This window comes from Phoenix dactylifera, chromosome 10 (assembly GCF_009389715.1).
Source record: "Phoenix dactylifera cultivar Barhee BC4 chromosome 10, palm_55x_up_171113_PBpolish2nd_filt_p, whole genome shotgun sequence".
NCBI lineage: Eukaryota > Viridiplantae > Streptophyta > Magnoliopsida > Arecales > Arecaceae > Phoenix > Phoenix dactylifera.
In genome coordinates this window covers 9,863,421-9,935,509 of record NC_052401.1, presented here as the reverse complement: position 1 = coordinate 9,935,509, position 72,089 = coordinate 9,863,421, and the positions used below count along the sequence as shown (strand labels likewise).

The window sequence follows — 72,089 nt, the reverse complement described above, 5'->3', positions numbered from 1 at the left end:
GCCTGAACCCGAGCCACCGCTGGAGCGGACCCCGAGTTTTACATGGGCTCTACATGTCGATGGCTCTTCAAACTCGGGGGGTAGTGGAGCAGGATTTATTCTCACCAGCCCGGAGGGGGTGGTCGCCGAGCAGGCCTGCGCCTCGAGTTTCCTGCTTCCAATAATATGGCGGAGTATGAAGCGCTCGTCGCCGGGCTTAAGCTAGCCAAAGAGCTAGGAGTGAAGGACTTGAAGGCCTTCAGTGATTCTCAGCTCGTCGTCAAACCAAATTGTGGGCGACTTCGAAGCCAGAGACCCGACCATGCAGAAGTATCTCCAGAAGGTACGGGATCTCGCCTCGACCTTGGACTCTTTCCACATTCAACATATTGCCAGGTCGGAGAATCTCAGGGCCGACCAGCTATCAAAGCTGGCGTCCTCTCGCATGAGCGAGCTTCCCAAGAGGCAGTCCTAGAATATCTCCAAAAACCCAGCACAGACGAGCCCGAGCAGACCTCTGCACCGAGCTCGAGCCAAGCTGGATGGATGGACTCATCAGCTATCTGCAAGACGAACCCTCCCTGCTAATGTACGAGAGGCTCGCCGAATCAAGCGCCTCGCCACCCGATACATACTATACGAGGAAAAGCTCTATCGGAAATCCTTCACCTCTCCCTTCTCAGATGCCTTCGCCAACGGAAGCTAATTATGCCCTGCGCGAAGTCCACGAAGGAATTTGTGGGAACCATCTGGGAGGACGAGCCTTGGCCCATAAAATTCTGCGCCAAGGATATTATTGGCCGACACTCCCAGAAGGATGCTATGGATTTCGTCCAAAGATGCGACCGGTGCCAAAGGAACGCCAATGTTCAGCGCCGGCCCTCGGCTCCTTTGACTTCTATCAGCTCCCCTTGGCCTTTTGCCCAGTGGGGAATTGACATCCTCGGGCCATTTTCTCTGGCCACCGGGCAAAGAAAGTTCCTGGTCGTCTCCATCGACTACTTCACTAAATGGGTGGAAGTTGAGCCCCTCGCCCGGATCACCGAGCAGAAGATGCGGGATTTCGTTTGGAAGTCCCATCATTTGCAGATTTGGGCTCCCCCCGCATCCTTATCTCTGACAACGGTCGCCAGTTCGACAACATCCATTTCAGAGAGTTCTGCTCCGAGCTTGGCATTGACCACCGCTTCACCTCGGTCCGCGCATCCTCAGACAAACGGAGAAACCGAGGTAACAAATCGTACTATTTTGCAGGGTCTCAAAACCAGGCTCGACAAATCCAAAGGATAATGGGTCGAAGACCTATACAATGTCCTGTGGGCTTACCGGACTACGTTCCGCGTCCCCACCGGCGAGACTCCTTCAACCTGACATATGGGACGGAGGCCGTCATTCCACTAGAGATTGGGCCTCCCCTCTCCAAGAGTCGAGCACCACGATGCTAGCTCCAACTCTTCGCAGCTCAGAGGCAACCTCGACCTGATCGAGGAAACAAGGGAGGTCGCCCGAGTGCGTATGGCGAGGTACCAACAAAAGACAGCTCAGTACTACAACGCCAGGGTCAAAGTCAATCTTTCAGACCTGGGGACCTTGTCCTAAGAAGAGCTGAAACCTCCCGACCAACTGAGCGAGGGAAGCTGGCCCCGAATTGGGAGGGACCATACCGAGTCACGCGCATTCGCCGACCCGGAGCTTATCAATTGGAGTCTCTAGATGGGACTCCCATTCCGCGGAGCTGGAGCTCTGAAAATCTCCGCGTGTACCACCAGTAGAACCCTAAGGGGTCCCTCATTATTCAACCATTAAATTTCATTCTATGAATTTCACTCTATGAATTTCATTTCACGATAAACTGATGGTTTGCGAACTTATTCCGAGCTCACCAATTTTCTTGATTATCTCATGGCATCAGGTTTATTCTTCTTCCCTAACCACGGTTGGGATGCCCTGATACCTCGGGATGATGGAGTACCTGCGTGGACTCCCTGAAGATGTCCACGAGTTTATGGTGCGCTCTCCATCAACGAGCTCGGCTCGTTCTCCTACCCTGGCCACGGTCCAGGATGCCCCGAGACGTCGGGATTGCCCGGTTACCGGGAAGCTCGAGGCGTCGAGACATGAGTAGCGGTCCTCTCTGACCGGACGAGCTCGGCTCGTGCTCCATCGATTATTGAGTAGCGGTCCTCTCTGACCGGACGAGCTCGGCTCGTGCTCCATCGATTATTGAGTAGCGGTCCTCTCTGACCGGACGAGCTCCGCCTCGTGCTCCATTCGATTATTGAGTAGCGGTCCTCTCTGACCGGACGAGCTCGGCTCGTGCTCCATCGACCATTGAGTAGCGGTCCTCTCTGACCGGACGAGCTCGGCTCGTGCTCCATCGATTATTGAGTAGCGGTCCTCTCTGACCGGACGAGCTCGGCTCGTGCTCCATCGATTATTGAGTAGCGGTCTCTCTGCCGGACGAGCTCGGCTCGTGCTCCATCGACTATTGAGTAAGCGGTCCTCTCTGACCGGACGAGCTCGGCTCGTGCTCCATCGATTATTGAGTAGCGGTCCTCTCTGACCGGACGAGCTCGGCTCGTGCTCCATCGATTATTGAGTAGCGGTCCTCTCTGACCGGACGAGCTCGGCTCGTGCTCCATCGACTATTGAGTAGCGGTCCTCTCTGACCGGACGAGCTCGGCTCGTGCTCCATCGATTATTGAGTAGCGGTCCTCTCTGACCGGACGAGCTCGGCTCGTGCTCCATTTATTGAGTAGCGGTCCTCTCTGACCGGACGAGCTCGGCTCGTGCTCCATCGATTGTTGAATAGCGGTCCTCTGACCGGACGAGCTCGGCTCGTGCTCCTACCCCGACCTCGGCCGGGATGCCTCGAGACGTCGAGACGCCCCGGTTCATCGGGATGCCCCGATACGTTGGGATGTTGTCTTTATTGGCCAAACAAGCTCGGCTCATTCTTTACCAGCTTCAACCAACGAGCTCGGCTCGTTCCTTCATTGATGGATTTCTGTCGACGCCCTCCAAAACGGAGTCCGAGCAGAGAAGCGTCTTCAGTCGCCTCGGCGCAAGGACGCATACGGTACAAGGTACCCATTTATTTAATGTTTTTTACATTATCTTATTCCTGCTTCTGGATTTCTCTGCCGACGTCCTCGAAGAACGGAGTCCGAGCAGAGAAGCGTCTTCAGTCGCCTCGGCGCAAGGACGCATACGGTACAAGGTACCCATTTATTTAATGTTTTTACATTACCCATTATTGGATTTCTCTGCCCGACGTCCTCGAAGAACGGAGTCCGAGCAGAGAAGCGTCTTCAGTCGCCTTGGCGCAAGGACGCATACGGTACAAGGTACCCATTTATTTAATATTTTTTACATTATCTATTCTGCTTCTGGATTTCTCTGCCGACGTCCTCGAAGAAACGGAGTCCGAGCAGAGAAGCGTCTTCAGTCGCCTTGGCGCAAGGACGCATACGGTACAAGGTACCCATTTATTTAATGTTTTTTACATTATCTATTCTGCTTCTGGATTTCTCTGCCGACGTCCTCGAAGAACGGAGTCCGAGCAGAGAAGCGTCTTCAGTCGCCTTGGCGCAAGGACGCATACGGTAACAAGGTACCCATTTATTTAATGTTTTTACATTATCTATTCTGCTTCTGGATTTCTCTGCCGACGTCCTCGAAGAACGGAGTCCGAGCAGAGAAGCATCTTAGTCGCCTCGGCGCAAGGACGCATACGGTACAAGGTACCCATTTATTTAATGTTTTTTACATTATCTATTCTGCTTCTAGATTTCTCTGCCGACGTCCTCGAAGAAACGGAGTCCGAGCAGAGAAGCGTCTTCAGTCGCCCTCGGCGCAAGGACGCATCGGTACAAGGTACCTATTTATTTAAATGTTTTTACATTACCCATTATTGGATTTCTCTGCCGACGTCCTCGAAGAACGGAGTCCGAGCAGAGAAGCGTCTTCAGTCGCCTCGGCGCAAGGGACGCATACGGTACAAGGTAACCCATTTATTTAATATTTTACATTACCCATTATTGGATTTCTCTGCCGACGTCCTCAGAAGAACGGAGTCCGAGCAGAGAAGCGTCTTCAGTCGCCTCGGCGCAAAGGACGCATACGGTACAAGGTACCCATTTATTTAATGTTTTTACATTACCCATTATTGGATTTCTCTGCCGATGTCCCTCAAAAAGTGGACACCGAACAGAGGAGCGTCTTCGATCGCCTCGGCGAAGAAGTGCTCATAACACCGACACATTGTTGCAAGTCCGGTGAATCCCCGTCACGGGCTGACGGGTATGCAGTCCATTTGTAAGAAAAGAATCCGGTTCGCCCCGGCAACCCGAGGCTCGGATTCGAAATTCGCCGGCATTAAGAAGTCCCAAGTCCTAACGACCGCCCTAGGGCTTAGTCGAATTCTGGACTAGGCTCGGAAAAAAGTTCCGAGCCCAAACCCTTGGTATAAGCACAAGCGTTGCTATACCATTAGTCGAAGAACCGAGCAATGGAGCTCGGCAAGCCAAACTCTAACTCAAAACCCTGTGGCGGGAAAAGCTCAGGCCCTAGAGCCCATATCCTCGGAACCTAAAACAGATCCGAGCAGAGAAACTTAAACTACAATAGACGAGTTTCCACACAAATGAATATTCATTTCAAAAAGCCCGGAGGCCTAGTACAAGAGCTCGGACCCGGCCTTAACAAAGTATAGAGGCCGCTCCGGCTTACAAAAAAGAAAAAGAAGATAGGAAAAAGGGGAAAACTACACCAAGGGCTCAGGCCCGGCGACTTCAGGAACAGCTGGCCTTCTGCGGCCGAGGCCCCCACGGTGGCTTTGGGAAGCTGCCTCGGTGACCCGAGAAGCGATCCGCCTTCTTCAGCTTGACCTCCTGGTCGGGTCCCGCCAGAGGTTGGAACCTCTACCTCCGCCTCCGCTTCTGGGTTTTCGACCCAGCGCCTGGTTGAAGCAGGCTAAGGTCGAAATCTGGGAGAAGTCGCCGCAACTGATTGCGGAAGTCCTTGAAGCCCTGGATGAGACCATTGACGCCTTCCTCTTCCATCAAGTCGCGAAACTCTTCCGATTCGCGGACAGACGCTTGACGGCGTCCTGGGCCTGCTCCCGAGCCTCCTTCTCTCGAGCCTCGAGGTAGGCGGCTTCCGCTCCAAAATCTTTATTTCTCTTTCGCGATCCGGCGAGCCAGAGATTGCACGTCAAGTAGACGGATCTCGAGATCTCGGACCTTTATTCGAGCCTCCCCACCTCCTGCTCGCGTATAGCGAGCGACGATTCGGCCTCCGTCCGGCGGGCCTCCGCGGCGCGCACTTCAGACATAGTCAAAGAGTGCGCGCCCTTCTCCTCTTCAAGTTCGGCGACCAGAGTCCGAACCTCGTCTTCGGCCGCCCCTAGCTTCGCTTGAAGCACTTTCTGCTCGGCCTCAGACGCGAGGAACTTTGTTTCGGCCTCCTCGCGCCCCCTTTGATGCCTTCGGGCCCGGTCTCGATAGTCCTGGATGATGTGAATCATCGTCTCAGTCTCGTGGAGGCGCTGCAAGAGGGACATGTAAGAAACAGTTTAAGCCGAAACACAAATTTGCACAGGATAAAAGCTGACTTACTCGGATGGAAGAGCAAATAGCGGAGTCCATGAACTCGCCGTAGTTCATGGACCGAATTTTGGCCTGGTCGGCCGGGAGCAGCGCGACCCGAAGAACTTCGCGCGCCACTTGTGCATTATCGAGGGCCGAGTCGCCCTCGAAAACAGCCCATCCAGGAGCGTAAGGCACCCGCTCCTGAGGACCCGAAGAACCCGCCAGACCGGCCTCAGCTGGCCTGGGTGCGGCCGACCCCGTTGCTTCTTGGCTATTCCCCGGCTCAGAGCTGGGGAATTGGGGTCGAGTAGACGGCTGACCGGACCGCTGCGTGGTAGAGGGTGGGGCGTGCGAGCGCCAGATCTGTTGAGGTCCTCCCTCCCTGGTCGGAATTTGGAGCTTCCCGCCGACCAGGGACTTGCGAAATCGGCACCGGACACGGAAGTGCCATCGTGGCTCCGCCAGAGCCCACGCCCTCTCCCCGACCAGCCTCAGGGCGCACGGGGCGAGAAGCGCGCGCCTCAACTGTTGTGGTCGTCGAGGTCTTCGCCGAGGTCTTTGCTTTGCTTCCTCGGGCTCGGTCGGTTCTCCTGAGAGTTCGGCCGCCTCTTCTGGAAGCGGGCGTAAAGGACTTCGCTCTTGGGTCACCATTTTGCGATGTCTGCAAAGATAAGCAAAATATAGAACATTAGACAATAAGGAAATAAGAAGTTGCTGTAACTATCCTTACCCTGAGGACGTGCCGAGCTCAAGCCCACGTTCACCAGGGCGTCCTCGCTAATGAGGCCGTTCAGCAAAATCCCGTCCCCAAGGCTGCGGGGATGGTATCGAAGATCTCCTGCTCACGCGGAGAAAGCTGGGGGAGCCTGTTGATGGATTTAAGTTGGGCCGGCCTCCACCTGGGGTCAAACCCCCAGGACGTTCAGAACCCAGGAAGAAGAATTTCTCCTTCCAACCATGAATGGATGAGGGGCACTATGAAAAAGTGGCCGACCCACCCGGAGGGCGATGTAGAGCCACTCCCCGTCTCCCGGGTTCGACTTGAAAATAAAAAGTCGCCGGAAGACGTTGACAGAGGTAGGAATCCCCTGTAGTAAACACAGTGACAGGAAACCCATCACTGTCCTCCAAGCGTTTGGAGTGAGTTGCGCCGGAACCAACTGGCATACCGCCAGCAACTCATTCACAAAGCTGTGAAGAGGAAATCGGAGGCCGGCCCCAGAGTGACTCCGAGTGCACTCCGATCCGGCCTACCGGAGGATCGGTTACCCGATCCCTTCGCCTGGCGGGTTCCAAACGGAACCCGTGAAGAGGGAAAAACCACTCTTCGGTCATCTCGACCTCCAGGACACTCATGGTGGATACTACTTCGCTAGGCAAAGAACCCATTACAAGAGAGGGAAATCAAAAAAGAAGGGGGACCTGGGAAAGATGCCGGAGAAAAGGGGACTTCGGTCTGAGGAAGGCTGGAGAATAGGAAGCTGGAAGCAGAAGGCAATAGAAAGAGGACAGGGGGCCGGGGGAGAGTTTATATAGACCTCCCCAACGGCCCGGATCAGCGAAGAAAGCGCTGCGTCCTGGTTAGATGATAACACGTGTCGGTCTAAAGACAGAACGACGCATTTAATTAGGGGCTAGCGCTTCGAACGTCGAAGCGCCCCCATCGGATCGCGCGGAAAGGCGTCCGCAATCGAGGATCGTGCGGCCCCATCATGAGCCCACGACGCGAGGACGCTTCGCAAAAAGGTGTCCCAATAATGAGGCTCTTTCGGGGAAAGAAGAGACGCCGCCTATTAAAGGCACCTCGAAGCGTTCGATAACTCAAAACGCGCAGTAAATCGAAATTTTCGGAATTCGTAATGACCCAATTAAAGCTACTTCCCGCGCTCCAGCTGATGGCCCAACTGGGAGCTCGGAAGTCGGGGGGTAGTGTTGGGGAAGAACCCCAAGCCATACATTCACGGAGGCGCTCGGCCGAAGAGCGCCAGCCGGAAAGTTGCTCGGCCAAAGAGTGCCGAACGGAGAGCTGCTCGCCAAAGATCGCCGACCAGAAAGCTGCTCGGCCAAAGGATGCGACCAGGAAGGCGCTCGACTAGAAGGCGCCGACCAGAGTGCGCGCCAAGAGGTGCCCAACCAAAATAAGCTGCTCGGTTAGAAAGTGCCGACCAAAGACAGCGCCGAGGCGCTCTGCTAGAAGGTGCTCGCCTAAAGGGCGCCGACCAGGAGTACTCAAAGCAGCCCCGCCACAGGGCGCCCCATTGGGCGATCAGCTCGGCTCGGCACCCTTGCCGAGCCGATGCCTTAACCAAATGTTCAACCTCCGCCTAAAGTCCAAGGGACTTGACAACTCCTACGGCTTGCGACCTGCCACTATCTCCAAGCCATCAAGGCATAAGATCTCCGCAGGCGTTCGGCACGACCTGCCATTTAATGCATGAGACTCCCTCAAGGTCTCCGATGCACTCAGGCATTTAATGAACACGGCCCAAGACGATCTCCGGATCAACTGAACCATCAGAACGTATGGCTCTCCCTGACCGCCGGTTCATTCGGTAATAAATGCACTTACCATCCACGGACCCCAGGCCCACCACAAGCCGGCGGTTCAACCACTCCAACAGGTCCGATTGACCGTGACAACTCCCTGATTCCGGTCTGATCCGGTCCCGTTCTCCATTACGCCATTAATGGGCCAAATCGTGCCCAATTATTACAAAACAGGATAAACCTCCTGTCACCTCCCAGGTAACAAAAATCCTCCTATAAAAGGAAACCTAGAGGGAAAAGGGAGGGAGGACCAAAAACCAGAGAAAAAACCCGAAGCTGGAGAGAACCCTCCTAGACCGGGGGAAAAAGGGAAGAAAACAGCACAGACACAATTGAACACAAGATTCTCTTTGTCTTCTCCACATACTCTCTCCCCTGCTCTCTCCACATACCTGCCCCCTCTGACTTAGGCATCGGCGGGCCGGCGCCAGGGAGCCCGGCCACCGGTTTTCTTTGCAGGACTTGCACACCCCCCCGCAGCGGAGGACGCAGCCAGCCGGCCGCACCGCCGTCCGCCCCTGCTAGCAGCGGAGCTCCTCCTTCCCCGGCTTCACGGCGGCCTCCGGGTCCAATTCCAGCAACATAATGGTTTGGTTGTTATCTTGGCCAATTTTGTTGACATTATGACAAGATTGACAGTGACGTTTAAACATAAGGACATCTTGATGGAAAAATTAAATGTGGTTTTTTGTTTCTTCTTTGGAGGCTTCTAAATCATTTTTTCTCTCTCAACTAGTACCTGCCACGGCAACTGGATCACCATGAGTATTGCGAGAAATATATTTTGGAGACTCACACAAGAGTTTCAATCTAAAATATATATTTTGCATGTAATTTTTTTTTATAATTGTTGTCTAATTCAGTTTTTCGTCAACATTCATGTCTTGGTACATAACGTTTATTTCAGTTCATATTGTGACCTTATTATCTTGCATCATGCAACTTTTCTGAGGAAGAGAGACTGGAAGTTGTTCAAATTATTTTATTGTAATTTGCTGCCTCTTTGCAGGAAGGTCCTCGAACGTTGGTGGGCATTGCAACCTTCGATTCATCTATTCATTTTTACAATCTTAAATGAGCTTCCACAAGCAGGTAGATTGAACTGTTTGCTATCATGGTCCTGCAACCATTTGGCAGCTGGCATGAACTGTTATTTTTTTAGGGATAATTAAGAATCACCTATTTTTCTTATTATTATTGCCTTGTATCCATAGAAATTGATTCCACGCCAAATCTAACTGTGGAGTTGTGTGAGTTACATGCTATACTCAGGCCTTGACTGGTAGATGAATAAAATGTGCTCCCAACACAACATAAATAATCTATGGAATGGTTTAGTTGAAAGAGTCATTGTTTGCATCCTGGTCGATTCATATGCAAGTTTCGTGTCACAACGACTTAATATATTTATCGAAAGCTGAATTGCTGGGTTAGTGTGACTTGAGTCATCCATAGATGCAGCTTATGTACCATGAGCTTTGGCAAGGCCTATATTTTTTGAGGGAACAATTTTTCTAGAATAAATTCTGGATTAAAAAATAAAGAGAAATTCACTAGTTCTTACCTCTTCAAGTTTGGATTGTGTTTCTAGACTAAATTCTTACTCTTAAACATTGTCTTATTACACACACATCCACTCATTATGATGCTTATCCAGTAGCAGACAAGCACAGGGAAAAGCTACAACGAATCTCTTAGCATTTGTCAGTTACAAAACCTCAGTAGATATGGAGTTAAAACATTTGCACAGTATGCTGTTGATACTTATTGGATATCATGGAAATTTTTTTGTGTTTTTTTTCAACTTTATTAATTCTTATTACAATGCAGCCTTGATGCTCATTGTTCCCGACATACTAGATGTTTTAACACCCCTTCATACTGACCTGATAGTTCAACTTACTTGAGGTTTGGGTTGCTCTTTTCATTTTTTCTACTCTCTTCACAATTATATTTGGGATTCGTCTATCAACAAGGTTTATTAAGAAGCTTAGGAGAACTTTGTTGTCTATTCTGAGGATTTAGTGCCGTCAAATTTGAGCAATTGCTGGACAGCATCCCAAACATGTTGAAAATCATTAGAGTTGCTGAATCTGCATTTGGTCTAGCCATCAAGGTATGCATTTCTAAGGGGTTGTCATAATCCTGGCTTATGCTTGCCTCTTCTTTCTTTGATATTTAATTGTACTAGCTACTTACATGGGGATCTGAACTCTCTGCTTCAGCACAGTTGTAAGTAATATACTGTAGCAGTATTAACTTTCAAATTATTGGATAATTATTTTAAACTTCTAAATGCTACTTGAAAACTTTGCAAATATTTTTTGTATGTACATCCATGCAGCAGCGTTTAATCATTATATCAGAAACTATAAGGTCGGCCTTCCCCTCAAAGAACAACTGATTAATTTCTTCCTATATTTTATTCAGCTGCGTTACTGCTATGAAACACACAGGTGGGAAAGCTACTCGTATTCAATCAGCAAGCCTCCAGTAAATTTTCTTGTTAGTACTAAACAAATAATAATGTAAGTTTTTTGCTAATTATCTCAGTTATTTTCTCATCTTGTAGATTAAAATTTGCATGCCTCTCAGTTTTTGGCTGGGATCTTGATGGAAAAAAATTGCTCTTATAGAAGTGTAGAATGAATGGTCCTTAGAAGTTCCAAAAATTCGTCTACTATTAGAACCGTCATACCTCTGTTTCTCATAGAATTTTGATACTCTGGGAAATAGGAGAACTGATAACTACATTTCAACATTTTTAATCACAATTTTGTGATGACATGATAGGTTCTCAGTTTGCTGGCTTTGCTTGAAAAATACTGTCGTAGCTTGCCTGCTTCTAGTTGCGCAAGAGCTTCAGATATAACATGCTGGCCTGGCTTCGACGCAATAAGCTGGCTGGCATTGGGCTTGCTCTTACAGGCTTATGAACAGTATGTCAACCGAAGCTCCGGAAAAAAGGAAACACATTTTTATTTATATAATTTCCATTGCTACCACCCCATATATAATTTCCATTGCTACCTCCCCTTCCTGATCTAATCTTAGTTATGTTGACTGGATTTAAAATATTGTGAAAATCAAGTTTTAGAAGAAAGAGAAAAAGAAATTTGACTATTTTCAGAAACGAATCCCCCTTCCCTCCCCACCCCTGACCAAGATTGAATAATCTCCTCCCATCCCAGTTCTTGTTGGCATGTAAAATTTGCATGGTGTATGTGAGAAAGTTGATATGGATGCATGTCAGTATCTGGAAATTTAGAGATGTGAATAAAATGATCGGTTGAATCAAGAACAAATATAATTCTATTTTTGAGAAAGAGGGAAGACCATGAGACTGTGAATGGTTAATGCTGGAAGCTGATGAATACTTTAAAGGTGGAAATGATTTATTGGAATTACAATTAAGAAAGATGTTCAGAAATCAAGAACTTTGTACAACGTGAAGGATAAACAAGTGCATCATCTTAGACCTATGAAATACTAATAAAGGTTTGAAATATCTTTGGAGACATGGATTCTTTTCATTTACTAGTTAACCTAATGAAAACTACAGGACAAATAAAATGCAAATGATTGGAGATGTCCTAAGTTAATGCAGATCTATTGATGTAACTGTTGAATTAATTTGTTTAGAAGAACTCAGGTTAGAGGTTGGTGGAAGATTGACTAGGAGACATGTCAATTGTTTGTCAAACAATTGATTTTATTGTTGGAAGCTTACACCATTGTTTCAAATAAGGCCTGAAAAATTTTTGTTACTTGTGTATTAACTGTTGATGTTCAAATAGAGAAGCTTTTTTCTAATAATACAGATGAGGTATTGTTAGAGGAAGATGACCAGAGTTGTTAGAGGTGGGAATCTTCGAGATAAACGGCAAAAAGTCATCAGAGATAAAAAAAAACTGAGTATATGAAATCAAGTTTCAAAAACCTATCAATTCAGCTTGTACCTCCTGTACAAACACTAAAATGGTATAGGGATCTTATTTTAGGCCAATACCACCTGGACACTCGAATCAACCCCAAATTGGGTGATTCGGGAAGATCATGGTCGGCTGCCCCTGCATCGGCTGAACCATCGGCTGAACCAAGTGGTATCGCTTGGTACAGCTTCAGGAATAGTTTTTGGTGGGGAAAAAAGGCTTGTTCTGTATTGGCATGATATGCCTTACTGTACCATACTAGTTCGGTACTAGTACCGGTACCAGTGGTATACCGACCCTCAGTACGCCAAAAAAACTCTTTACCGTACCAACAATATGCTAGTGTGGCACCAATACAGGGTCCGGTACTGGTACGACGAACCTTGGTATTTGTAGGTGGAAACAAGCTAAGGGAGATTCTAGAACATCCTATGCCAATGCTCATAGGATTCAACCTTGGATTTTTGAACTTTGAGGCTAGAACAACCATGTTTTTATTTAAATTGGGGTCCAAGTAAAGAAATATGAAATCAAGTTGTAAAGTAGATGAACTAGATATTTAATTCAAAATTAGGTAGTAATCAGCCTCTTGTTAGATGCTGAACTAAGTACAATAAAAAGATTGTTCTAATTTAAGGATTCTCACTAGTTGTTTGTACAAGAGGAGAAGATTGATATCTTTATTATATTTCCACATAGTTTTACCCTAAATAAAGTATTTCTTTCAAAAAACTTGATGCTAGTCCTAATTGTTCATTATGTTATAAGTATGCATGTTTCAAACTTTATCATAAAGCAAGCGGTCCGCATGCACCTCCCGAATTATCAACTCAACCCAACCTTGTAGTTATGTTATAAATTTATTTTTGACTCCTCGTAATGCAATTTTATGTGAGAGTTATGAATGCTGCTGACTTCAGCATGCATATAAGATCATGCCTACGACACTTAAATTGACTCTCCTGACTTATTTCTTAGAAAAACATACCATTGCGGTAGGAAAATATGCTATAAAGGCCAAAACTAGATTTTGGAGGCCAAAAAATGCTGTAGCAAGAGTTTTTTTGGGGTGTATCTTATGTACCTATTGATACCCCCTGTTAGCATGATTGTCGATACAGTGTGTGCCGTGCCCACCCTTGGTTGTTACGGGTTTGATTTTCTATAACCTTTTACAGAACAAAACTCTAGTCCCAACTAAATGGTATTATTATAGTTGAAGTAGAAATGACTCTGTGAAACGGTATTATTATAGTTGAGGTAGAAATGACTCTGAAATGGCCAAAATTTTGCTCCCATTTTTTATTATTTTCAAATTGCAACTACTCTTAAATAAAATGCAAAAGTGTATGATTATGGAACCTGCAGTTCTTCATTTATTATAGCTTTCTACTTATTTAAGACCAATAAAGGCAGATAAGCAGAAATTGGTGTATATATCTTTGTTTTGTTTACATCTATGTAATCTGTAAGTGTTTTTGGCAGCCATCTGTTTCCCTCATGAGTTTATAGTTTGCTTCATCCCTTTTTTGGTTGTCTTTTGTTATATTTAATAGAATAATTTCTGATTTTTTTGTTGCTTGCAGTCGTGCCATCAATTGGTATTGGGTCTCTTTCCTCCAGAGAAGCAGAAGGAAGAACAAATGTTTCTTCAGGAGATAAGGTTTTACATATATATGTAGCTTTTAGTGTTCTTGTGCTCTTGATTGTCCGATTCTTGTGCATTTGATTGTGCAGTAATCCTGGTATTTGGTGGATAGTTTCTTATTAACTTCAAGTGAGTCATGGCAAAAAATGTCCAAAGCTGGAAGTCATTGTAGTCCTGACTTAAAAAAATTCATGACAGTCCAGTTTTTCATGCATAGAATGCCTTCAATTTTTTATACATAAGCTGACTTGCAGTTCGGTCATTGTGTCTTGATTCTTATTTTTCTCTGGTCATTCTAACATGATAGCAAGCCGACTATATAATTGTGGCACTTTGTGCTTTTATTACAAGTTTTAAATGATAAAATTAACTGTCTTCTGATTTGCTTATATGTTACTATAGATGTAAGTAGATTCCACTAGAAATTGATGTCTAACCAAAAGTTGAACAAGAAGTATATCCTATCTAACATCGTTCACTTGATTCCAGGAGGCCCATAAATTGCTTCAGCCAGCAGATAAGACTCTGAAAACAATGACAATAGAGTTTGCTGAATATCAGGTGATGATATACAAATAACTGAGCTAAATTTTGAAACGAATCCATCTTGTATGAAGGAAAAATAATAACATGCAATTTTTTCCAGGTTTGTGTGGATATGTTCCTTACAACTCAGACCTTTGTACACATCGCTTCTGTTGCTCCGAGAACTACTGCAGAACAGGTAGACTTTCGTAGCTCTCGTGCTTTATCACAAATTATGGCAAAAGATACTGTTTTACCTCTTAATTAAATCAATGGCACTGCAACATTTTATATTTATAACATCTGTAAACGTTCTTCTGGATACAGATGCCCTAGATGGATTAGTATTTTTTAGTGTCATAACTGGTTATGTGATCAAAGATGACAATTTGTAAATTTGGGTTGTGGATATACTAAAAACAAAATAACGAAGACCACATAATACCATGACTATGTTCAGAGGTGTTGTTTTAGATGCTGGTGCATTTCAGAAGTAATTTACATTCTTTTTCCTTGTTGCAGGTTTATTATTACTACCCATTTTCGGTTCTTTCTGATCCTGCTAAATTCTACAATGATCTTAGATGGAACATCAGTAGACCCCAAGGTTTTGAAGCTGTGATGCGTGTAAGATGCAGCCAGGTAAGTCTGATAAGAGACATACTTGCTAGCATAAATACTTATATTTTGAAAGACTTTCTTGGCCATGAATTTTCTGGAATTTACTTTTTGATAGGGTCTTCAAGTTCAGGAGTATTCTGGAAATTTTTGCAAGTACATTCCCACTGAAATTGATCTCCCGGCGGTCAGTACTTTTATTTTTTAAGCTGTTTTCTAATTTTGAAAATCATGCTGCCATAAATTTGCTTTGCATTTTGATTTCTTCACAATAATTGGATGGTTGAATCCACTTTAACCAGTCAGGTATGAGTAGATAACTGGCAAAATACCAGGACTAACCTTCTATGTCATTGGCAATCAAGACCAATTCTTTATTGCTGTCATTACAAGATATATGTATATTTTAAAATGATGGCTGAATTCATCCAGGCCCTGCATGTTCTCATAAACGTAACAATTAGATGATTATGTGAAACAAATCTTGACTTTTAACAATTACATGAGTCAGTATGGGAACGCTTACAAATCATGACTTTGATTTTTAGCAGCGAGAATCTTCTACCTTGGGTAATGCGCTCGCTTTAAAATTTCTTGGAATCTTGAAACTGCACATGTTTTCCTAAGCCTTATTTACTAAAACTGCTTCTAAAATATCTACTTCCCTGCACCTTCCTTGCTTCCATTTTAGCTAATCATGACAAGATCCAATTAACAGCATCTCTATAAGCACCATGTCATTCACTCAACTCTAATATTATCATATATATTTTGTTGTCTTTCCATTCTTTTGTATAATTGAATCAAGATATAGAAACTGATCACACTGTGGTTTCTCCAAAAAAATGACTTTTACTAAATTGATATACTTAGGCATCTTTGCCTTATCTGTCAAGTCAATTAATATAAATATAATATGCACATGTAACATAATACCTTCTTTAGAAATTGGGATCTTGCTAAAGACAGAAGTGGAACTTATCTATGTAAGTTGTAGTGACGAAGTGCATAACTACGCTGAAAGGGAAAAATGATCAACAACTTAAATCGTGTCCTTACAATTAGGTTACTTTTTGTAAAGCTGTATTCTTGATCATCAATTAGGGAATCCTTTATTTGATCTTGAAAAATATAATAAACTCCTAATTTTACTGAATCAGATTTCCAAATACAGAGTAGAATCTGCTTTCACATACATGTTCCATTTAACAGTGCTAACTTGTCCCTTTCGGGTAGTCCTTTTGCTATTGTATTAACTCTGCTTCTGATCAGTCCTTTTGAAGAGTATAGGCATTCCTGAAACATTGAACATATTCAATTTGAAATTAGAATAGAATCCTAAAAACAAGAGATACTATGCTTTTTGTTCAGACATTATTACATACATACTAAGTATATTTTTTTTGACTCTGATTAATCGTGATAAAACCATAATGGTCACTTTCAAACATGATGATAAGTTCCAGGAGGGCTCAAATGTGCTTTCCAGGTCTGAAGAAAAACTTGCATGCAAATCTGAGCACTTGTTGTCTTCATGTTGTTTTAACTCAATTCTGGTGTGCTTTGTACAAACTAGATTACACTTTATTTTCAATGTTTAACTTTGTTGGCAATGCCATCTATTACTTTTGAAAAGAAATCTTGCTTAATTTTGTTTTGTTTGCGTCTAGTGTTTTCTTTACACGAGTGTATGGGCAAAAGAAGAATTCGAATTATAAATCTCTCGCTTCCCTGCACTGGCATGCCCAGCAATCTGTTCCGTTCAGCTGATTTGGACACTCAGTTTTACCTGTTTTCTGAAGCAAGGTAAGATATTCTAAGTTTTTTTGTTTGCCCATGTACTATTTCTTTTTAAAATTAATTTTGGTTCTGTGTTTTACTAAAGCAGTATGAATATTCTTAACTTCAACTTGATTGAGAAAAGTTATATGTTACTATTTGTTCTACTCTGATATGCTTGCTGATTGTGACAATTAAATGGTGGCAGACTTTCTTGAACAATTTCTTCACACTAAATGGCTTTTTTTTAAAATCTACAATTATAGCTGCAAATGGCTTCCAGCCAGTCCTCTTTCTCAACTGCGGGAACAAATCACAAACCTTGCATCAACATCTTACACTCATAACGTAAAATTTTGTGCAACCATATCATCATCTGGACAGTTAATTCTTCCAGAAGCGCTTAAGCTTTTGCCCTATATACCCTAGGTATTTTCCCCAGCCTGAAGTTAAAATGTTTTCTGGTAGTTCCTGTGCATGATAGAACTTAATCACTTGCCTGTCTATGTTTCTTTAGATTTGGATCGGTCTTTAGTAGTTGATGTAATTGTTCGAACATGAATATGAATTATCTTATTATCATGACCAGTGTTACTTGGCATGGAATATCAGCTGTCAACTGAACTCTGATTTCAATTGTTTTTCTTACTTAAATCTAACAAGTTCATTATCCCAGCAGTAAGGGTTGCAGCTGGAGGGCAACTTTTTTTGAAAAAATCACTCCTTGAAAAGCTTTTAGTGGATTTTTAACCTTGTGTTTGGCTTTGGCTGGCATCAATTATTTGCTGTACAGGTGACAATGGTCTTTATCAGTAACCAGTCACCCGGTATCTAGAACTTCTTCAAAGTAGATATATGGTAATATGCTGATATTGTGTTATGTTGTGATTACAGGGCACAAAAAATTAATCCATCCGGCTTACCAATTAACAATTACTCTCTTTCAGGCATTTCACCAAACACATCACAGGCATGAATAGACAAGCACAAAGATACCAGATTTACTTGGTTCGGCAGCAAGTGCCTACATCCATGGGAGGAGGAGCAATCCACTGTCAATCTTCCCAATAGGGTACAAACAAAGATACATAAAAGCCCAAAATATGGACTGCCAAATGATCACAATAGGAGGCAAAATAAACCAAATATATAGGCAAAATAACCGATCGAATCAACCCTTCTGCAGCCACAATGATAGATCAAAAGTGTAGTATGCAAAGCAACCTTTCTACGGCTCCAATGGTAGATCAAATGAATATCAAAAATCTTACATTCCCTTGTTACATATGCTGTGAACAAACAAAGAAGAAAGAGGCTCACGGAAACAAGGAAGTCACAGGAAGAAGCCACGGCTGAAGAAGGGAAGAAGGAAGAAGGCCTCCAGCGAGCGGTAGACAAAGGAAACTCAAGCCTGTTGTTGCTGGAAGACCGAGAGCGCACGAGAGGATGAAGAGGATGGAGTGCGGCGGCTGAATCCTTCTTTCACCCAAAAACAAAACCCTTCATCCACCGAATAAAAGAATGGCTAGCCTTATATATATAATGGAATATATATCAATCTTGCAAAAAGTCCTCTCTCAAAACTACTATTTGGAGCAAAGTCCAAAATTTACAACAATCCTCCTCCTTGCAACAAATCATGTACCCAGCATACAAATATGGATTGATAAGAATAACCTCCTCCTCACCACAAGCCCGGAAGGGCATTAACAAGTGCTCACACCAATCAAGTTCAGGAAAGTCCTGAACTTAACTGCTGTGATTGGTTTAGTGAGCATATCAACCGGATTATGAGCAGTGTAAATTTTCTGAAGCCGGACATCACCATTCTCCATCAAGTCTCTGATGAAGTGATACCTGACATTTACATGCTTAGTGCATTCGTGATACATCTGATCTCTGGAAAGATGCAAAGCACTCTGACTGTCACAATTAATATCCAAACGGTCCTGCTCGAGACCCAAATCCTGTACTAACCCTCTTAACCAAATAGCTTTCTTTGATGCCTCTGTCAATGCCCATATACTTTGCTTCTGTAGTAGACAAAGCAACTGTAGGCTGAAAAGTAGCCTTCCAACTGACTGCACAACTAGAAAGAGTAAATACATATCCGGTTAATGACCTCCTTCTGTCCAAATCACTAGCATAATCTGAATCAGAAAATCCTGTAACAGTGCAATTACTCTGTGCGGAGAATACCAATCCCAAATTAGAAGTACCTTTCAGATATCTAAGTATCCATTTCACAGCTGACCAGTGAGCCTTTTCAAGCTATCCATGTATCTGCTTACTACGCTTACTGCCTGTAAAATATCAGGTCGAGTGTAAACCATTGCATACATGATGCTGCCTACTGCACTTGCATATGGCACTCTGGACATATATCTCTCCTTATCCTCAGTCTGGGGACAGAGTCTGACAGATAATTTGAAATGACTGGCAAAAGGAGTAGTGACTGGCTTGACTGTAGACATACCAAATCTATCCAAAGACTTTCTTAATATATCCATGCTGAGTAAGAAAAAGTCTACCCAACTGCCTGTCACGACTGATCTCCATCCAAGTATCTTCTTTGCTGGTCCAAGATCCTTCATCTCAAATGCAGTACTGAGCTCAGCTTTCAGATTTTGGATGACTGATAATCCTTGACTGCTATCATCATATCATCCACATACAGCAAAAAAATAACAAAAGGATCCATCTAAAAACCGCTGGTGATATACGCAACTGTCATATGGAGATCTGTTGTATCCATGGTCGACCATAAACTTATCAAATTTGCGATAACACTGTCTTGGAGACTGCTTGAGACCATATAATGATCTCTTTGAGCAAACATACATGATCTTCCTTGTTTGGAACCTCAAAACCAGGTGGCTGTTGCATATAAATCTGTTCCTCTAAATCACCGTGAAGAAAAGCTGTTTTAACATCTAGCTGTTCCAACTCTAAATTCTGAGAAACAACTAAGGCAAGCAACACACGAATAGAAGAGTATTTAACTACAGGAGAAAATATTTTCTATAGTCAATTCCCTCCCGTTGACAATAGCCCTTAGCTACCAACTCTGGCCTTATATCTAAATCCTGATGACTGGCTCCCTTTTTTTCTTGAAGATCCATTTGCAACCAATTGCCCTTCTTGCCCTCTGGTAATCTGACTAATTCCCAAGTCTGATTCTTCTCTAAAGAATGTAGTTCTTTCAACCATAGCCATGGTCCATTGTTCAGCTGGTGTGGACTATCTAATAGTCCTCTTGATATGTGGTCGGTCTCATCACCAATAGTATCTGCAATGCTCAGGAGCAAATAAAAACTAACCCAGCACAAGCTGAATCTCAAAGCCATACCTTTGTGGTGTTCTAATCTGACGCCTGGGTCTACGAGTGGCAATGCTAATCAATCTGATCCTGACCTTGCAATGGTAAACTCATCCTGAGTCTGTATCTGTGCACCTGTCTGCTGTTTGGCTCATTCTGTCATTTCGAGAATAAAAGTAGTCTTCATTTGCCTGCTGTCTGTTGTGATCTGATATGCCTGATCAATATTCATAACAGTCCTATGCCATCTGTCTGATCCTTGACCCTGATTCCTCTGAGAAAGAACTTGGCTGTAGCTGCCTTAAGGAGTATATCTAATGAAATGTCACATTCCCTACTGACTAAAAATTCTTGGGATCCAGGCTCTGTGCACCATAGTCTGTTGCCTTTTACCCCATATGCATTATCCAAGAAATACACACTTCTTAGCCCTGGGTCCAACTTTCCATCTCTTAACATGTGCATAAGCTGGACACCCAAAGACTCCGAGTACTGATAGTCCTGCAGGTCTTCCTGTCCATATTTCTTTCGTCGAGAGTTTTCATGCCCAATGCTGATGCTGGGATCGGTTTATAATGTAGCAGGCTGTGTGAGCTGCCTCTGCCGCAAAAATCTCTAGTTAATCCAGAACTAGATAGCATAGATCTGACTCTCTTCAATTAATGTGCGATTCATGCGTTCTGCCAACAACCATTCTGTTGAGGTGTACCCACTGTGGTTCTGTGTCTGACAATGCCCTCTGATTTGCAAAAGTCATCAAACTCAGTAGAACAAAATTCTAATCCATTGTCAGTTCGGAAGGTTTTCAACTTTCTATCAGTATGCCTCGACCATAGCCTTCCACTTCTTGAATGTGTCAAACATATCACTCTTATTTCTGATAGTGTATATCCAGACTTTGCGGGAGCAGTCATCAAATAAAAGTGAGTAAATACCTAGATCACCCTTGGATGTAACTGGGGCAGGACCCCATAGGTCAGAATGAATATAATCTAATATCCAGTTGTCCTGTGCACACCTGTAGAAAAGCTGACCCTGTGTTGTTTTTCGAACACACAATGCTCACAGAATCCAAGTGCAACCAACCTTCTGACCACTTAGCAAACCACGTCTGCTCAACTCCTGTAAACCTTTGTCCGAGATGTGGCCCAATCTCTGATGCCACAGGTGTGTCAACTGCTCAATAGGACTGTACTGCTGAAGCCTGTCCAACTATTGTACTATCATCCAAATAGTAAAGGGTCCCACACAGTTTTCCTTTCAATAAAGTCAATACTCCTTTATTGATAGTTATTGATCCTCTACCCTATCTGCCCTCAAAACCTGCATTATGAAAGCATGTACTGAGAGAAGGTTTTCTCTTTAGTTGAGGAACATATCTGACATCGTCCAAAGTCAACACAGTGTTTACATTAGATATAATTTAAACTGTACCAACACCTTCCACTTTGCAAATGCCATTATCTCCAAGAAAAACAGTGCCCCCCTCCACATGATCTAAAAGAAGAGAACCATTCCCTATAGGGTGTCATGTGGAAAGATGCTCCAGAGTCCATAATCTAAGTATCAGGATGATAACACTGCAAGCAGCTGTAAATACTGCATCATTATCATTACTGTTGTGACCTGCTGATGAAACTGCAACTGTTGCCGAATCTGAGACGGTTCCTTATATCCTTTTGTTCCCTCTCTTTCTTAGACTGTAGGAGTCTACATTCTGATTTTCAGTGGCCTGGCTTCTTACAATAGTGACAGATACCTGGTCTTTTGGACCTAGACTTTGATTTGGTTTTGGATTTGCTTCTTCCTTGTCCACCTTTCTTTTGTTCATCTCTACCTCTAACTATAAGTCTTTGAGCTGGAGTCTGAACCTGATGTTGTAGCTGTACTTTCAATCTAAGCTCATTAGATAACAAAGTAGCTTCTACCTCTTCAAGACTTATTGTCTCTTTTTCCATAGAGCATAGTAGTAGTAATATGCTCAAAGAACTTAGGCAATGAGTAGATCAGGATCAAAGCCTTGTTTTCTTCATGTACTTCAACACCAATATTTGCTAAATCAAGCAGGAGCTTATTATACTCATCCAAGTGATCTTTGAGTGAAGTCCCTTCTGCCATAACGAAATGTGTGCAACTTTTTCCTCAAATACAGTCTATTAGTAAGGGATTTTGCCATATATAGACTCTCCAATTTTTTTTCATACTCCCTTAGCTGTATCAAGATCTACAACATTGCGTAGGACTTTATCACTCAAGCCTGAAAACAAAGTTCCTAGTGCTCTCTCATTTCTCTTCTTTGACAGCCTCATTATCTCCTGGGATTGCATCCATACCCTTGAGGGCCTTTGCTACACCCTCTTTAAACCAACAAGTATTTCATCCTTACCTTCCATAGTGAGAAGTCCCCTGTGCCATCAAATACAGCCACTTCATGCCTTATGGTAGTGGAATGAGAAACAAAAGCCGAATCGTTAGCTCTAGATGAATTTTGTTGCCCAACAGTAGCCATAGCTCTGATACCAATTGTTGTGATTACTGGGCACAAAAAATTAATCTATCCGGCTTACCAATTAACAATTACTCTCTTTCAGGCATTTCACCAAACACATCACAGGCATGAATAAACAAGCACAAAGATACCAGATTTACGTGGTTCGGCAGCAAGTGCCTACATCCACGGGGAGGAGGAGCAATCCACTATGTCAATCTTCCCAATAAGGTACAAAAAAGATACATAAAAGCCCAAAATATGGACTGCCAAATGATCACAATAGGAGGCAAAAATAAACCAAATATAAGGCAAAATAACCGATAGGATCAACCCTTCTGCAGCCACAATGATAGATCAAAAGTATAGTATGCAAAGCAACCTTTCTACAGCTCCAATGGTATATCAAATGAATATCAAAATCTTACCTTCTCTTGTTACATATGCTGTGAACAGCAAAGAAGAAAGAGGCTCACGGAAACAAGGAAGTCACAGGAAGAAGCCACGGCTGAAGAAGGGAAGAAGGAAGAAGGCCTCCAGCAAGCGGTAGACAAAGGAAACTCAAGCCTGTTGTTGCCGGAAGACCGAGAGCGCACGGGAGGATGAAGAGGATGGAGTGTGGCGGCTGAATTCTCCTTTCACCCAAAAACAAAACCCTTCATCCACCGAATAAAAGAATGGCTGCCTTATATATATAATGGGATATCAATTTTGCAAATAAGTCCCTCTCAAAACTACTATTTGGAGCAAAGTCCAAAATTAACAACATGTTACAAAACAGGATCCTCACGGTACTTTATAGTTGAACTAGGTCAGCAAACCTGTCATGTGATTGCAATGTGTATATCTCATTTTTGAATCGTGAGCATCCTGGTCTTCAAGCACGTAGAGGTTATTAAAAGAGAATAACTAATAAAAGCTAAGGCGGAGGGACTAGGTCTTCAAGCAAGTGGCTCAGACCAGAAAGCAGCTGAACCAAGTTTGTTTTGTTAACTAAAGATGCCAATCAATCCAATAAGCTTACAAATCATAAATTGCTAAACTGATCTGGTTCTGTTTGCTTTGGTAGCTTAAACTTTGAAATGCTGGTGCCATGCCAATAAGGCTGCAGCCTGGTACATGCTGCCTGTGGTAATGTTTCATGCTAGTGCTTCTCATGCACTGGATCACCAATTTCACTGCTAGACAAAAGAATGGAGGGATATGCACATAGGTAAATAGATATATATTTTTGCGTTTTTCTGTTTTAAAAGAACCATTTTAACCTTTCTAAGGATCTTAGATGTTGTATAATGAAATGGTTTATAATCAATTACTTACATACTATAATAAACAATAAGACATGTGGATTTGTTGCTTACTTTGCATTGTGTTAAGGTAATATGGCATGGTATTGCACCCTAGTAATGCATTGGCTGTGAAAGAAAACTTAGGATGGTTAGAATGCAACATAATCACTAATAAAACACATAATATAATGAATCCTGTTCAAAATTATGCAAGTCATGCTTGAGTGTTATGGTATCCTATAGGTTTTATATTGGACCTTGTCAACACTTCGGTGTCTTTACTTAATTATGATAAGAGATGTAGTGAATAGTGATTAGCTAATAACTAGACTATATTTTCACTCATACCGAACTAATTTGGATATTTATATTTTGGTTAACACCAAAAAACTCCTAAACTATTTATTAAAAGGTAGTAGGTTTAATCCTAATTTTGTAAAACTGCTAATGTATGATTGCCATTGCATCCTCTAATTAGTTTTGCTGACTTTTAATAAAAATTTATTCATTTCTAACACCTTGTGTTTTGAAGTTCAGAAGCTGCAAGTCTGTCAAAATAAGTTAATTTGGTATTTTTTTTTTCACTTTTTTTTTGGTATTAAGTTAGTTGCAAATCTGTCCTTGTACAATGGAAATGCAAATTAGACCTCAGAATGATCATGCCTAGCCAAGCCTTGACACATCAACACCCCATCTGTCAACTTGAGCCTAGACTAGCTTGACTCGGCCTCACTTCCTCAACTCAAGCCCAACTTGATATATTTTCAAGCAAGGTCCACCGAACCAAGCTACAGAGCCGACCTGGTGGGGACCAGTCGGTTCACATGTTTTTTCGGAATTGCTCTCAAGCGGCCGGAACCGTTTCCGACCGATAGGAATTGGTTGGGAACCACAAATTAAATACCTTAATAATGGTTCAGGATTTATTGGAGATTGAACAGAATTTTACTTCATTTACTGGATTTAATTTGTGTAACCAATGAACCTTTAAAATCAAGGATTATAAAAACTAGTTGTCTGTTTCAGTCTCTATGAGCTGGTAGTTGGACTAAATCCTTAACATATAGTTCTATTGTATGCTTGGTATTGCATTTATGCAGCTGACAATTCCTTTGATTGACGGAATGTTTTTAGGTGCCTCTGCTTAATAAAGTCATTTTACTAGTCAAGTGGCAAGCCTATAAGTGATTTAGAGAAAAAATTACAGCAATAATAAATTGTGGGATGTACTCCTGATGCATCCATTGTCCTTGCAGCGGGTACTGCAGCAATTTGATAATGATCTTTCAAAGAAACTAATGATGTTGTTAATGAGACAAGACACCAGAGATGTTCATACTTACGGTATGATGGATATTCCACTCTTTGCACTTAGAACTGCTAAACATAGCAAATTTGACAATTTAAACTTTTGGTGCAGTTTGCGGCTATGCAGAAAAGGAGATCCATCAGGTCAGTTAACAACCCCTTGGTTTCAGAAGTTTCTCAAGTAATAAAGAGGCATATGTGGTTTTCTTATTCCAATCTACGGGACAATTAATGTTTGCGAAAACAAATTATTTGGAGTTTTGACAACTATTAGGACTTGGAGGCAGGCCATACAAGTATTGTAAAAACAGAGCTTGGTTATTGATCTGAGGTCCTTTTTCTTTTTCTTCAGACTTGTTTTTTATTTGTTGTAAACCAAGAGGGTGTATGATATGGAAAGAAATGCTGGCGGCTTAGCAAAAAACATTAGGCTTTGGTGGCTGCTTACTGTTTCATCGTTAGTACCTATTTTTGTGGTGTAACAACTTTGTAGGAGGTTCTCCATGCATATAAAACTTCATATCTATCATTGCTATCGTTTCACTTCAAACATTAAGGATCATCTTTAATGGTGGAGTGCGGGACAAAGGTAGCTATAATTTTCTTTTCTATTTTTATGTTATGTATTTGTAATTATGCAGGTAAATGAAAAGTCATTACCCTCTTAAACATATGAGAGCCCAGTCTCCATGTTTCTGTTCTGCAATGCTGGTAGCTGTACAGCTCTGATCTCTTGCCAAAGCTGCCATACATAATTAGAAAAGTAACCATAGGTTCTGCTCTGGAAATCTATCGTCTGTTGCGGGCAAGTTCTATTTAGCTTGTAATAGTTCAAGTTTTAACTGTTTGTTTTCTATTATTTTTCATCTTTATCAATTTAAGTGCGTGTCTCTTGCATGTAGCACTGAATGGATTTCACTGGGATCGAAAATAAATGCTGAAAATTAGCATTCTTCCCAAATTAATGATGCTAATGAATTTGTTTATTTACTCAGGTATTTGCAGCATCCAGTGCATATAAATTTTTGGTGTTGACTACCCATTTCTCATTTTATCACAACATTCTCAATTATCATCTCAGGCATCTTAATCAAATCTAATCCTTCAGTCTTGAAAACCAGCATGGTTGATTATCTTAAGACAATTGAAGCAGCTTCATATTAACTAAGGTTCATGGAAGTAAACATGATAATGCCATGTTTTGCTTCTCTGGTATACTTATCTGCCATGGAAAATCTGAAGACCTTTACAATAAACTTCATGGACATCACAAAAGATTCTTGAATGAAATTTATATAGAATACATGCTAGAGTTTTGAGTAATAACTGAATAATATTTTAAAGATTGTAAAATTTGCATTCTGATTATACCATTCGTATGTTAATATCATAAGGTTTACAAAATCATTATTGGTTTTGCCAAATGGGTTAATTATATTTTTAATCCACTAAGTTTAGGCGATATTTTTCAATAGTCCTTATATTTCAAAAACCTCTCATTAGGTCCTTAGATTTTCACACAACATCTGGAATATAGATGATTACGTGGCTTATGGATGAATGTGACTCCTCTGCCACCTTCAAATTAGTGTTCTGTGGGAACTGGTTGAACAGGAATCAATGTATCGATAGAATAATACACAAATTTGACAGAGTTCAAAGGAAAATTGGAGACCACATGTCTCAAAACCATGGGCTGGAACAGGTATGCTTAAAAATATACTGTGTAGATAGGTCCATAGTGTATTTATATGCAATACAATGTCGCACATTATCCATGTGTGTTATGTGTGAGAGGTGGAATTGCAAATAAAAGCTTGAGAAACTCCAAACAGAACCATCTCAATAGCCAAAATACTAGTAAGGATAAGATATATGTGATCAGACTGGATCTAAGAGAATGAGAAGGATACCCGCATATTAGATAAAATAAGGTGGAAAAAAATGGAGACTGTAATCATTTTATATTGCATTAAATAAGGGTTGATAAGATATATCTGGGGCTTGTTGAGTGAGGATACTCCTGATGCATGTGCACCACCACTCTGTTCATATGCATGAGACCAAGGCAGTACAGCCAAATGAACTTCAATATAGGTATAAAAATAATGAATCTAGATGCTTTAGTTAACAAGCTTTTCTTATTATATGGTAAGAAGAAGAATGTGCCATATGATTGATGGAGAAGAATTATAGAATCATTTTGCAAGAATATATACAAAATTACACCAACTAGCTACAGATGATGTTAATTTATATATATGCTTCTTCCTTCTTCCAAATACTCTCACTTATTCTACTTCTGCTTCATGTTTAATCAGATATGATCATATAATTTTCCATCAACCACCTCTTTTAAATTATTTTGAAATATATTATGATCCTTAAAACCTACAACAATAAGAAAACCTAATAATCACAGATCCTACTCTCAATCCCACAGCCTGAATAAAAATTTATGCTGCTTAACCCCTATAATAACCCCTGAATAAACCAAGAAACAGTCATGTGAACCCAGTAAACCCTTTTAGCACACATAAAAACCTGGGCCTGGTCCTACTAAATTAATTACAAGGAATACCAAATCTTCCATGCTTTCAGCTATTCCCCTTTTCAGTAAGTTTTATCACACTCATATACCTGTATTATACATAATTCAGGACTATATAGATGAGATAGATAGGAACTGAAAGTCACCCAATTTTGTGTTCTAGTGTGAATATTTTATGGCTTCTAATGTGTTGTTTTCTATTCTGTTGTGCATGTATGGAGCATTGAATGTTTTATAATATTTGTGGCATTACTAGATATGGCTTTAGACAGATTTTCTATAATATTTCACCATGGTGGGAAGTTCATATTTAGACTTGGTGTTAGATGTGTTGGAGGGCAGGTTTCCATATATGACTATGTTGATCCTGATAAAATATATGTACCAGAGATAGAGGACATGATGAGAGAAATTGGGGTATCTGACTACTCTCAGTTTTGCTATGTCAAACCTAGGAAAGATCTAAATGGTGGATTGAAGTTTATATTTGGTGATCAGGATGTGTTAGATATGGTTTCAGATATTCCTCCTAATGGGATGATACACATCTATTAGAGCATGGAGAGAAAGGGGTGAGTGGACAGCAGGGAGTTGTCGCTGAGGATCATTCAACTATAGACCTCTATCTTTGTGATGTTGCCGAGCCAGTGCTGAATTTAGAATAGGTACCCATTCAAGTAGATGAACAAGCAATTGGGGAAGGGAGTGGGGATGTTAGAGTTGGAAGGAACTAGTAATGTTGCTGACTAAACCTGTAAGAAGGACTGTGATAGAACCTGTGAATAATGGTGCTGAAAATAATAAGAATGATGGTAATGAGAGCGATAGAAGTATTGATTTAGAACACTTACATGATAATGATTGAAGTGATGATGATGAAGTTTTTGATGCCAATGTAGATGAAAGTGTTGAAGAAGATAGTGAGTAGAGTAGTGGTATCACTGCTTCAATTGTCCATAACCCGTGTTATGTCAGTTTTTTTTTTTTTTTTTTCTAAAGAAAAGGGGTAGGGGGGAGGAAGGGACAAGCCCACCCCCGCGTAGCAGCCCCCACTGGGCCCCCGCCCCGCCAGGGAGAATGTTCGATGCGGGCAGAAATGGCCGTGTGTTGGGCGCCCCGACCGGTTTTACTCATACCCTCCCCACCCGTGGGCCCGGCTCAGCTACTCCTCTGAGCTCTGGCTCGAGTCCCACGTGTGAGTACGTCACACCCGGCACCACCCCGGCTACTAGGGGTTCAAGAGCGGTCCTACACCACAAGTCCAAGCAGTGGCCAAAGTAGTGAGCTCCGGTCCACAATTTAATCGTCGCCGCAGCGATTCGAACTTGAGACCTTGTGGTTAGAATTGCTGCCCAGTACCACTAGGCTACCACCTTGGTGGCATGTTATGTCAGTTCCCCATCAACATAACACCGGAGCTGGGGATTAACGGTGTTATGTCAGTTCCCGTCCATATCCTTTTGAATCATGCTTTAAGATTCTAACTTATCTGATGCGCCAAGGCTATTTATATGATGCATTTAGGGAGACCGCCTGGAATTATTATTCCGACCGAACATCGACGGGTAGTTCTATATACACCCCCCCTATTGCTGAGGACACCCCCAAAAACCAAAAAAAAAATACCCAAACTAACCTTTAGTGTAATTACCATATTGCCCTTGAAATTTTCTCATACACCCCCCTTCCTCCTCCTCCGTTTCGTTTTGAAAAGAAAAAAAAAACACCCCTCAAACCCCCCTTAAACCCCTCCTCCCCCGTTCCCCCTTCTCCCTCTCGTCGCCGGCATTCTCCCGATCTCCGACCACCTCGCCGGCTTCTCCCGGAACCACCTCGCCGGCTTCTCCCGAAATTTTTTTTTTTCACGGTTCGTGCTCCGTTCGGCACTGGATCGCCGAACAAAAGGCTTCTGTTCGGCTGAACAGTGCCGGACAGAAGCCTTCTGTTCGGCAACCCTCAACCGAACAGATCTGTTCGGCTGCACAGTGCCGAACAGAAGGCTTCTGTCCGGCACTGTTCAGCCGAACAGAAGCCTTTTGTTCGGCGATCCAGTGCCGAACGGAGCACGAACCGTGAAAAAAAAAATTTCGGGAGAAGCCGGCGAGGTGGTTCTGGGAGAAGCCGGCGAGGTGGTCGGAGATCGGGAGAATGCCGACGACGAGAGGGAGAAGGGGGAACGGGGGGTTTTGGGCGTTGGCGAGGTGTTTTGGAGGGGAAGAGCGGGGTGGGGGGGGGTTTGGGGGGTGTAGAGAGCAATTTAGGTGAGAGGGTGGGGAGGGTGGGGGGTAATTTAGGAATTTTTAATTTTTTAGGGGTGTCCTTAGCAAATGGGGGGTGTAGAGAGTATTTAATTTTTTTTAATTTTGGGGGGGTGTCCTGAGCAATAGGGGGGGTGTATATAGAACCACCCAACATCGACACCTCTCGCCTCCCTCCGGTGCAACGGGCTTTAATTCGCTGAAAAGAAGAGGTGGGACAGAAGGATAAGAAAAGATTGGGGACGATGGCGGATCAGACGGCGATAGGGGAGGATTTCGAGAAGAAGGCGGAGAAGAAGCTCAATGGATGGGGTCTCTTCGGATCCAAGTACGACGACGCCGCCGATTTGTACGATAAGGCCGCGAATTGCTTCAAACTTAGCAAGAAATGTAAGCATCCCTTTCTCCGTCGCTGATTTCGTTCCTTCTGATCGGTTCTTGATCCTGTGTTATTTTTCATGATATTTAAGGCTCGGCGCACAATCTGTGATATTTTTCGGTTTGACCTTTTTGATCTGCCGGTATTGGGGAATGATTCCTTGTCATTGGATTTCTTTCCCCACTTTTTTATGATTTAGATGATTACGTGATCTTAATGTGAATTAATTTGGATTGGGATCTACAAATGTTGGAATAGATGGTTGGATGATTAACAGTATATGTAGATGATAAAAAATATAATTTTTCTGAACCTATGCAGTTGATCTTTTGAACTTTTTTGTCATTTATTGAATATATTTGTCAGTTTGTTGGAACCTATTTGGCTATCTCTGATGATGGGTAGTGAACGAAGAAATGAAATAACTGGCTAGCTAGGGGAAATAAAAGAGCCTTGGACTAAATCTTTGTATACTTTCTAGCTTAATTTAAAACAAGATGGTTTTACTTCATGAAGCAAAACCTGGAGACAGATAATGGGGTAACATCAAAATTGGACCATCCATGTTACCATTGAACCATTGAGTTGAAATTATCATTGATCAGATAATCGTGAGTGGCCATACTTTTACTGCATTCCATAGCCAATAGATGGTGCCAGTAATGCTGAATCTTTTATTAGTTGAAATCACTTGAATTTTTTGTCGACTCTTAGAGGTCCACTGTCACTCTGTCTTTAATTCATGCCACTATTTGCTTCTTTTATGTTACTCTTATATCACATTCCATTCAAACATTTTTCTGTCATTTCCTAATTTGTTTTTTTTGCTTGAAATTGCTTCATTTCCATTTTATGGTCTATGTAATTTTGCAAACCTAATTATTCTAATGTAAATCAAATCTAAAGACATGGTATTCATCAAAATGAAATTTGATATTAAATCAGATTGGGAAAATGCAGATAAAGAGAGTAATGTTCAATCATCCTTGCTCAGGTTACTACATGGTTACCACCATATATCGGAAAAGCCAGGACACTTCTTTAGTATTTCAGATCTAACAGTTGCATTAAATAATGTCCTATTAGAAGCACCATGGCCAACTAATGCAAGCCATAACGCATGCTGGGAAAATTACTTAAAGTAAAAGATCTAAATGCATTAAAAATGAAAACAAGTTCATTGTATAAGAAGAACATATTATTTCTAAATGTATGAGCCTACAGGTTTTTATAGGCCTTAAGCTGCATAGTTTTGTCTACATGTATGTATAAACTATGGATAATCTCATGGATATCTATAGCTAGCATACCTAAAAAGATCGGTCTATCAAAAACTAGTATTAATGTATAATCTTCTAGTTAACTGCGGCTTGACCTAGTGGTCACATTCCTCTGCTCTGCAACTGCAGGTTCTGGGTTCAATTCCTCATTGGTGCATCCTGAAAATTTGGATCTGAGTAATTATAGTGCGAGTGGGTCTCACCCCCACTTTCTCGCTCTCTCAAAAAAGTATAATCTTCTTTTATTAGTTGCCAATTCATATGGGAAGTAAGGCCAAAGTATCATTGCTAGACCACTCATGGCTAGCTGACTTGGTTTAGTTAGCGTTTTTTTTTCATTCCCATGATAGGATCTGTGCCTTCAAATATTTTGATGCAAAACCCCAAATCTGAGTTTTAGAGTCTAGCTATGACTTGGACCAGGGGCTAATCTTGGTGTTTCCATGTTGAATGTCGGCCTAGACTTATATATGGGTTTGGCTTGATTATGACCCATTTCTAGCCCACACCTTTAATATATGAATCAATCATATACCTTGTGTGATTGGAATTAGATTGTGGAGTTGTTTGGCAATGAATGTTCCATATCATTCTTATCACATTGGATGATGAATATCAAAGATGCCAGGAAATCAATAGGGGCTGTTTTTTTTTTTCTTTTTTTTTTTGTTTTTTTAAGAACTAGGTGAAATCAGGTCATTGGTATCCAAAACCAAGTTAACTTCACCAACTGAGCCAGCTGGCACCCTCAACAAGTGTTGTATTGTCATACTGCTTGATTAGTAAACAGATATGGATCATGTTTTTAACTATGCGGCATATTTCCTGTATTGGATCCTTAGATTCTATTAATTTTTTTTTCTATTATAAAGATTTGTTTGAAGGATGATCGTTACTTCAGTAGTTGGCAGAGGGTCTTCAGATGGACCTTCTATGAACCATATTTTTTAATTGGGAGGACCTTGCTTTGCCAACTTATTAGTAGGTATTTGATGATTGTTTTGCAATTTTTTTTTTTAATTATTTGCACCATGTCTAGTAACTAGAGTGATCTAAACATGTCCATAAGATCATCAAACTTCTTTCAATGCTAGCCATCCTCTCTGGTTGTTGATGCCTTGTATTGTGGTTGTTGTCCATTCACATGACAAAGAGATTGTTTGAAGTAACAAGCACCTTAGTTTCAATGCCTATAAGCACGTGTAAAGATTTACATTAAAGATGAATCTAATTTTGGATCAAATTGAGAAAGAGAGGGAAGAGAGAGAGAGAGAGAGAGAGAGAGAGAGAGAGAGAGAGAGGAGTTATGCTATATGAATTCACAATCATGTGGAGGAAGATAATTACATTGGATCCACAATGTTTGAGAAAAAACAACTAAAATTTCTCTGAAAAATTCAGATTAGTGTCCTTTTAAAAACACACACTAGTATGTGATCCTCAACTTTCCAACTTATCCAAAATTTGAAAAATAACTGTTTCAATCATTATTGGGATCTATGGAACCTTCTATATAGAAAAAATAAAAATAAAGAAGAAAAAGCAATCTTAGATACTCTTCTTAAACAGATGGGCCTATGGACGTGATGCTGTCTAGTTAACAACTAAGGCTTCCTAAACTAGCTGAAAAAAATCCAGAAGTTCAAACTAAATAATTTCATTTGTTGCTCTTACATCGGTTTTTTTTTAGTTTTCTTGTTAAGTTATAAAGGAATATGGTAATCATGTGATACACAACAGCTCTACTTCATTCCTCTGTCATGGTCTAATTCTATTGGATGTATACTAGTCTATCGATTGATTGTTTAGTAGATCCAAGATTATGAAAAAAATCATGTTGGTTTTATCTTCTGACCATCAATCTACATTAATATTAGCTGGCGTTTTAAGATGCAATGTGGAATCCTATAGCTGTGTATCCGTCAAACCAGAAGGATGTAATGGAAGTAGCGCCAGAAATTTTCCTAATCAGGCTTTTCTGGTAACTACTTCCGGACATCAATATTATTGGCTTCTATTATATAGCTTAGAAGTTTCTTCTATAGTTGTGTCTCACTTTGCCCCTCAAGGGTTTTCATTTGGTGATGCAGGTTCAAAACAATTTGAGGAATAAAATTGCATTCAGTCTACTGAATTTTCCAGAGCAAGGCCCCCCTCTGTTTTTAGGAGTACATGTTTCTTTTCTGTTGGATAGTATGCATAGGATCTTTCAAAAAAGTCTCGAAACAAACCATGTAGATAACATAGAATTCTTCTTGGCAAATGGAATAAAACTAGCCAATAGGATTGAAGAAGGTTGGCTCCAAGAAATTGAGATTCCTAATTTCCTAGCTTTGTAAAAGGAGGATCAAAGGGATGATTCAAAATTGCCCATTATAGCACAATGTTAAGTATTTAAGAGCAATAGTCCTTAATTTGAATGAATTACAAATCTTTTGCTTTGAGTTGCAATCTCTGCTGAAAGAAATTGTTCTTTTCTTTTGTTTAACTGTAGTCTAGTAAACTCTAACAGAACTTTCCCTATGTTGTTAAGGAAGATTCCTCGCACACGAAAAGACCAGAAGGTCAATAGCAAAAGTTAACTGAGTAACCTCAACTTTGATTTAGTAAAATTAACATCGCCCTTTTGCATTAGCTTTTTCTAGGTGCAGGTCGAGTGATTCCGTGAGACTGGAAAATGATCATGGAAACAAGGACGGCGTTGTCTGAGGCTTCTTATAGTCTTGAAGAAACCTGTAGAGGATCTTGCAAATATATCTGAGCAGGATGGTTCTTGGATACTGATGGCAGTCCGATATGAATTTCATGTTGAAGCAAACTTAAGTTCATAGATGTCATCCTCTATCAACGCTGCCATAAACCCTTCTAGAGTCATCCTTGAAAAATTGTTGACTCCTGTATTCTCATCAATGTTGCTCTCCTGCTGACATTGTTTAAGGCTTGGGCAAACTGCTGTGATAGGTCATTTTCAACATAGTTGAGTCAGGGTAGGTAGTTTATTGGTAATGTGGTTCTTGGCCTGCTGTTTTTTTTTTTTGCTGAAAAAAAACCCCAACAGAAAGCAATTCAAAGTACTCTATATAAAGCAAACAAAGAAGTTAAAAGGAGCATCATAATATAGATTTAGCCTTACAACTGTTTGCTGGCCAGCTTATAACAGCGTACGATTGTAGAAGATCACTTGGTGTAAGTTAATCTATGATGACATCATGGATGTTCCAGGAATGACTGCACAGGGCTTGACACTGGGTACTAGTGTTTAGTGGTTTAAGGGCAAAGGATAGGATTTTGATACAAAATGCAGCTGGGCTTAGGGGGTTTATGAGACAAAATTCATCAGATGTAGGTACCATTGGGTGTGGGTAGGGCTACAAGCAGGATCGTTTGGACTGGGGTTTGGCACAATCTAATCCAGTTCATACTCTATTCCGATAAAAAATTTCAATGCACTCCTAGTCCATTTTAATATGGGTGGGTCAAACCAGTTTTATGAGTTCTTTTGTTGATCCATGGGTTCTAGGAGTCAAACTGGGACAAGGATAGCCCAAATAAAAATGTGTAAGAAATATCTATTAGCGGCTTGAATAGATCCTAAACATATTATAGCTAGAAAATAATCATTATACAACATTTAGACTTTCTCAACAACCTTTTCACCATTAAAACATTTAGACAAAGTGCAACCACATGTATATCATCATTAAAACTCATAAATTTCCTAGTAAAAGCATATTACTTTCTTAAATTCATTGTGAGTTGTCAAAAACATAGCGTGTTAGTTTTGGGTAGTTTGGATTTGGATTTGTTCCCTACTGATCCATATCCCATCCATCTTTGAAAATTGAAATGGTTCGTATTTTTTATTCAACCAAGATTGGTCCGATTGACTTTGGTATATGATTGGATTGGGTTATTCTAGGGTTGGTTCTAGATTAGAAGTGGGTCAGTGCAATCCACTTGCAACCCTAGGTGCGTGTGTGTGGCATGGCATGTATACTCCTTGGTTGAGGAGATGAGTAGCCTGTCAAAAATCAGACACATAGATGGCCAAGAGACAGAAGTGTAGGTTTTGCATTTGATGGAGGAGGGTGCTTGTTTTGGGGGCTACCTAAGAGGAAAGAGGTAGGCAAGCTTGGGTTGCGAAAATGGGGGTTTATGAGGAGGTCTTTTGTACCATCTTTCAACATCTTGATGGATATTTTGTGACAAATGATTCTCGTAGTAACTCGTAATGCGATTATTTTAGTCATCACATCTTGGTTTTGGGTTTGAAGATAAAAATCATAGCAGATATTTCCACACATGTATGTATGTATTATTTATAAACATGTTTATATGATTTCTAGGAACATGTTTATATGATTTCTAGGAAAATACTATTTATCTTACATTCATATGAATACATGCATTGTAATTTTTCAGTCTTCAATTAGATTTAAGTTATTGACAACCATCCACTGATTTAGCAGTGTAGTGCTGAAATATATTTGTGGTATCGGGTTGTGGGACATTTCAGCTGAATCAAATTCTTGACAAAATTGAAATCCTAATAAAAGGGATTCCTAATGTAAGAAACTTTTAGTTGATATATTGCATTAATATCCTTTTTGGGCCAAAATTTTTAAGTTGTAATAATAGGATGTTTGCCACATACACTAATGTCTTTAAGTATGTTCTCCTCCTTTTTTATCATACAGAAGAATTACAGTGTTCTCCTTCATTAGAACTTCAATGTTCTCTGCTTGTCAGAAAATAATGTCAAAAAGCACTTTTCTGCAGTAGTTGATGTGTCTGATCACTATATTTTCACCTGATAGATTCTTCTAGTCAATCAGGTTATTCAAGCAAAAGCATCATGTAAATTAAGGAACCATCTTTGGCGTGAGTGAAGATCTTATGCTTTTTAAATGTATTGGAATGCAGGGGATAGAGCTGGAGCCGTATACATCAAACTTGCTAGTTGTCATTTAAAGGTCTATTCTTCTCTTTTCTGTTTAAATACTACATGGTATCAGAGTCTACATCCCTGTAATTTTGTTCATCTTGATTTCCCAAGTACAGTTGGAAAGCAAGCATGAAGCTGCTTCAGCTCATGTCGATGCGGCAAACTGTTACAAGAAAACCTCAGTTCAAGGTATTTTCTGCATCAGAGAAGCTTTTACATGAAAAGTTCTGTAGGTCATCTTTACCAAAAAAAAAAAATGAAAAGATTTTTGCATAAGGCTAGCATGTCTACAGGAGGTATATCAGTCAAGTTAAAAGGTGTTCTAGTATCATGATTTGGTTTCTTTGGGGCAATCATGATCTAGAATTTGAGTACTGATGTGTACATGTTGCACCATATCGTACCAATAAGAATTGGTACTAGTACACCTCTCTGTAATAATGCATATTGCCAGATGGTACATCACCACATTTTTGTTGTGCTAGCACCAAGAGGCAGACCATGTGTCGGTACATTACTATATCATGCCTGTCTATATCAGTTAAGGTACTAGTACAGGTACTAGTATGGGTGCTCCAACCTTTGATCATGAGTCTTTCTTTTTTTTTTTTTCTAAATCTTGTCTTGTCTTCGTAACTCTTCAGTCACATCTGATGCGGCCACTATGTCATTTGGTGAATTGGTACCCTGGCATGCTAGCCCTGTATAGAGCATGATGGTTCAAACAAACACCATTTTCACTGTTTCAGTTAAAAAACTGACTTTGAAGACTGAGTGTTATGCTTGTTGACAACAAAAAAGTCCTTTTAGGGTTTGCAGCCCATGTGCTGCTTTTGGACCTTGAAAATACATATAAATTTCTTATACAAAAATTTTCTAGTTGTTGAGGGTTTAACTGGCTTTTCTGTATAGTGAATGAATTATTTTAACTATTTCATGCCATCAATTTGTTTTCTATTAAGAAAGAGTCTCTGGTACATAGATTGGAAAAACTTGACCATGAAGTTTTTAGAGGGTTGGTGGATTGCTGCAGGCTGACATTTCTATGATATTATAGACTTCAGTACTTTAATTGCTTCTTGCAGTCATGGTTAGATAATTGAATGTGCTTAAAGACCTTTTTAACTCATTCATGTCGTTATAGTGATTCAAAAGTAATTTATGGCTTGGTGAAGGTTTCCTTTACTTTTATGAAGAAATTATTTGAGTGATAGAAGTTGGAGTGCTATTGGCAAGATATCGACATGGAAGGTTTCAGATGTTCCCAGATCTGTTTTGTTATTTATTCAGCATAGGTTGCAGCATATGCTACATCATATGATCATATAATGCGAAACTGAGATAAACTTATTGGATTCTTAATCATTGGGTGATCATGGCATTTATATGCTTACAGGATATATTTAAGGAAGGTTGTTAACACCATCAATTGTATCACAAGATAAAGTTTCTAACATGGTGCGGCCAAAGGACTAGAAAGAGCAGGCAGCAAGCCCCACATATTCCCTTAGATGGTCCTTGATGGTCAAATAGAAGCAACCTAAAGTAGTTTTGGTTGGCCTTTTCTAAGGCCTTGAGTTAGCTTATTTTAGTCACTTTTTGCCCAGTCATTTCAGTTTGCAGGTAGGGGAACTACGAGGCACCCAGCTGTAGGCCGACTAAGTTGATGTTGGCCAGCTCCTTTTTGAGACGTGTTAATTTCTCTTGTATTGGGTGTCCAACAGGTGTTATTTTATTTACTGTTTGAAGTTCTAATAGTGACAGCAAAAGAAGAAAGTTTTAATTGGAGCACTGACTCAAATCATGGATATTTTTTTTTGTTGCTTCACAGCCAGTCCTCTTCTGGGTTTTATTCAGCTGGTTGTTTTCTGTTTTAGAGAGTCCTAATGAACTAAATTAAAATTTAGCTTAAAAAAAGGAGCATTGAAGCTTTTGTTAGATGGATGTCTACTGCCGTTCTATGTTAGGGAGTGTTAATTCAAGTCACAAAGGTTCCAACTAATTTCTGTTGTTGGAGATTTTACTCAGCAATTATGTCTAAAATTTCCTCATTTATGTATCCTACTGGAAGTAGGGGTGCTGAACTTTGCATGGTTAACCTACTTTGAGAGTGGTAACATGGCTGAAGGGTCAGTTATTTCCTTCTTTAATGATTTCTTCTTAATTCTCTTGAAGTTCTTATCCTGTTTCTTCTTCAACTTTATATCTTTATTTCTAGTTGAGATTTATTTCTGCTGTTGCACAGATGATTAGTATTTTTTATTAGATCTTGCAACTGATCTAATATATCTGCTGCATAGAACTTCTTTATGGCCGATTGGTATTTAAACAGGGTTCAAATTACGATGTTTGCTGCTTGAACAAGTTACATACTGTTTGGAGTTTCTAATTTCTAATGAATTGTGTGGCTTGCATCATAATCCATTAAACTGAGTTCCTTGTATGATTTATATACATATGTAGATCACTGAATGCTTGGATAATTGTGGATGTCAATTATATATTTTATAGGGTCGAATGTGTGATCAAGAGATAGTGCCAAAGTATGTAAAACCGACTGAACCGACGTACCGGTGGAGACCGGTACCGAATTGGCCAACCGGAAAAAAAAAATCTGCGACGAGCGCGCGCGTCCGCGTTTTAGCCAATTGCCACTTTGTGGCATTAAATGCCCACGCGGGGCCGCGTGGGCATGCGATCGTGCACAGTGCCGTGTGGGCTTGTTGCCCCGCGCGGTGAACCACGCGCGGGCGCGTTCCCTGGATGTGGAATCGCGCGTTAGCACGGGGAACCATGCGCGGGCGCGGTTTCCTGCCCGTGGAATCGCGCACGGGCGCGAGCGATTCTCCGCGAATCGCTCGCGCCACGAGGGCAGGGTGCCCCGCGCGCAGACGCTCTTTTTTTTCTTTCCTTTTTTTCCCCCTTCCTTTCTTCCTCCTTCTCATACTCTCTTCCTCTCCTTCCCCTCTCTCCTTTTTTCTCTTTTGTTTTTCCCTTTCTCCCGCGAGCAAAGAAGGGGCCGGAACCACAAGCAAGATGGGTGATCCTCATCGGCCCGAGGGAGAAGGTCGGCCCGAGGCCCGGTGCAACAGGTAGGCTTCTTCTCTTCTTCTTCTCCTCTTTCTTCCTCCTCTTCCTCTTCTTCTTCCTCTTCTTTCTTCCTCTTTCTTCCTTTTCTTTCCTCTTCCTCGTCTTCTTCTTCGATGCCGGTACCGAGCTTGTACCGGTTCGAACCGGACCGGTTCGCACTGACACCGAGCTTGTACCGGTGTGAACCGCACCGGTTCGCACCGGACGGGCAAAGAGTCGTTCGGTTCCGGAACCGAATTCTATAGCTGTACCGTACTGGTGCTGGGCGGTACCGGTAAGGTACAAGCTGAACCGGTCAGAACCGGCCGGTTCAGCAGACCTTGGATAGCGCAAAATGATCAATCTGTTATTATAGTTTGTCATAATATGGCTAAATAAATAATAATTTAATGGATTAGCAAGGAGGTAGACAAAGTGGATTAGTAAGTTGGTAGTGCCATATTGTTTATGCCGGGATCTCGTGAAAATTTTGTTGACACCAGTCAGTTAGATGTGTTGTTTATGATTATTGTGCAACAAAAACATAAGATGAGCATGGCAAGGATTAGATTTTTCCATTTTGGATGGTTTTTTATGGAAGCACTAAAATGGTAAATTTCGAATTCAGTTACATGGAGAACGCTAACTATTGCACGATATAGTATAGTACCATGAAGAATCAAGTATGATGATTCAAGACACACATAGTAGGAATTGAATCATGTTGATGGTCTAAGGAAAGAAATTATTGCTAGTGAACAATGATTTGCCATGTCAACTGTGATAGGCTATTGGTTGTGAAGAGGGTCTACTGGTCTAGAAATTTGTTGTGAAGAGGTTTTGTCTGGAACAGTTAGTGTAATACCTGGGCCCCATATTTGAACATTGGGCCATGACATCTAATAGGCTAACTGGGCCCATGGTTGGCAGCCCGTTTGATGGCTGCCACTCCTGCTTTATGCATGGATTTGACTAGGGCCAGGTGGGGATCAGAGGAAGGCCCAGGTGTTAGGTCCTTCACAGGGGAAAGCTGGGGGTGACACCTCACCCCAGCTAAAAGAGCCTTACCGCTCTCCTTCCTCCCCAAGGACTTTCTAGGACGATGGCTGAAGCACCGGAGCAGGAGGCACTGCAGTTCATCCCCAGGTAAGCTCCCTGATCATTCTGTTTCTTCTTTATTTTTTCTGTTCTAAAATAAAATAGAGGAGGGACTCCGTACACGGTTCTCGGCTGCAGCCGTTGCCGGCTCTCGGCCGGGGGGTTGCAGTCGGCCGGAGCCCCATTCCCTTCTTTATCTTCAGTGGGATAGGGGTCTCGGTGAAGAGAAGAAGGGAGGAAAGAAAAGAAGAAGAAAGAAAGAAGAAAAAGGAGAGAGGGAAGAGGGGACTCCCGTGTACGGCCGCGAGCGTCGTCGGCGCCGTTGGTCCCCGCCGTGGGCTGTTCCTCCCTCGAGGTCTCTCTTCTCCACGGGAAGGAGAGAGGGTCGGCGACCACGGGCCGCGGCTGCTGCAGGCGCCACGGGAGCTGCCGACCGACCTCAATCCGGCCCCCGAGCCCTGGCATGGGGTCGCCCCCCCCCTCTATGGTCACGAAAGAAGAGGAGAGGAAAAGAAAAAAAGAGGAAGAGGGGACTCACCGGCTCGTCGTCGTGTGCGGCGGCCGCCGGCTTCGGCCGCGAGCACCATCGACACGAGCGTCGACCGCAGGCGCGGCCAAGAGAGCCGCAGGCTCGGTCGGGGATGCCGTAGGGCCTGGTCGCGGACGCCGCCGGTCGTGGCCCGGCCCCCTCCGCTCGCCGTCCTCCCCTCCGCTCGTCGTCCTCCCTTCGTCGGAGAAGAAAGGAGGGGAAAGGGGGAAGATAGGAGGGAGTCGGGAAGGTTCTGGAGAAGAGGAAGGGGAGATCGGGATGAAAGAAGAAGGGAGGAGAGGAAGCTTCGGGAAGGAGAAGAAAAGAAAAAGGAGAAGAGAAGAAAAGAAAAGAAAAATTGAAAGAAAAAGAAAAAGAAAAAGAAGGAAAAGAGAAGAAAAAAAGAAAAAAAAATGAAATGGCTTTAGCCAAATTTGACTAACCCAAGCCCAATTAGACTTGGCTAAGTCTAAATTTGAGCTCAATCAGATTGGGCTAAGTCTAGACGAGCCCAAACTATAAATTGGATAAAATCCGAGCTAATTTAAGTTAAATAGAAATGGGTCCGAACCCAATTAAGCTGAGTTGGTCTCAGCAGACCTAATTGATTGTGAATCAGGCCCAATTCAAGCCCAATTCAACTGACAGAAGATTGAATTGATCTTGGGCTAACCCTGACTCAGGCCCAAATGAGCCCCATTGACCAAATCAGAGGACCCAATTGGCTAGAAAAGGTTGGACCCAATTATAAACGAGGCCCCATCCTTTAATTAAAAACCCAATCAACCCATGTGGACCCAATCTGGTTTTAAATCGAACCCCAAAGGCTTCAAATTGGACTTGGGCTAAATCCTTGGATGGGATCCAAGCAAGTAAGTTCATAATATGATGAACTAAGAGATTTTATAATAAATAAATGGGGAATAATGTAATTCCTGTGATGTTGTTTTAGGTGATTAAGGATTTGTCACCTGGACTTGAGCAATTTGGAAAGCGAATTGATGTAAGTAATCTATTTTAATCTTATTGTGGATCATATTACTATGTTTGTTAAGTTTTTAAAGTGTTATTCATGCATGATATGTTATGATGGATAAGTAACTTGCATGATCTCATAAACTATGGCCATGTATGCACCATGATTATGCTGATATTTTAATCATGCATGCAAGTTAGTATAATGAAATACTATCTAGCCAAGAGGTACTATAATGGGCTCAAAGATGCTACTGATCGAATGCAACTGAGCTGGCCTTGCTAGTGGCCGAGAATGACTAAGCTGGCCTTGCTAGTGGCCGAAAATGACTAAGCTGGCCCCGCCAGTGGCCGAGAATGACTTCGCAGTAGCATCCGAGAGAATGGACCACGGTATGCCGGGGGCACGATTTCATGTGCGTGTTTTATGAAAATTCTGTTTGACTGAAAATACTGCTTTGTTTTCCAAGCATACATATTTTGCCATGATAAATTGTGAGATAATACACATTTCAGCTTCTCAAACCCTGCATAAACATGGTTACCATTATGTTCGATCCAGTAAAATTATGTATGATTACTTACTGAGCTGTGTAGCTCATACCCGTTATATTTTTTTTCAGATCACCACTGAAAGCTGCCAGAGACACTTTAATTTTGTATTAGGGCTTCTTTCTTTTGGGGTAAAGCAAGTATACTTTTGTGTACATAAACTACATAGAAGCTCTGTATTTGGGTACTGACCAGCATGTTGTACTAAGAATGCTTTCATATGAAAAGATTTGGTTGGTTTGACTACCCTGTTACCTATGTATGAGGCTGCATGCTATTGTGGGCGGTAGTCGGCAATAGCACGGCCGTGTCACGGATCTGGATCCAGGGCGTGACATTCTCGTGGTATCAGAGCAATAGGTTAACCATGAGTAAAAAAATTTAAAGTTTTAATAAGGGAATGGGTAGTTAAGTCTCATTTAGTAAGATTCCGTATAACTGGAAAGAAAGAAAAGATTTTATTGGTTGCATCATTGGTCAGTCACGAAAACTGCTTGGCACAAATATTTTGATAGGTGACAATGAGCAACAAAAAGAAAGAAGTTAAGGGTAATATAAAATTATTCTAGGAGCATGATTATGACGGGTATGGTATTAGAATCCAAGATTTAAGACTACTAAGGATTTTGGTATTTTGAATCAGAATGCTAGCAAGCCATGCCAAAATAAGAATAAATTATTTTGGAGATTTTTCGATGGAGTAATTTGTATTTTTTTGGATTATGATTAAATTAGATTTTGACTGATATTAAGTGGAGTACTAGCCATGGAATGTTAAAGTACATTGTGATTACTTGTGTATCAGTATATAGGTAATTTTGGAAGTTTAACTTGATACTGAGTACTGTGGATAATACTTCTAGTTTGAAGTTAATTATTTTAATGGCAAGATAGGGTTCGTTCATAAGTTGTTTAAGGCTTGGACAAGGAAAGATTTTATATTCTTCGAGGATGAAATTTGTATGACAATTATGCATGAAACTATTATATAAAAATAAAATATATCTGAGAATGAGAATTAAGAGTTTCTCCTTTGTTTACTTGGAAAGTGAAATATTAGATCTTTGCAAATTATAATGCAAGATTAATATTTTGATTGGAAGTCATTTAGTAAATTCTGAGAATAATTTTCAATGTTGAAGAATATTTTAGGCTCAAATGTTCTACTATGGATAAAGTGCAGTAGTTTGTGATCCTGTGATAAATCAATTAAACAAATATTAGTTGATGTTTTGAACAAAAAAAAAAGAAAATGATGATGACATGGGGTCATTAAGAAATGCGAGTGGAATCAGCAATAGAGTTGATATGGGAACATGCCCAATAGCACATGATGTTTCAGGGGTTTATACTTAGTGACCCTGCTTCTAAGATTTGAAGTAAACTATTTCATCTCTAATAGAGGGGCATTTATTAAATGCTTTCGTTTATCACTAGGAAGCAAGTTTAAATTGTTTCATGAAGAAGGTGAAAGTTATGGATGATAATTCCACATATCATCATCTAGTGGAAAGAGTACAAAAGAAGAAGATTTTTAAATAGAGATCTTACAACAAAAGTATACATCCTTTTCTTTTAACGGAGATGTGAGATCCAGAATCACCTTCTAGCAATGCTAAAGTAGGGCAGATTATTGCTCAAGCAATTTAAAGATACCTAATATAAGATTAGGATATTGAGAAACAATTTCTAGAAGTTTACATAATTCCGAGCCTAAAATGTTCCAAGATGACTTGAGAGTTTATCTCTTATTAGAAAAGAAGGCTCATTTTCAATGGATGAAGTTATTGAAAAGGTAAAATTCGTTTAAAGCGTTTGTTACTTATTTAAGAGGATCTTATATTGGGATACCCTTTCTTTGCTCGCTCATGGAAAAGTAAAAAGAAGTTCTATCTAAGTAAAAACTCGATCAAGATGGAGGAAAGATTTGAAGTGCAAATACACATGAGGTATTAAATAGTTCTGTTTGTAGACAAATAGTATGTTGATTAAAAGTTATTAGTGAATTCAAAGGATTTTGATCAGAGTGCGCAGCGAAAACATAGTGATTTGAATTATTTATCTAAGTTGGCCAGAAGTATTATTCTTTTGATTCGAAAAGTTTTAATAATAAAAGATTTGATCCATTTTCTGGTGTAGTAGGATTTTTCTTGATAAATAAAAAGAGAATGTTCTGATTTTTGGATATCACTGTGCTATCTTAGATTCTCCAGTTTTATGTCATGCTAAGAAATTCTTAGCATCTTGAGACTAGAATTAACGGATCATCAATTTTGATCTCAAATCTGGAATATGCTGATATAAACCTCCGTCCTCCTAAAATTGAAGCTTGAATTTCTTTAATTAATATCAACCCTTTATTTGATTGAAAGAAATTGAGGTGGTTAATCGACTTTGATGAATATCTACCAAGGATGGATTAGAATTGTTATGATCTAATCTTGTGATAGATCGGTTAATCAAGAGAAGTTGATATTTTGACAAAGAAACTTGATCTTCTTATTCAAAATTGAGATGTTGATTTTTGTGTATAAGAGAAAAGTTTGATTTAGATCACCTACCAAAAGAATCAAATTTGAAAATGTTAGACCTTATTCTGTTGATAAGATCTAATGATGAAACTGTATCGATGAATAGAATTATTGAAAAATGTGAATTAGAATTCTAATGGAGAAAAGTATTGTTGATTCTCTGAATAATCTGGAGATAGCTATATAATTTCACTAGTGAGTTTTACTATTGTTGGCAATTCTTGGGAGATTTTGAGCATCTTAAATTTAGTATTAACGGATTGATAGTTCCTTGGTTGGGCTTAGACCTGGAATGGCCCCTACACCTAGCTATGACATTTTCAATCTATCTCTTCGAGAGGGGTTTGAGGTTTCGCTAGGATAAAGTGGATCATTAAATTGTAGGCAAAGTTAAGAGAAGAAAAAGGATTATAGATTATGAAAGGTATTTGATGCTAATGCTCTCACCTATTTCTGTTAAGCCGATTACGATCTTTGTGTGGACTTAATCGAAAGCAATTAATTTCTTGGGCCAAGGATTATAGTATTTAAAATCTAAGGTAGGAAGACCAATCTTGTTTTGGAAGAGACCAAAAGAACTCCTATGTATCATAGATGAAAAGGGGTCAAGTTTTGAGATGCCCTGATTTTTCCAAAATCTTATGAGCGAGCTCTTTAAGAGGGGGACTGTTTAGGAGCTCGAGAATGATGTGATGGTGGCATACATTCGAAGTTTAAAGCTCTAAGCATGATTAAATTTCGAGGACGAAATTAATTTAAGGGGGGAAGAATGTAATACCTGGGCCCAAAAATCAACTGGGCCCAATTACTTCTTTTTGGGCCCATATTTGAACATTGGGCCATGACATCTAATAGGCTAACTGGGCCCATGGTTGGCAGCCCGTTTGATGGCTGCCACCTCCTGCTTTATGCATGGATTTGACTAGGGCCAGGTGGGGATCAGAGGAAGGCCCAGGTGTTAGGTCCTTCACAGGGGAAAGCTGGGGGTGACACCTCACCCCAGCTAAAAGAGCCTTACCGCTCTCCTTCCTCCCCAAGGACTTTCTAGGACGATGGCTGAAGCACCGGAGCAGGAGGCACCGCAGTTCATCCCCAGGTAAGCTCCCTGATCATTCTGTTTCTTCTTTATTTTTTCTGTTCCAAAATAAAATAAAGGAGGGACTCCGTACACGGTTCTCGGCTGCAGCCGCTGCCGGCTCTCGGCCGGGGGGTTGCAGTCGGCCGGAGCCCCATTCCTTTCTTTATCTTCAGTGGGATAGGGGTCTCGGTGAAGAGAAGAAGGGAGGAAAGAAAAGAAGAAAGAAAGAAGAAATAGGAGAGAGGGAAGAGGGGACTCCCGTGTGCAGCAGCGAGCGTCGTCGGCGCCGTTGGTCCCCGCCGTGGGCTGTTCCTCCCTCGAGGTCTCTCTTCTCCACGGGAAGGAGAGAGGGTCGGCGACCACGGGCCGCGGCTGCTGCAGGCGCCACGGGAGCCGCGGGCCGACCTCAATCCGGCCCCCGAGCCCCAGCATGGGGTCGCCCCCCCTCTATGGTCACGAAAGAAGAGGAGAGGAAAAGAAGAAAAGAGGAAGAGGGGACTCACCGGCTCGTTGTCGTGTGCGGCGGCCGCCGGCTTCGGCCGCGAGCACCGTCGACACGAGCGTCGACCGCAGGCGCGGCCAAGAGCGCCGCAGGCTCGGCCGGGGACGCCGCAGGGCCTGGTCGCGGACGCCGCCGGTCGTGGCCCGGCCCCCTCCGCTCACCGTCCTCCCCTCCGCTCGTCGTCCTCCCTTCGTCGGAGAAGAGAGGAGGGGAAAGGGGGAAAAGAGGTGGGAGTCGGGAAGGTTCTGGAGAAGAGAAGAAAAAGAAAAGAAAAGAGAGAAAAAAAAAAGAAAAAAAAAGAAAAAAAAGAGGGAAATGGAAAGGAAAAGAAAAATAAAAAAGAAAAAAGAAGAGAAGAGAAGAGACCCTTAACGGGTCTGGCCCAATGGGACGGATCGGGGTTCGGGTCCGAAACCCGTTAAGCCCAATAATAAGAAATTGGTTTAGCCAATTGAACCTGAACCCGAGCCCAATCAATTGAGCTAAGTCTGGACGAGCCCAAACTGCAAATTGGGTCAAGTCCAAACCGAATTATGCCCAAATTAATTTGGGTCCAAATCCAATTAAGTTGAGTTAGTTCCAGCAGACCCAATTGAATATGAATCAGGCCCAATTTAAACCCAATTCAACTAATTTGAGGCCAAATTGACCCCGGGCTGACCTTGACTCAAGCCCAAATGAGCCACATTGACCCTGAACCAAAATTAAACCCAATTAAACTTGGGACTAAGCCTATTGACCAGACCAGAAGACCGAATTGGCTAGAAAAGGCTGGACTCAATCATGAACCAGGCCCAATCCTTTAATTAAAAACCCTATCAACCCATGTGGACCCAATCTGGTTTTAAATCGAACCCCAAAGGCTTCAAATTGGACTTGGGCTAAATCCTTGGATGGGATCCAAGCAAGTAAGTTCATAGTATGATGAACTAAGAGATTTTATAATAAATAAATGGGGAATAATGTAATCCCTATAATGTTGTTTTAGGTGATTAAGGATTTGTCACCTGGACTTGAGCAATTTGGAAAGCGAATTGATGTAAGTAATCTATTTTAATCTTATTATGGATCATATTACTATGTTAAGTTTTTAAAGTGTTATTCATGCATGATATGTTATGATGGATAAGTAACTTGCATGATCTCATAAACTATGGCCATGTATGCACCATGATTATGCTGATATTTTCATCATGCATGCAAGTTAGTATAATGAAATACTATCTAGCCAAGAGGCACTATAATGGGCTCAAAGATGCTACTGATCGAATGCAACTGAGCTGGCCTTGCTAGTGGCCGAGAATGACTAAGCTGGCCTTGCTAGTGGCCGAAAATGACTAAGCTGGCCCCGCCAGTGGCCGAATGGACTTCGCAGTAGCATCCGAGAGAATGGACCACGGCATGCCGGGGGCACGATTTCATGTGCATGTTTTATGAAAATTCTGTGACTGAAAATACTGCTTTGTTTTCCAAGCATACATATTTTGCCATGATAAATTGTGAGATAATACGCATGTCAGCTTCTCAAACCCTGCATAAACATGGTTACCATTATGTTCGATCCAGTAAGATTATGTATGATTACTTACTGAGCTGTGTAGCTCATACCCGTTATGTACAATTTTTTTTTCAGATCCTCACCACTGAAAGCTGCTGGAAACACTTTAATTTTGTATCAGGGCTTCTTTTTTTTGGGGTAAAGCAAGTATACTTTTGTGTACATAAACTACATAGAAGCTCTGTATTTGGGTACTGACCAGCATGTTGTACTAAGAATGCTTTCATATGAAAAGATTTGGTTGGTTTGACTACTCTGTTACCCATGTATGAGGCTGCGTGCTATTGTGGGCAGTAGTCGGCAATAGCACGGCCGTGTCACGGATCCGGATCCGGGGCGTGACAGTTAGAATGATGAATAATGACATAGAAAACCCAGATGGGTGTCAAAAGGATGTGACAGTGCTTGCATTTATGTTGGATGCCATCCTTCATAGAATTGACTTGTAAGGGAAACTCCAAAATATGGCTTAAGAGGAATGTCAATATTCAGAGGATGGCCAAGCAATACCACACGGTGATCATATTTGTTGTCATAATTTGTTGTACAAAAGGGAGTTAGGGAAGTCAATATAATTTTCTGCAGCTAGAGTTTGGTTGGATGTAGAAGATCTGCAATTTAGAAATGCTGTGATCATTGCTTTGCCTTTAAAGTCTAAGGTATGTATTTTAGTTACAACAGTAAGTTAGTTACAACAATAAGTTAGCAACAACTGTTTAAGACTGTTAGGCTGCAAAAGGTCTGGAAACACATCGAGACAAGCATTGATAGAGTTGAGAATCTAGACTGTATTTCTGAAACAACTAAATATTAAAGAAGTAGAAGTGAGTGACTGAGTCCATCATATGTATAGAGAGAGTGCCTAGCTTTGCATATTCGTGTCTTGTATTGACAAATAGAATAAACACTTAATAGGTGAAAATAGTGGACTGTGACATAGACATTAACTAGACGAGGCTTGTTGGTTATACAAGTCAAGCATATAGGTGTGGATGTGTAGGTTGGAGTATCTGCCTTTTTAATTATCACAAACCCATGGAATTCTTCATCTATCCAGCATCTGTTGAACTTCTTTCTATAACTTCTATTAATTCATTCCCATTTTCATGTGAGGTTATTAGGTAGCATTCTGAAACCAATTTTGTAATGTCTTATTTCTATATTGTAATTTTCTGCAGATGCTGCGCAGTCCTTAAACCAGGCTGTGAATCTTTTCTTGGAGATAGGCAGATTGAACATGGCTGCAAGATACTGCAAGGTAGTAAATTTTCTCAATTATTTGAAATATAGTGACATTTAGACTGACTGAAATGTAGAAATTCTTTTATGCTTGCTTTAGCCATTACTTGTTCTGACAAAGTCTATAATAATATGCATTATTGCTTGATACTTCCATTTGGTGAACTGTCCTGGTGTTATTTTTCACCTTATGTTCTGTAATTTACTTGTTGGGTGATTTAACTTAATTTAACTTAATTGTATATTCTTTCTCCAGAACATCATAAAAAGATAATATTGTGCTGACTGAGGATATCATGTCTTCATTTACAGGAACTTGGTGAGTTGTATGAACAAGAGCAGGATTTGGAGAAGGCCATGGATTACTTTGAGCGGGCTGCTGATCTTTTTGAAAGTGAAGAAGTAACAAGTTCTGCTAACCAATGCAAGCAAAAAATTGCACAATTTGCTGCTCAGCTAGAACAGTAAGATACACATGTTTTGCTTTTGCAACATAAATTTTCGAAAGCTTAAAGTTAAATAATGAATGCACTATCTCTTTTAGAATGTTCATTTGTATATTACATGTAAATAAGATTGTCAGTGTCTTTTTTTTTTGTGTGCCAAACCCTGCTATAGAATATGAATAGTGAATCATATTAATCAACAAAAAACAATAAGCCCAGTTTTATTTTGTTTTTATTCTTAAAGAACTCTGTTGGTGTTACACAAGGCTTTTGTTGAACACGTCTGAATCTTAAGGGAGTGAAGAGACAAAATCGGCTCAACTAAGTTAGAAAAGTCAATAATAGAATAGGGCCTCAATTAAATTTTGTTTATATGTAGTAGCATATATTAGGAGTAAAATATATAGAGAACAAGGCTTTGTAACATTCATGGTTCCTTATAAGAGCTTTCACAAACTTTTCACAATAATAAGATTTTATTATTGTTGAACTTATTATGTTGTTTAAAAAATCTATGTGATAATATTAGAATTCTTTTTCTTGTGGAACAAGGTGGATATAAATGAAGGTTTGTGTAAAATATTTTATCTTTATATTTGTTGTTTTCTTTGACATTTTATTAATCAGTTCTTGTGTTTACAATCAATTTTAATGTTGTCTTTTTACAATATGGATAGCTCTTCTTATCTTGTTGACATAACAATTTCTATTGCAACTGTTTGCTAATTCTAGATGTTCATTTGGTTATGGCAATATTCGACATGGCATAATTTTTGGGATCACTTTGTGCATCCTTTGTTCCTAACCTACTTATACATCATGGATGGCGGAATCATCCCGAACCACCCAGTTCGGGGTGTACCGAGCTATACCGGGGGTGGACCAGGATGGTTCCGATGAGCAAAATGAGAACTGGCAATGGAGGGAGAGAAGGAAAAGAAAAGAGAGGGAAAGAGAGAGAGAGAGGAGGGAGGGAGAACGAAACAGGGCTCAACCGATGTGCGGACAATCAGAGGAGAGTAGGGCTTCCGAGCCCTCTCTCTCCCTATCCCAACATCTCTCTCGCGCTCCCTCTCTCTCTCTCTTTTCCTCCCTTTTCTTTTCCCTCTCCCCATTTGGTTTTCCTTTCTTGATATGCATCGGGACAGGACAGCACAATACCGTACCATACTGCCGGCCTACCGGCATAAGTGTTAGTTCCAGTACTATGGACCTTGGTACAACAACATGCATATATTTTGTTATACATTTTACTCTATTGCCTTTTCGCTTTTCCTTCTTTCTTTCTTTTTGTTGTATCATGTCAATGGTGCACTACATGTGCTACATCTTTTTTTGTGTTCTGATGGTCTATAATTCTTGTTAAAGAGAACTTAAACTTTCTTATAGATATTTTCTATAGAAAATAGCTGTTAAGTTGGACATGTTTCTTTTTGTTTCTTTTGAATTTATAGTTGTATATAACAATATTACATCTATCTAAAAGTTTTAAACCTCGATTTTGGTCTCTTAAGTAGAATTTTTATTTTGGTAGTTTCTGTGGTTTCAATAGTTCCCCTCCAAGTTTCAGAATTTCGGTCAAAAAAAGAAAAAATCCCAAAAATAAAAAAATAAAAAAAATAAAAAAATAAAATGACGGTACGTTATTCCATATTATTTTATTGTGTTTTGAGCATGGAATGCCGTACCGGTCCGGTCCTAGACCGGTACTGAAACGACAAAAAAACCGGTATTTTCCCGTTTTTTATCCGAACCCGCCGCGCGCTGTGGTTTTTGAAACCACCGCGTACCGGCCGGTACGGGCGCTGTGGTTTTTGAAACCACCGCGTACCGGCTGGTACGTATCGGAGCGGACCGGTACCATACCGGACCAGACGGCCACCGGTACCGGTACGGCGGACCTTGGTTTTGAGTTTTTTTGGATCACAGTTTTTGTGGTTTAGACAGTGTTGAGCTAAAAGTAAACTATATTGAAGCTTGATGTGCTATATTACACTTTGCACGCACTATAAAATGTACTTTGCTTTCCCTACATTTTCCCTAACTTTTATATGTTACCTACACTTTTCTCTCTTTTTTTTTTTTGTGAATTCCCTATATTTACTTTTGTTCTTGTACTCTACTAAACTATTCTCTATATTATTCTATTTCATTTTAATAATTCATCCAAGGAAAGAAAGCCCCATCTGAATATATTTCAATTTATTTCCATTTTTAAGAACTCATCTAAGCAATAAAAAATTTGTTCAAGCATATTTCATTCAAATCATTTTAATAACTCATCTAACCAAAAGACACCGGTCTAATAATATTTCATTCTATTCCATATTAATAACTTAGCGAAGCAATATATATAAATATATTAAATAAACCAAATAAATAAGAATACATTTTATTTCATTATTTCAAGATGCAGCTTACCATATCATAATAAGAAAGCTTCAACAAAAATGACAAATTTAATAAATAGAGTCTTGATAAATATGTAATCCAATATATTAGTCAAATTTAGAAAACATTAACTATTTTCACGTGCTAAATAAAAAAAAGTAAAACATAATAGTTTCAGTTGGTTTCAGCTGAAACTTCCGAAATTGGGCCGAAACTGACCGAACTAATTGAAATTGTGTCAGTTTTGGATCGTTTCAGCCGTAACTGATATATTTCTGCCAGCACTTCAAACCTTGATGAGGATGATAGTGTTATTTTGATGATTAACAAGCAATTATCTAGAGTATATTAAAAGTTAAATTGATACTTCATTTATAAGTTCATTACTCTCAGTATATTTGTATGAATTGATATAGAGACATGTTCTTGTTCATTTGAATGAATCCTTGAGAATGCAGCAAAGTGTGGATTGAGTCGACCCAAAGGTTGATTGGGTCGACCCCGGCACATCAAGAAATCATTTGTCACACTCCTGCAAAAATGGCACAGATGAACAGTGAGTTGGGTCGACCCAAGGTAAGCATGAGTCGACCCAACCTTGAAGATCCTCAAAACAGGAAGGAAATAAGCTCTCTGGATTTACTGAGAGGGTCGACCCAAACAGTGGTTGAGTCGACCCAAGCTTGAGTCGACCCAAACCCTGAGAGGGTCGACCCAAAGGCAAGACAGAAAGACAGACAGAAAATGGTTCTCTGGAATTACTGAGAGGGTCGACCCAAGAAGAAGTTGAGTCGACCCAAGTGAACTTTGAGTCGACCCAAAAATTGGTTGGGTCGACCCATGAGAAGGAAGGCTGAAATTCAGGTTTCTGTGGTTTCTGAGAGGGTCGACCCAAGGAATGTTTGAGTCGACCCAAGTAAAAGTTGGGTCGACCCAAGGACAGGTTGAGCCGACCCAAACACGGGCTGAACAGTAACGGCTAGTTCTGCAGATGTACTTTTTGCTCTTCCCAAGGTGAGTAACGGCTAGTTTTTCAAATCTGACCATTGGGGCTTGTCCAAAGAAGGTTGGAAACTATTTAAAGGGGCACTATTCATCAGAGAAAATATCTTTTGGAGAGAAATATCAAGGAATACACAAGAAAACAAAAGTGCCCTAATCTCCTTTATCAAGAGCTTCATTCAACAATCAAAGAAAGGGATTGAGCAGTTTCAAAGAGGCATCAAGAGCTCCATCCTCCCTTGAAGAGTGAAGCATCCTTGACAAAGAAGAGCAAAGCCACTTCAAAGCGATAAATACTTTTTAACTCTTCTTTGTAGTTTATATTGTTTCATATGCTCATTTAGGAGTTTGAATCTTTTCTTTTTGTTTGTCAAACACTTTGTAAAGGTTCGTTGGTTAGCCCGCAAAACCAACAAAGGTTTTTGGTGAACCCGGAAAACCAAAGTGTAAAGGTTCGTTGGTGAGCCCGCAAAACCAACAAAGATTTTTGGTGAACCCGGAAAACCAAAGTGTATAGGTTCGTTGGTGAGCCCGTAAAACCAACAAAGGTTTTTGGATTGTGAGCCCGGAAAACAATCCAACTGTAATCCGCGGGATTATAGTGAATTCCCAAGGGGACGCTTGGGGAGTGGATGTAGGTGCTAAGGAGAGCACCGAACCACTATATATTGTTGTGTTTGTGTTGTGCTTGTGCTTACGTTTATTCTTGCATCATCTTCTATCTTTGCACTAGTTTAAATCATTCAAATAGTTTAAGGAAGCATCCACCGCACTTAATTAAGAAAGTCCTTTTTAAACACCAAAAATTTAGAAGAAACCAATTCACCCCCCCTCTTGGCTTGTCACCTTGGGCAACAAGTGGTATCAGAGCAAGGTGCTCTAATAGTGCTCGTTGATCTAACAATCAAGAGTTAAAGATCATGACAACCCAAGTGGGATGCTCTATGAGTGAGGGGCAATCCACAAATAGACCACCTCTATTTAATGGCACAAACTACACATATTGGAAAGCTAGAATGAGGATATTCATTCAAGCTTCGGACTATGAACTGTGGCAAATCATCACTAGAGGACCTCACACACCCACACTTAACATAGAGGGCACTATCATACCCAAACCAGAAATGGATTGGAATGAAAATGATAGAAGATTAGCACAGTTAAATGCAAAAGCTGTAAATATACTTTACTGCTCTTTAGATGTAAATGAATTTAATAGAATATCCACTTGCACCACTGCCAAACAAATTTGGGATAGACTTGAGGTCACACATGAAGGGACCAATCAAGTTAAGGAGTCTAAGATAAACATATTAGTACACAAGTATGAACTGTTTAAAATGGAATCTACTGAGTCAATAACTGATATGTTTACTCGTTTCACTGACATTATAAATGGGCTTAAGAGTTTAGGAAAGTCTTATTCTAACTCTGATTTGGTGCGAAAAATTCTCAGGTCTCTACCAAGGAATTGGGAGGCCAAGGTAACCGCTATTCAAGAAGCAAAGGACCTCAACACACTGCAGTTAGAGGAGCTTCTAGGATCACTCATGACCCATGAGTTGACAATGAGGCAAAATTCAGAAGATGAGGTCAAGAGAAGAAAGCCCATTGCCTTAAAGACTACCACCCCTAGACAACAAATTGAATCGGAAGATTCAGATGATGATGAAGATATTGATAAAGAAGGAATGGCTGTGCTTGGAAGAAAATTCAGAAGATTTATGAGAGGTAAGAATAGACTAAATAAAAAGAAACCCATCCTCAAAGGTAACTCAAGCAAAGAGAAGGGTAAGGAGAAAGAAAAAGAAAAAGAAACCCCAATTTGCTATGAGTGTAACAAACCCGGGCATTATAAGATAGATTGCCCAGATTTGAAGTGGATGGCAAGAAAGTTGAAAAAGAAGAATTTCATGGCTGAATGGAGTGAAAGTGAGGAATCAAGTTCAGAGGAGGAAGATCATCAAGAGACGGCCCAAATGTGTAATATGGCCAATGACGATGAGGTAGATTCTGAACTTAACTGTGATTTTACTGTTGATCAATTGCATGATGCATTCTTAGAACTCATGGAAGAACATAAGAAAGTAATTAATAAAAATAAAGCTCTAAAAGAAGAAAATCAATCTCTCATTAAAGATAAGTTAAAACTGTCTCATAACTATGAAACATTAAGTAGGAAACTTACAAATGAAATCAAGAATCTAATTGCTGAAAATATTAAGTTAAAAGAAGATGCTGAAAAATATAAATCCTTGGTAGATAAATTTACTCTTAGTTCTACCAAATTAAACATGATCCTTGACAGTCAAAAAGCTGTATATGATAAGGCTGGTTTAGGCTATAGAACAAATAGGAAACAAAAATTCTTAAAGAATATTTTTGTAAAAGCTAAAAGTGAAAATATTACTTGTTACTGTTGCAATAAGATAGGACATAGAGCATATGAATGTAACTTTAGAAAGTCTAGTCAAAACAAATCAAGTAATAATCAAAAGATTAAATTCAAGAAAGTTTGGGTTCCAAAAGGAACATGGAGCACTAACCCTAAAGGACCCAACTTAGTTTGGGTACCTAAAGTTTCTTCTTGATCTTGATTGCAGGTGTGTCTTGCAGCTGATAAAATGGAAAAACGATGGTATCTAGATAGCGGCTGTTCAAGACACATGACCGGTGACGAAGATCAATTTGTCACCTTGGAACCAAAGAAAGGTGGAGTAGTAACCTATGGAGACAATGGTAAAGGGTATATCATTGGAAAAGGTAAAATTTTCATTGCTCCATCTATTTTTATAGAAAATGTCTTATTAGTTAAGGGTTTGAAACATAACCTTCTTAGCATAAGTCAATTTTGTGATAAAGGGTTTAAAGTTACATTTGAAGCATCTGTATGCATAATCACTAATCCTAAAGATAATAGTATTGTACTTGTAGGACAAAGGCAAAGAAATATTTATTTAGTAGACCTTCATGAGTTAGGCAAGAAAAATGGTTTATGCTTAATTACTAATGAAGAAAAGAAAAATGAAACCAGTTGGCTTTGGCATCGAAGATTAGGACATGCTAGTATGGAATTAATATCAAAACTAGTTAAGAAGGAGCTAATAAAAGATGTGCCAAAATTGATCTTTGAAAAGGACAAAATATGTGGACCATGTTCATTGGGAAAACAAACTAAGTCATCTTTCAAATCGAAAAATGTAGTATCAACAACTAGACCATTTGAACTCATACACATGGATTTATTTGGACCTACTAGAACCACAAGTCTAGGAGGGAAGAAGTATGGACTAGTCATTGTTGATGATTTTTCAAGGTATACATGGGTTTCATTTTTGGCACATAAGAATGAAGCATTTTCAGAATTTTTGAAACTATATAATAATATCATAAATGAAAAGAAACTCACCTTAGTAGCAATTCGAAGTGATCATGGTACGGAATTTGAAAATCAACACTTTGAAGAATTTTGCACTAAAAATGGTATATCACATCAATTTTCAGCACCTAGAACGTCTCAACAAAATGGGGTTGTTGAAAGGAAAAATAGGACATTGGCAGAAATGGCACGCACAATGTTGTGTGAGTCAAATCTTCCAAAGTACTTTTGGGCTGAAGCTATAAACACTGCTTGCCATATTCTAAATCGAGTTTTAATACGACCAATAACTAAGAAAACTCCTTATGAACTTTGGAAGAATAAGAAACCAACTGGTAAATATCTTAAAGTTTTTGGATGTAGATGTTTTATCTTAAACAATGGCAAGGAGGATCTAAGTAAATTTGATGCCAAGTCAGATGAAGGTATCTTCTTAGGATACTCCACATCTAGCAGGGCATACAGAGTATTCAATAAAAGAACCTTAGTGGTGGAAGAGTCAGTCAATATTATATTTGATGAGTCTGATAGTGAGTCTGCTAGGAAAGAAAATATTGTTGATGATGATACAGGAATTATCGACTTTGAAAAGTTGAAAATTGATGACGTGCCAAATCAAGACAAGGGAGATGATGGCGTGCCACCACAACCTCAAGACGTGCCAAAGGAATGGAGGTATGCACATGGACATCCTAAAGACTTAATCATTGGTGATTCATCTCAAGGGGTAAGAACTCGATCATCTCTTAGAAATTTAAATGATTATCTTGCTTTCGTTTCGCAATTAGAACCTAAGACTTATGAAGAAGCTGAAAAAGATACTAACTGGATAAATGCCATGCAAGAGGAATTAAATCAATTCAAAAGAAGTAATGTATGGACATTAACTGAAAGACCAAAGCATAATTCAGTAATTGGAACAAAATGGGTATTTAGAAATAAATTAGATGAAAATGGTTTAGTTATAAGAAATAAGGCTAGACTTGTAGCTAAGGGATACAATCAAGAAGAAGGAATAGATTTTGATGAGACATTTGCTCCTGTAGCTAGATTAGAGGCTATTAGATTACTTCTAGCATTTGCATGTTTCATGGATTTCAAATTATATCAAATGGATGTGAAAAGTGCATTCTTAAATGGTATTATTGAGGAGGAAGTATATGTAGAACAACCTCCAGGATTTGAAAATCATGAATTGCCAAATCATGTGTTTTAAATTTCATAAGGCATTATATGGATTAAAGCAAGCACCTAGGGCTTGGTATGATCGACTAAGCAAATTTCTGCTTGATAATGATTTTTGTAGAGGAAATGTGGATAAAACCTTATTTCTCAAAAGAAAAGACAAAAATCTATTAGTGGTACAAATATATGTAGATGACATAATCTTTGGTGCCACTAATGATACTCTATGCAAAGAATTTGCTGATTTAATGCATGGAGAATTTGAGATGAGTTTGATGGGAGAACTAAGCTTCTTTCTAGGATTACAAATCAAACAAACCAAAGAAGGCATTTTCATTCATCAAACTAAGTATACAAAGGAAATACTGAAGAAGTTTGGGAATGAAAATCATAAGGGAATTGGCACTCCAATGAATCCTACTAGTAAGCTAGACAAAGATGAAAAAGGGAAGAGTGTTAATATTAAGCTTTATAGAGGACTAATTGGATCCTTGCTCTATCTTACTGCTAGTAGACCCGACATTGTATTTAGTGTTGGAATATATGCTAGATACCAATCCGATCCTAAGGAGTCACACTTAAGTGTTGTTAAGAGAATCCTTAGATATTTAAGAGGAACTACCAATATAGGATTATGGTACTCAAGAGACTCCTGTCTAGATTTACTTGCATATTCAGATGCTGATTTTGCCGGATGCAAATTAGATAGAAAGAGCACAAGTGGCACATGTCAATTTTTAGGAAATAACTTAGTGTCATGGTTTAGTAAGAAGCAGAATTCAGTGGCACTCTCCACAGCTGAAGCTGAATATATAGCTGCTGGTAGTTGTTGTGCTCAAGTATTATGGCTCAAGCAACAACTAGAGGACTATGGAGTTAAACTAGATAATATTCCTATTAAGTGTGATAATACTAGTGCTATCAATCTTACTAAAAATCCAGTTCAGCACTCTAAAGCCAAACACATAGAAATAAGGTATCACTTTATTAGGGATCATGTGCAAAATGGAAATGTATGTATTGAGCATATATGCACTGAAAAACAATTAGCCGACATATTTACGAAACCATTGAGTGAAGATAGATTCTGCATGCTAAGGAGGGAATTAGGCATATGTGATCCTTTTTATTGAAGAAATATAAAAGGGAGCCAGTAATCTCATGATACATCCCTCTAACTTCTAAAATCCCATGAAACATGAGTCAAATTTGTTATCTAGAGATTTCTTACTCATGTATCATTGTCCCAGAGAGAATTTATAAGGATTGGAAGCAAAGAAAATTTTTAGAAGCAAAAAGAAAGAGAAATGAAAATGTCTGCACTTGGGTCGACCCAACCCAGAACAAGGGTCGACCCAACGTTGAGTCGACCCAAGAAAAATCTTGAGTCGACCCAACGTCGGGACCCCACTGTTATAAGGGGGCCCGAGAGCATTTCTAGGGCACTGTTTGCTCTTTGTCTTCTTCCGAAAAACCTAATCCCCACTCTCCAATCTCCACTAAACTCCTCCAAACAGTAGATTTCCTAAAGATCTTGGAGAAATGAGACCCAAACGAGCCGTGGCCAAGAGATCCGGAAGAGTGACTCGGATCCAACGGGAGGAAAGGCAACCTACCGAGCCATCTCCCGTGTCTCCACGACGTGAGGCACGTGCGGAGGCCCCTCCTCCTTCCCCCTCTGTAATACTTGCAAGATTTGCGGGGAGGCCGGTTACAACGGGGAGAAGGATCCATTCCGAGTTCTTCAATCAAGAAGGGTTTCGGATTTGGGAATGGATCCAAAGACAAGGTTGGGAGTATCTTTGCTCCCTAGATGTGGTAATCTACCCCGGTTTGGTACAAGAGTTCTATGCCTTCCTCAAGACTGGTTTGGGAGGGCTTGTTTCAGAAGTTCGAGGGGTTCGGATCCGTGTATCCGAGGAGAGCTTGAGTGAGCTACTTCATCTACCCTGCATAGGAGCCACTCCGGAAAAGCCAGAAAACAAAATGAGAGCTCTACAATTGATCATGGAAAATGAGAACTTCGATTTCTCCACGAAGGTAATAGCTAGTTCTCTTTCTGCTGAAATGAGATTACTGCTCAATATGATCAATAGGATTTTGTTTCCAAAGACCGGGAGATTCGATCTCATCACTGAGCGAGATCTAGCAGTGATGGAGTGTATGATTCGGGGGATGCCCCTAAATCTTCCGGCTATGATACTAAGACAGATGAGGAAAGTAATGTGCAGCAACAGGGTATCACTACCTTATGGTATGATACTCACATTGATTTTCCGTCAGCATGGTTTACCTCTCGAGGAGGAGGCATCCAAGAGTCTGCATCACACTGACACGTACACTGCACGGACACTTATACGCATGGGATATCAGAAAGTGAACGGGCAGTGGATTCACACTGGAGCAGGCATTCAGGATGAGGCACCAGAGGATGAGGATGAGGAGCATATGGATCATCCTACTGCACCCTCAGAGGCTGGACCATCGTCATCCGTTCCTCAGACAGATACGGATGACTTCTGGAGCAGGATGACTGAGCTTATGTCAGCTCAGGCGAGGACTATCACTGACGGGCTGACGAGCCGATTGGACGCCCAGTTGGATGTCATGTCTGCTGAGATCAGTGACCTGAGGCAGCAGATTGGAGCACTTCGGAGAGAGAGAGAGACCCATGGACCTACTGTGCCACAGGCTGCTGAGTCAGAGATTTCGGCACAGAGTCATCCAGCTCGTCGTGCTCCACGCCAGACACAGTCTCACCAGGCTCGACCTCCCCTCGCCACGTATACTAGGAGGATGAGGACTAGATCCCAGTCATTACAGTCTTCCTAGGCTGATCTTAGCATCTATGTTTAGAGCCTAGGCTAGATATCTAGTTCTCATATGTATCTTGCTTTTCTCATGTATCTTTAAATCTTGATTGAGGAACATTGTATTTATTTTCATTTTGGGCATTACTGTATTGAAATGTTCCTATTTTGATCAATGAAGATTGAAGTCTGTTGTTTGTTGCAACTTTCACATGTATCTTTTTGATGATAACAAAAAGGGGGAGAAGAAAAGAAAGAGTAATCAACTTGTAATCAACTTGAGAAGAAAAGAAAGAGTAATCAATTTGAGAAGAAAAGAAAGTGTAATCAACTTGAGAAGAAAAGAAAGAGTAATCAATTTGAGAAGAAAAGAAAGAGTAATCAACTTGAGAAGAAAAGAAAGAGTAATTAATTTGAGAAGTAAAGAGATATTGTTCAGTGTAAACAAAGTAAGTAACAAAAAGGAGAGAAGTAAAGACATCAAGTAGAGAAAAAGAAATAAGAATTTATGCAAGAAAAGAGAAATGATGGGGCAAACAAACTAAAAATCATATAAGAAAGTTTATACATCTAAGGGGGAGCAATTTGTAACAATGAAATTGATTAAATCAAAAATCTGTATCAAAATTCAGAATTTGGCACATATAAATTCAAAATTTGGCACGCACCTTTCACACCCCGATACATAACTTGAAACTCACATTTTATCTCAAATTTTTGAAGTTTCATAGCTAATGAATCATAAATGAAAGGGGGAGCAATTCAAAGAGTCAAATTGGCAACATTTGAATGATATAGGGGGAGATTTCACTCTTATATATGAAAAGCTGAAATTCAGCAATTTAAAACCCTCTTATAAACTGATTTTAAAGACAAGTATCAATAGGCTTATACTCTTTATTTTGTAATCATCAAAAAGGGGGAGATTGAGGATGATAGTGTTATTTTGATGATTAACAAGCAATTATCTAGAGTATATTAAAAGTTAAATTGATACTTCATTTATAAGTTCATTACTCTCAGTATATTTGTATGAATTGATATAGAGACATGTTCTTGTTCATTTGAATGAATCTAACCTTGAGAATGCAGCAAAGTGTGGATTGAGTCGACCCAAAGGTTGATTGGGTCGACCCCGGCACATCAAGAAATCATTTGGCACACTCCTGCAAAAATGGCACAGATGAACAGTGAGTTGGGTCGACCCAAGGTAAGCATGAGTAGACCCAACCTTGAAGAACCTCAAAACAGGAAGGAAATAAGCTCTCTGGATTTACTGAGAGGGTCGACCCAAACAGTGGTTGAGTCGACCCAAGCTTGAGTCGACCCAAACCCTGAGAGGGTCGACCCAAAGGCAAGACAGAAAGACAGACAGAAAATGGTTCTCTGGAATTACTGAGAGGGTCGACCCAAGAAGAAGTTGAGTCGACCCAAGTGAACTTTGAGTCGACCCAAAAATTGGTTGGGTCGACCCATGAGAAGGAAGGCTGAAATTCAGGTTTCTGTGGTTTCTGAGAGGGTCGACCCAAGGAATGTTTGAGTCGACCCAAGTAAAAGTTGGGTCGACCCAAGGACAGGTTGAGCCGACCCAAACACGGGCTGAACAGTAACGGCTAGTTCTGCAGATGTACTTTTTGCTCTTCCCAAGGTGAGTAACGGCTAGTTTTTCAAATTTGACCATTGGGGCTTGTCCAAAGTAGGTTGGAAACTATTTAAAGGGGCACTATTCATCAGAGAAAATATCTTTTGGAGAGAAATATCAAGGAATACACAAGAAAACAAAAGTGCCCTAATCTCCTTCATCAAGAGCTTCATTCAACAATCAAAGAAAGGGATTGAGCAGTTTCAAAGAGGCATCAAGAGCTCCATCCTCCCTTGAAGAGTGAAGCATCCTTGACAAAGAAGAGCAAAGCCACTTCAAAGCGATAAATACTTTCTAACTCTTCTTTGTAGTTTATATTGTTTCATATGCTCATTTAGGAGTTTGAATCTTTTCTTTTTGTTTGTCAAACACTTTGTAAAGGTTCGTTGGTTAGCCCGCAAAACCAACAAAGGTTTTTGGTGAACCCGGAAAACCAAAGTGTAAAGGTTCGTTGGTGAGCCCGCAAAACCAACAAAGGTTTTTGGTGAACCCGGAAAACCAAAGTGTATAGGTTCGTTGTTGAGTCCATAAAACCAACAAAGGTTTTTGGATTGTGAGCCCGGAAAACAATCCAACTGTAATCCGCGGGATTATAGTGAATTCCCAAGGGGACGCTTGGGGAGTGGACGTAGGTGCTAAGGAGAGCACCGAACCACTATATATTGTTGTGTTTGTGTTGTGCTTGTGCTTACGTTTATTCTTGCATCATCTTCTATCTTTGCACTAGTTTAAATCATTCAAATAGTTTAAGGAAGCATCCACCGCACTTAATTAAAAAAAGTCCTTTTTAAACACCAAAAATTTAGAAGAAACCAATTCACCCCCCCCCCCCTCTTGGCTTGTCACCTTGGGCAACACTTGATCATCTAGTTGTGCATTTTACCCGATATCCTTTTATCTTTTCTTTTCTTTCTTATTTTTTGTATCTGCCTTATAGTTATGTAAGCTTGACCCACTTTCATTTGTACTTTTGCCATGGTTTCATCCTCTATATATCAAATTTATTGGACCCTCCATGATCTGTCTTATTTTTGTAAGAGAATATTTTACATTTTTACTGTTTAGGTACTCTGCAAGGAAAGATGTATGTTGATAAATATTTGCTTGAGCTGTGTGATAGCCCGATTCGAGCCTGGTCCACTTGACCGACTCAACCCAAACTTGGCCCAGCCCAAGCTTCTGGGAAGAAAAAAAATCGAAATAGGAGATTTTGATTCCCTGCATTAATAGCCCGAATGGCTGCCGTTGAGGCCCGGCTAGGGGAGGCGTGGTTGGCGCGAAACTTTCGGGGCCAGTGCTAATGGCTGGTGGTTGTTAGGGATTGTTGCAACTGGTGAACAGCCGGTCGATGCCACTCAACTGAGCTCATCCCCTCTCCCAAACATCTATTTAAACCCCTTTTTTGCTCGATCGACCCATCGCCGCTCACCTTCCACCTTGTTCCTCCTTCCCTGCCAGTGGCCGGCGTGCCACCTCAACCAAGAACCACTGCCCGAAATGTCCCATTCTCTGTCTAGTTCAAGTGTCCTGTTCTGAGAGCCACACTCTCTTCTCGCCGGGATCCTTCAAAAATTGCCACTGCCGGCCGAAGTCACTGCCTCCACCCCTCGTCGGTAAGTCCCCCACCCCCGTCACCTTCTCCTTAGGCCATGAAGGCTGCCCCCGAGGCAACTAGGGGCGCTGCCGCTCTTCCTTTCTTTCTTCTTTTTGGCCGAGCATGGTTGTTACCTTCGGCTGTCGCCAGCCGTTCTACATAACATAGAAATTATACTTAAAAAGGGTAGACAATTAGCTAGAGCAGCAGGTGCTGTAGCAAAACTAATTGCAAAAGAGGGTAAATCCGCTGCTGCCTCGCCGGAACACCATGGTCAGCCACCATGATCCACTCCTTTCCCTATTTACCAAGAAAGAAAGAAGATAAGAGGAGAGAGAGCCCATCCCTTTCTTTCTCTCTCTTCTTTCTCTCTCTTCTCCCTATTTTTCTCTTAATAGACCTATGGATCCTAGTGTGGTGTCCCGTCCACCTGTTCTACGAACTTGAGTTGACCTCCGCAATGAGCCCCTGAACCACTCAGGCGCCTGGGCAGCCTGTCGGACTGACCACCCCGGCTCTGTAGAGTGTTCATAGAACCCACTGATGGTGAACCTTATTGAACGACCTTGACCCTGATCAAGTTTGTGCCCCATGATTCATTATTTGGGTCGCCCTGGCCTAACCCATCCGGAATCGTCGAACGTCATCATCTGGCTAATCGTCCTTGTTCCTTAATATTTTAATTCCATTCAAGATATTGAATAGAAATTAATTTCGCTTTTAATATTTTTAAATAGGTTTAGCAGATTTGCCTAGTGAAGTTTGACGGTCTAAGGCGGTAAAGATAAGATTTTACACTTGTTATTTTACAAATTATCGTGTTTTTTCTGCATAATATTTGCTTGTGGAAATAGCATGCTTTTCTTAAATTTATGGATTGGCATGTGTTATAAAAAACATGTTTTATTATGAAAAATAGTTCCATGAGTGTTTTAATAAAAATAGCCTTATTATGAAATATGAATCTAATCATGCCATTTGATATTTTTCATCCATATATGTGTATATTTTAAGAAAAAGATTTAAATATTTGAAAGGCTCTCAAATAGCTATGTATGATCTTAAGAATTGAAAAGATCGGTATCTGGAGCTAGCATCCATACGAATATCGGTCTTGCCAGCGGGTATCAAGTTGGCATACGAAATATAAATATATGTCGATTACAAACACAGGCCTTGTCACGGGTATAAAGTGACCGTAGTATGAATATCTGTGAGCAATGTTTTGAACTATGATGTGCTAAATGGTAGAAGAATAGTGTATAGATTTATTTGATCTTATAACCATGTTTATTGAATATTGAAGATTTATGCATGCATGATTGGCTTTCTGACTTATTTTAATTTATTATACTATGAAGTGCTTTATTTTTGTAATAACTGTTATTCTCTTAAATGATGCATTGACATGGAAAAATTTATTTTTGATCCAGTAAGGTAGTGTAAGATTTACTTACTGAGCTGTGTCGCTCATGTATTTCTATTTTTATCTCTCTCTCCAGACGAATAGGATCAGTATGGATAAAGGATGGTCCGGGCTTAGAGTTCGCGCTAGCAAGATCGACAATTTATAGCAGAACTTTAATTCTTTAGTTGGTCATAGATTTGTAGCTTAATAATTTTCTAAATATTACAATTATGAGTTGGGTATTTATGTTTAAATGTAGAATGCTCTGAACCGATGTTGACTTTGAATGAGATGATGAATTTGGATCTTTATTTATTATATTTTGTTTGATATGGATATGGAAGCTAAATGAAATAGTTGGCTTCGTGTTATCGTGGGTTATTTCCCTTGGTAGCATGGCCATATTATGTCATGGATTTGGGGCGTGACAAGGTGGTTTTATCTAGTTCTATTATTTGAGATTTGAGACCAACAGCTTTTATATTCTCTGAATCTCATTTAGTTTGTGTGTTGCTTGAAATTTCATTACCCACTATATTAATACTTGTAGTAAGAATATTAACGCATATTGGAATTTTTTCAGATACCCAAAGGCAACTGAAATATTTGAAGCAATAGCACAGAAGTCAGTGAACAACAATCTTCTGAAGTATAGTGTTAAGGGTATTCTTCTTAATGCTGGCATTTGCCAGCTCTGTCGAGGTGATGTTGTTGCCATCACTAATTCATTAGAGCGATATCAGGTAAGTGGTGCTTCATGCAGTAATGAAATTCATTTTTTTGAGACTTTGAGAACATTCTGAACTTGCTTGTGGCTGTACAGGAACTTGACCCAACTTTTTCAGGCACACGTGAATACAAGCTGTTAGCTGTAAGTTACGACTTGAACCTGTTGGTGGTTGTGATGTCTCTGTCAGTGCTAATGGCATTTTTTAAACTACTTGAGGTTTTGACTGTAGAATTGCATGGTGAAATTCATCGAGGGCGTGTTTGGCATTTCCTTTATAAAAAAAAAGAAATACTTGTACAGCTTTCAAAGAAAAACAAGTCCTTTTGTGTAAAACAGTGTTTGATAATTTAGTTCGAAAGTACTTGTTTAAAAAATAGAAGTTATTAAGCAGCTGTTTAGAGAAGCTAGGATTTCTTGCTTTTAGACTATGATGGATTACTTGCCTCTGCCCCTTAACTTCTGACACCTTTATTCTTATCCAGAGCATTATCTCAAGTCCTTTTCTTTGTACCCATGCTTGAAACTGTCTTGTCCCTTTAAAAGTAAAAGTTATTAAGCAGCTGTTTAGAGAAGCTAGGATTTCTTGCTTATGGACTACTCGCCTCTGCCCCATAACTTTTGACACCTTTATTCTTATCCGAGTCCTTATCTCAAATCCTTGTCTCTGTACCCATGCCTCAAAGCCTCTTGTCCCTCCCCCACCCGCATGTCCCCACCTCCTCACACTGTGTGCGCGTGCATGACCTCTCCCTCCCTCAACCTTCTCCCCTCTTGCCTACTTTTTTGTTAAGATGGAAGGTGTCAAAATTTTCATGTCAAAGGATTTTGATTAACACACACACACATTTTGCCTTCTTTTATTATTAATTTTTATTATTGTCCTTGGCCTTTTATCAATTATTTTGGTGCTTTAAGTATATTCTGAATAAAATATTCAGCAAGAACGGATTTTTAATATTTTTTCTTTTGATCACCCCGTTAAAACATGGAAACAACACTGATATTTTTACAGTATCGCTGGGACTGAAAGATGGGCTTGCTGTCCTTGACAATCTAGAACATGTTATTGTTGCACTAAAATCATAATTTCACAGATGGAGCATGACATATAACTGTAGCCTTATTCTGAAAGAAATCAGTTGCCATCATTCATATACCAGTTCTCATGAGTTTGCTGGTCGTGCAGTAAATACACAAGCAAATTCTTCATTGTAACTTGAAATTATCCAAAGCTATCATTTTGTGCAAGCCCTTTCCTTATAGTGCTTTTAACTGTTTGCTTCCAGAAAGAACTTTCTCTTTAAGCAAGAGTGATGCTAAATATGCTGTAGACATTATATGGTTTCAAATTCATCTGCTAACATTTTTTTCTAACATTTTTTTCTTACATACTTTATTTGTGGCAACTTGCCTATTAGCTGGCTTCTGTGGATAATATAATGTCTTAGGATGTGGTATTGCAGTCGGTAAGTTATCATGATTGCAGATCCTGGATTAAATGGCATCCATATTTTATATTGCAGGATTTAGCAGCTTCAATGGAAGAGGAAGATGTTGGGAAGTTTACTGATGTCATCAAGGAATATGATAGCATGACCCGGCTGGTATATTTTCTTTATGTTAATTGCATATCCTGAAATTTCATTTTTCTGATATTATATTGGTCTGTTGCGTATTCCAGTTTTGAATTATATGTCATTTTCCTTGATTGGATTTTAGGGAAGTAAATAACAAAAATGATCATGTATGAGATTAGAAGTGCCAATGTATCTGAAACAAACTGTGGAAAGGATATATCCAATTGTGCAGATCATAACCAATCTAATGACCGGAAATCCAAAGATTGATGAAGATGTTCAAGTTTTCTTACCTCCTCAGAGGTCAGATTGAGCTATGTATCTGTGCTATCAAACTATACCACCTAGTTGACATTCTTTCAGTCAGAAATGGGATACATATAGGTGATCAAATGTTGTGAAAAAATATTGATGGGATGGGCGTATAAGGGCAATAACTAGATTTAGCTCTCAAATTTTTAGGATCAGTATTGCAGTTTATCCAAGCTACACTATAGCACATCCTTGCATGAGTTTTGAACCAGTGATCTTCTAAATTCAGTCCTAGTTAGCTGCTATCTATTCAATCCTAGTGAAGAAGTTAGCATCTCAAGAGAAAAAGATTGAAGACGATCATGAAACCTATAGCACCATCCTTCTCAAAAGAAACCAAGCTTCACAAACTAGTAAATCAATGCCTATGTAGGCATTCCTCTGAAAAATGCCAATGAAGACAAAACTACCAATACTATTAGTCTTGAAAGTAGAGGTGAAGGCAAGAGGGAACAGTTATAATTGTAATGTCAGGGTTTGGTCTTTGGCACCATTGTAATACTCAACAATTTTATTGAAAAGCAATAATGCCAAAGGATTCCAGACTCTAGTTTAGATAATTAAGATGAGAAGCCTTTTGCTAACAAGTCTCCGTCTCCTGCCATTCTGTCACATGCACTTACAGGTCAAACAACTCCAAAAAACTTGACTGTCATGATTCAGTGTTAACATTCACCATTCCAGTGGACTCAAGATGTATAGACTACTTATCGATGTTACTTGGCTTGTAGGCTTTCATACGTGATCAGCGAGCAGTAACAGTTTCTGTTCTTAATGGAGAGACTTATGTGCTTGTATGTAGACATAACTCTTCTTTCATATACAAGGGTGAAAAAAAATTCATTGCAGATCTTTATCTGCTCTCACCTACATACTTGGTCCAGTTATGCAACCCAGAATACCTCTTCCTGTGATAGAATAAAATAATAGGCATGGGATTCCTGCTTGAGATACAAGCCTATCCGTTGGAGATGGCTTTGTCAAACTCATCCGTGGAGAATGATTTTGTACACACTCAGATAGAGATGAGTAAAGAAGGGGTCAGGCACTAAGCCCAGTGGTGGACTGTTTTAGGTTGATGATGCCGGCCATGACTGATGGAAGATGGTGGTGGATGGAGACTTAAGGGGAGAAGGGTGGCAACAAAAGGGGTGGGGCACTGTGAGGATGAGGAATGAGGGGTTGGAATTTATAGCTTTTATTGGTCTTGGCATGTACGATATATGTAATTTACTTAAGAGGACGAACACTACATGGAAGGTTGTAATCCCATCAGTCATGATTATTTGCAGTTGATTCGATAAAATTACTCTGAGTGTTAGTTTATATTCTAATTTATTCATCTTTTAGAGAACGAATAATGTATTTTCTCAAAGAAATGGATATTTATAATGGTATTCATGAACTGTTTACATGAGATGGGATTCATAGCCTCATAGATGGAGACTTGGGGGATGAACTGTGGATACATTTGCTAACCCCAGCCCAGCTGATTATAGTATAACATGGCCGAGCTTGCTCGAAGTTCAGGTTAGTTTTGGTTTGGCCACCCATGCTGCAGACCTAGATGTTTCGGATGATGGATGGCATCCGCACATACACGAAATCAGGTGGATTTATGACATGTCCACAAACATGCACCCAATTATATAATCTTTTTTGGGCCAAGTTCTCATACCCTTTAGTGATGGATCTGACTCATAATCACACCCTTGAATGTGACACTTATGTAACATATGCTCTCTTTATGAGTGTGACAATCTTGGATACATGATGACTTTGGACCCCAGGTCTGAGCCCGGTCAAGTTCTAACCACTTGTAGAAGCAGTTTAATATTAGGGCTTGATGAGGCACTTCCATGAGGATCATAAGCATCTACTTCAGAATGGGTTGATGATACTAATGATGACCACCTTTATGGCTAGGCTCCACAGCATCTTAAAAATAACTGTCTAACATCTTGAATGCTTATGTGGATATCCTTGAGAAGTGTACAGCTTTGCTTCCTACATTTTAGGAAGCATGCCCGCTATTGTTTGTCTGTATAAATATTTTTCCAAAATTATCCATGGTATTTCTGGACCAAATTTCATGTCTTTATTCATTAACAGTTCACTAGCCTGTGAGTGCAAAAGCACATGGCATGTGTTTTGATAATAATAGGGCATTGGATAATATCACCATCTTCCCACTGCACATGCGCACACGTGCGCACAGAGAGAGAGAGAGAGAGAGATGACATCGCTATCGAAAATTGCTTTTTCTAATTTAGACCAATGGTCATTATCAATTCTTGACATGCCATGTTGCTTGACCAACGCACTGTCCATAATTCACTCTCCAATGAGCAACATACTCCGGCCTCTTTGGTGATTTGTGGTGGTCTTTTTTGACAATATTACTCTATAGTTGATCCTGGGATTATCATTGTTATATTGACATTGTTCTTGCAAATCAACATTTCATGAAGAAATCCAATTGCAGTTTCAGTAAGATGCAAGTGGATTAATTGGGTATATACTTTCCAATGTGAGGTCTTACCTATTACACAAAGGACCCAAAAAAGAGCACAAAATTATGGGTTTGGATCGGCATAATTGACTTGTATAACCTGGAAAAAGAATAGATGTTTTGGATGTTCTGGGAATATTTATATTCATCTGAATAATTGTTTATATTTGTGTGTATGATCCAAGGTTCGCTGTTTTAGTACCGGACCCCATATCTGTGCCACACTAGTATAGTGTCGGTACGGTATAGTGTGCGTTTTTTTTGACATACCAAGTGTTGGTATACCACCAGTATCGGTACTGGTACCAAACCAGTACGGTACGGTACGTTCGGTACCATCATGTATGGTACGGCATACCATGGTATGATCTATATCTATTTGTGTTTAAAACGAATATGGATATAGTCATCCAGTTGTATGTGTGTGCGTATATAAATATATAAAAATATAATCTCATAGCCAATCCATTTTCAGCCCTGTGGGCAACAAATTAAGATTTCCCTTCTCCACTTCGTATTTTCTTTTCCAAGTGCCTAAAAACTTTATGATTATCATAGCTTGTAGACTTTACTTTGTAATATTAATATACATCCTTTGTAATGTGCTAATATCTTGAGTTGACTTCCTGATCAGAGTTTTTTTTTCGTTTGTTTCTGTTTCATTTCTGTTTCTGTTTGTCTTTGTACATTTTCTGATCAGTGTTGGAAACTTTCTGATGTATGTTGTATCATGCCTTCAGTAGCATGTTCAATCATATCAACAGTTTAACACTTTCATTTAGATATTTTACTTATGGAGCTTATTTGTTTAATACCCTTTTTTCTGTTATTGATACATTATGGTCATGCCTATACCACTTGACTTCATTGCATGTGTCTTGGATTGCTGTTTGACAGTGTTTTGATTAATTGCAGGATTCTTGGAAAACCACACTTCTGTTGAGAGCGAAGAATGCACTGAAAGCAAAGGAGGAGGAAGAAGATGATCTGACTTGAGGCCCATAAATTTCATTGCTTATTCTTTATTTTGTCTATACTTACTGGATGGTGGCTTTTGGTCTGTGCATGTAAACGAGTTTGGATATATGAGGATACGCTATGCTTTTCAGCCGTGTTAATGAGTCTGTTGCTCCTGGAGTTCCTGTTTTCCACCTCGATCATCAGAATACCTGAATGTCTGTAATAAAAGTTGGTGTTTGTTTTTTATTTTAAGGTTGCGTCACAAACAATAGTGCAATATAGTATAATTGGGCAGCTTCCCTCCTCATTAAGGATAGCAATGCTAAACCATTTAATCCGTTTAACTAATTTAACCCATTGTAGATTATGCTAGATTATCTATTTAATAAAATAGTTAACTTTGGATATAGATTTTTGACTCGTTTAATAAATAGGTTGGTTGGACTAATTATTAATCTATCATTTATCTGACCTAAATTGTATCTTGTTTGATCCGACCTGATTGCCACCACTGCATGAAAAGTCTCCGGTTGTTACATATGTGACCTATTTATTTCTTTGTTAGCTGAGCTTT

At 40.3% G+C, this 72,089-nt stretch overlaps 1 protein-coding gene and 1 long non-coding RNA gene across 2 annotated transcripts; both read left to right on the top strand.

Moving 5' to 3' along the window:
• Positions 1–13,636: 13,636 nt before the first annotated feature.
• On the top strand, positions 13,637–14,224 carry LOC103721741. Its single transcript, XR_005513741.1, has 2 exons — positions 13,637–13,712; positions 14,187–14,224. It is a non-coding gene; the product is annotated as an uncharacterized LOC103721741 (long non-coding RNA).
• A 15,749-nt stretch (positions 14,225–29,973) lies between these two features.
• Positions 29,974–71,809, top strand: LOC103721481 (alpha-soluble NSF attachment protein-like). Its single transcript, XM_008811722.4, has 9 exons — positions 29,974–30,222; positions 36,415–36,464; positions 36,553–36,625; positions 49,507–49,586; positions 49,880–50,031; positions 66,008–66,167; positions 66,248–66,295; positions 67,678–67,758; positions 71,471–71,809. The coding sequence occupies exons 1-9, from the start codon at positions 30,078–30,080 to the stop codon at positions 71,549–71,551; spliced, it is 870 nt and encodes a 289-aa protein (XP_008809944.2). The 5' UTR covers positions 29,974–30,077; the 3' UTR covers positions 71,552–71,809.
• The last annotated feature ends 280 nt before the right edge of the window (positions 71,810–72,089 follow it).

Bases quoted from the DNA above. Each gene is read 5' to 3' on its own strand.
- LOC103721481 (XM_008811722.4), top strand. From the start codon at position 30,078: ATGGCGGATCAGACGGCGATAGGGGAGGATTTCGAGAAGAAGGCGGAG. The intron at 36,465-36,552 runs GTCTATTCTTCT...TCCCAAGTACAG, and splicing joins TTGCTAGTTGTCATTTAAAG to TTGGAAAGCAAGCATGAAGC. The intron at 49,587-49,879 runs GTAGTAAATTTT...CTTCATTTACAG, and splicing joins TGGCTGCAAGATACTGCAAG to GAACTTGGTGAGTTGTATGA.